Source organism: Odocoileus virginianus, unplaced genomic scaffold (genome assembly GCF_023699985.2).
Source record: "Odocoileus virginianus isolate 20LAN1187 ecotype Illinois unplaced genomic scaffold, Ovbor_1.2 Unplaced_Scaffold_12, whole genome shotgun sequence".
Lineage (NCBI taxonomy): Eukaryota > Metazoa > Chordata > Mammalia > Artiodactyla > Cervidae > Odocoileus > Odocoileus virginianus.
The window spans coordinates 238,738-297,439 of record NW_027224274.1 but is presented as its reverse complement, the minus strand read 5'-3'; the positions used below and the strand labels follow the sequence as shown (position 1 = coordinate 297,439).

Below are 58,702 nucleotides of genomic sequence, written 5' to 3'. Positions count from 1 at the left end.
TACGCATCACAATCCATAGCCCCACTTTCCACCTCTGAGGACACACCCTCTGTACCCATTTATGTGTCCTACTGGTTGGCATCCTGTCAGGACTGTGTTCTAAACAGACACACTGGATCAGCCCACGCATCAGGATCAGAATCGTGTCACATGCCCATTAGACATCGCACCCAAAAGCTGTGCAAATACTGATCCATGGGTCACTTTTTTCCCACTAACAAATTCAGAGAACATCAAAGATCAGTTAGAAAGGACCCTTGCCGCCACTCAGTCCATGGGACCACAAAGACTCAGACATGACTGGGTGACTCAGCACACACACACCGTTCAGTCCAACTCCACATCCCTGTCTCATTTTCTGGACGACCGAGAGGTGACAGGGAGCCCCACTGACCCGAGTGATATAAGGCAGAGCTGGGCTGGCACACAGTTGCTGAGGCCAAGGCCAGAGTTCCTTCAAGTCTTTGTCTTAAGCCATTCAGGGCAGGGAGATAGTAGCTGCTGGCCATGGGAGTTTTCCCTGGAGGCCAGCTAATCTAAACAGTACGTCAAGCATCACATACGGAACCTATTCCATGGGATTTTCCTGTGTGAAGGGGCTTCCCTCCAAAGATGGCAGTAACTACTTCGTGGCAGTGCTTGGCCCACGGCCCTGTTCAGGTCCGGAAGATGAAGGTGCTTCCTAACCAAACAGGTTGTTTTTCTTTTTAATTCTAGAAATGAAACATGTGGTATCTGTTCCTTGCTCCTGTTGTTTACAGTGGTTTCTCTCTTCTTTTAAAATACTAAAGCACCAGTCCATAGGGAGGCCTGTCGTCAGCAACCACCGCCCCAGACCCTCCGCCCAGTGGCCAGCAACAGTCCCTACTAGAATCAGCAGATGGCCCCAGTAGAGGCAAAGCTGTAACCTTGGGTCTGGGGTATTTTGCTCCTGGGCTCTCCTCTGGGGGCCATTTAGGGTAGAACCAATGGCCCCACACAGCCCGCATCAACCACACAGAGGAAGCGCCATCCTCCAGAGTGTCCCGAGGCCTCTAGTACAGTGCATGGCTGGACTCCCAAGGGCACAGGTGGTGAAGAAGAGGAAGTGACCCACATGGTGGCTTTCTGCCCAGCTGAGGTCTCTAGCCCCCTCTACACCCCACGTCCCACAGCGTCTCAGCCACACCTCCATCTGCTTTGTTTTGTGCTCTCAATGCCTCTGGTCCCATCACTGGGATCAAGAAGAAGCCCGCGTGTGGTCTCACACAGACACTGAAGTCACTTACAGACATTGTTTTCAGTGTTTTTTCAGATGACTGCGTATCAGATGTTGCTCCCGGGACCCTGGCACAGATGGTAACGGGCATCCACCCTCATCTCTGCTCTGCGGCCTAAAACATCCCCCTCTTCGATGCTCTGAAGCTGCAGCCTCTGACCTGCAAGAGTTCTGCTGCCTCGGCGGCTCCCAAAGCCAATCCCAGGGACAGTCCGAGCTGTAAGCAAGACCCCAGGCAAAGCCTCCTCCCCAAATAAGTTGATTTTGGCTTCAGCCTCTATGGCTTTGGCCAAGCTGGTTGCGTAACTGTCCAAGGACTCGTGCACATCAGCTTTCACGTGAAGAATGGGGTTCTTGGCAGCTTCTAAGAGAGAAGGCAGAAAAAGGGTTAGTGAGGGGCCAGGACTGATGGCTACCCAGGATTGGCCTGCTGTTGCTTTACTGACCTGGGGAGGGGAGACAAACAGGTGACCAGTGTGGGTTCTGGAGCTTAGAGTCCCTAGGCGACAATTCCCTACTTACTATTTGGGAAATCTGAGAAGTCATTTAATCTAATTTCAGTTTCCTAATCTGTAAAGAGATCATGGCACACCCCTTATGTCATAGGGTTCCTGTGATAATTAAACAGTTCTTCCTAAGGTGCTTTAGCTTCGGTCTGGCTCGTAGGAAAGGCTTGATAAATACTTTCTATTGGGCTTCCTTGATAGCTCAGTTGGTAAAGAATCTACCTGCAATGCAGGAGACCCCAGTTCAATTCCTGGGTCGGGAAGATCTGCTGGAGAAGGGACAGGCTACCCACTCCAATATTCTTGGGCTTCCTTTGTGGCTCAGCTGGTAAAGAATCTGCCTGCAATGCGGGAGACCTGGGTTTGATCCCTGGGTTGGGAAGATCCCCTGGAGAAGGGACAGGCTACCCACTCCAATATTCTTGGGATTCCCTTGTGGCTCAGCTGGTAAAGAATCTGCCTGCAATGCGGGAGACCTGGGTTTGATCCCTGGGTTGGGAAGATCCCCTGGAGAAGGGAAAGGCTACCCACTCCAGTATTCTGGCCTGGGGAATTCCATGGACTGTGTAGTCCATGGGGTCCCAAAGAGTTGGACATGACTGAGTAATTTCATTTAGTTTACATCTGTGAAAGAGTTCTCTGGTCTTTCAGCTCCCTGGAATGTGTAGCAGTTTGGGCTATAAACTTCCACAAACCTGAATGTTGTCTCTGGCCTTTCCACACCCAGAGATTCCTTAGAGCTATGGAGAACCTCAGGATTTAAAGGACATTAAAGGTCAGGTGCCCTTTCCCCAAGGAGTAGGATCCCTGACAACTTAGGTGAACAGGTCAGGGGGGTGGGGGGCCTTCAATTTCACATTCTGATGACTTTTAACCTCACTGCCTATTTTTCTCCTGACATTTTGGAGGGAACAGCTTATTCCCTAATCCTCATGTTGCCTGGAGTAGGCAATTCCCATGCCATGCTCCAAGAAGAGAAGGGAGGAACATGTGATCTCTCCCTGCCCTGCCACTCGCTCCCAGGAGGACTGGTGTGGTCTTGAAAGTGCCTGCCCCTCGCCCTGTCTGCAAAGAAGGGTGCCTTTGATATATGGTCCCCCAACATGGAGGCTAATGGAGCGAGCTTGGCCATATGTGGGCTGGGTGGATTGGGGAAGGCCTCAGTCCATTTTTTTAAAATTTGGGAATGACATATTATAAGGCCCATGAGGCTGCTAATCCAAGCTCTGTTCTTGAATCTACTTTCCCCATAAAACAGATGTTATCTGCCTCCTTGACATCCATGATGAACCCTTCCATTCATCTGAAATTGGGATGGGAAGTGGTAGAAAAGATAGGACGAATTATGAACATAAACTCTGATGTGGCCCATATTTATTTTCACAGTCAGCATTTCTGAAGAAATTATATCAAAGTTCCTGGACCCCTCCCTCACATCTCATTCAGAGGAAAAGAGATTCTTCCATCTGTGGGCAGCCTGGATGGCACTTCTGTCAGCATATCTGGAAGGGAAACTAGACCCCAAATTCCAGAGGCAACTAGAGTGCTGAGGGCTGAATTCAGAACAGGTGGGGCCAAAAACACAGGAGCCGGACTACAGCAGAACTCACTCCTCTCACAGGACCCAAGTGCCCCAGCACCCTCAAGAGGGCAAGACCATCGAGGCGGCAGCTTCCCCTGCCATGAAGCTGGAGCACTTATTGGGCCATTATTGTCACCTTCCACACATGAAAGCTGAGGCTCAGAGAGGCCGAGTTCAGATTCATATCCACACAGCATCCATAAGGAAAGAAACTTCGGAGGGCTCAGAGACTGGTGTAACTAGTCAGGTGACTTCCTGAGGGAGGAGATGGGAGTCAGTGTGTGTGTGCGCGCGCGAGTGTGTGTCTATGTAGCCCACTGCTTGCCCAGTCTTAGACGCTGTTTGCTCTAAGAGTTAGAAGCCTAAGGACTCAAGTGAGAGCGGTCGGGTCTGGAGTGACATGCGGATGGGCAAAGGCGGAACCCCTAGTGTGCTGGGCGTGGGGGCAGGCTCAGCCGAGGAATCTTCCTAAGATCCTTGCACGTCCCCATTTCCCTGAAGCCATCAGTCACAGACACCAAACCTTTGATTTGTTCTACTTCATCTTCAAATGTCACCGAGCTCCTCCTCTTGGGTGGGCACGTGCCATGGGAGGGAGGGTTGTCATCTGACGCGTAGTCTTCAAGCAGCATGACATCTGTTCCTAAAACCAAGGGCAGATTGCGCGCCTCTAACTGGCAATGCCAGATCCTCTCACCTTCTGTCCCACCCTCTCTCAACACCCCTTGCATCCCTCTCCCATTTATTCAAACCCACAACCAGGTGCAACCAACTGCCCTGCAGATTTGTCCAGGACACACGGTGTCTCTCGTCCCATTTCAGGGAGTTTGCAGCCAGCCACTGGGGCTGCTTCTCAGGCACACCCAAAACAGCAATGGTATCCAAGTGGATGGGTTACAGCCAGAACTAACATACTCAGAAGTGCTGAGTCAGCCAGACCTGGACTGGGGAAGGGGAGTCAGACTGAGTGGAGGAGGGAGGCATTATTAAAGGGGCTTTGTGTTCAGAGTGATTTTTCTTACAGTTTGAATTTCTATCCTTCTAGTTAAAATATGCTGTGCTAAATAAACATATAAACGCTGAATGTGTAAAGTTCTTTAGGGATCAAAAAGGGATTGAAAAATATGCCCCTCAAAAATCAGGGGGAAAGGCAGACAGGAAGGAAGTTCTATGAGAGGGAACTGGGTAGACAGGTGGCGAGGGGTGGGGAGGGGAGCAGAGCTTAGCAGAACCCTGACCCCACCCTGGGGCAGATGCTGGGACCAGCCCTCCTCTGTCTCAGTCTCTAGCCTGCAACCCTTCAAAGCCTGGTGCTCAGCAAATTAGGAAGGACGAGCCAGGAGTTCCACGTATGTTCTCCCAGGACAACCTGCACAGATGAGCTCCTCTGGCGGACTTTACAACACGGTGGTTATGTTATACAACTCGGGTTCCCAAGTTGGACAGACCCAGGATCACAAACAGGTTACTCAGTCCTTCGGCATCCTCCAAGGTGTACACAATGGGGATAATTCTGTCCACCTCACGGAATGTCAGAACTGTGAGCTGGGCCGTGTGAAGCTGTGATGCGGTGCCTGGGGCACAGCAGGAGCCGAGTCAGTGGAACCATCCCTCACGAGGACGTGGCTAAGAGCAGGGAGGCTGAAGCTCACACTCCAGTCTGCGTGAGCCCAGAACCCAAGCTCTTTCTTCTGGCTCCAACACGTTCCCTTACTCCTTTTCGCCTGGCCACCTCCTATTCACTCTACAGGTTTTAACATCACTTCCTCAGAGAAACTCTAACGCTCCCATCCCGAAGGGTTCTCTCCCCAACGGGGAGCACGTACAAGCCCGCTCTGTTTCCTCATGGCACTCGGCTTCCTCTCCCACAGTTCTCATCACTGTTAGACCTTTTTAAATAGCAGAACTACTGAGGTATAATTTGCAGCCCACACAATTTGCCTATTTAAAGCCACATGAGGGCCATTCACCAGCACATCTCTAGAACATAGGGCAGTATCTGCTCAAGGCAGGGGCTTGGCAAGTAAATATCTGTTTAGTGAACAAATGCCCCTGCCTCTGGATCCCGACTGGTTGTCTGAGAAGACCTAAGAGGGCCTGAGGAGCAACAACGACTTTCCTGTCCTTCGAGTTACAAGAAGGACTTTGGTCTACAAGGGAGGCTGTGACCAGCTGTTTAACCCTGGGCTGCCTGCGGGGGCGCATTCTCAGGGAATGTTCTGCCTCCAAGGGAGATGCTCCAAGACAGGAGGCCTGGTCTGGGTCCCTGCCCGGGGCCCTTCACCCTAGAATTCTGCAATACAGGCTCAGATGAGGAAACAGATCAAGACAGAGAGGAGTTTCCGAAAGGTTCCCGCTGGCGAGACAGAAGAGCAGGGAGGGAAATATTCACAGCTAGCCTGCTGCAGTGAGGTCCGGGCTGTAGAACCCTGGGTTCACGCCCTGCAGGTGGACAGATGCCACCCTGGGATGCGGTGCGGACACTGCCCATCCCTGCCATGAGCCTCTCACCTGGTGAGGTGCTCCAGCTACATGCTGGTGAGCACAGAAACGGACTGTGATATCACAGAGCCCAGTGCTGAGGGCAAGAGCCCTGGGCTGGCACCATCCCCTGGGCAGCAGCTAAGGGAGGGTCTGGAGGATATTGATGGAGATATGTTTCATCAGAGAGATCAAGTTCCCCATAGGTAGATCTTGGGGCATGTGAAAACGTGATGAGGGAGAGAGGGACAGTCCCCAAGTTCTGGGGCAAATGGGGAGCCTCAAAAGTTTAGAAGACTGAGTAGCTTGTCTGAGATAACACAGCTCTTAAAAAGCCAACTCAAGACTGAAAAGCAGGCAGGCTGATTCTGGAGCCTGCACTGGTCAGTGGTTATTATAATTCACATAACAATTCATGATCATTTGGCATTTTAACTTTGAAGGCTTTCACTTAATTTGAATCTCACAACAACCCTGCATGGCAGAGAGGACAGGAGCTGAGATTCTCGTTATACAGAGGAAGAAACGGGCGCAGAGATGCTGAAAAGCAAAAAGCCATGACTGGGAACCCAGACTCTTGACTCTCACCCCCACACCCTGGGAGACGTTCCTCCCGCCCACATGCTCCTGCCTGGAACTGGGGAAATGCAGCAGGTGGGAGGCTTACCTGAGTCCTGAGAGCAGCTGAAGCCAGTGTCCCCGGTGCTGCTGCTGTTCCCCAGGGGCTGTTCGCCTGCCATGAGGGCCGTGAGGTGTGGGGACAGGCCCAGGTCTGCAAAGCAAGGTCGACACTGACTGCACGATTGTGCCCAGGCCCACTCTCCTGTCCACCCTGCTCTCCCTGCAAAGGGTGCTCCGCATTCACTGAAGACACGAAGGTCTTGGCTGCCTGTCCTCCACTTCACCCCTTGTTCTTATCCCAGGGAGTCTGTGACAGGATTCACTGGGTCCTACCAGAGGGGGAGAGCTCATGACAAATGTCAGACACCAACAAGGCAGGTGGGAGAGAAAACACAGTGAACAGTCCTGGGAGATCTTCCAGTTACCACAGCATGTGGGTGCTCCTTTAACTTCCAAGCCTATCTGAATACCAAAAGGTATTTTTTTAGAAGAGGCTGAAAGCCCCAAGCAAAGAGGATGTTTGTAAGTTGGAAGGTAGGGGGTGGGCAATGAAACTGACCCAAAAAAGAGCAGAGACTGGCAACAGGGGAGGACTGGAAGGAGACTCCCAAAAGCTTAAGAACTGAAGGCGTGGAGTCTCTGGGCAGGTTGGGCTCAGTGGACAGACTCTACAGGAAGCAGTGGGTCCCCTCCATTGCTAGTCCCCGCTCAGGCTCCAGGGACCTGCCCTCCGTGTCGGCAGGAGAGCAGACAGAGTGAACTGGGCAGCTCTGGCCTTGGTGACGCCAGGCACATGGCAACGTGTAAAAACTGAGGGAGCAATGAGAGGCTGCCTGTTAACAGTGGGACCCCGCCCCACTGCTTTACTCAGCCTGGGCAGGGGGCCAGAGGTCTCGTCCCCAGGGAAACCCAGCCCGTCAGAGGGAAAAGCCCCACAGACCCCGAGAGCTGGGCAGCCTGTAAAATGGCCCAGCCCCTCCAGCCTTCAGGCTGCGCGGCCAGGGCTGCCTCATTCACCATGAGGGACAGTGACGATCAGGAGACATGTAAGGAAAAGCACTAGCAGAAATGGGAGAACAAAAGAGGAAGGAATAAAAAAAGGATCTGCAGGACACCATGCAGGGCGCTTAAGAAAACAAAATTCTAATTGGGTGTCCTCAGAAAATTAAGAAAATAACCAATCTATGAACAAAAGAGCTGGAGGCCACAAAGACCACGGAGATAACAGAAAGGCACTCTTAGCAATTAAAAAAACAGCACAAAAAGCAAGACTCCTCCCATCTCCCGAGGAAGACCTACTTGCAGTGAAGGCCCTGCCATGACAGACCACCTGTGTTTGCCCACAGCACGCTTACAGACAGGTGAGGCCTCTGCCTATACTTTCATCGTAATTCCTCAAGGGAAGAAGGCGACAGTACACATGCTCTCCTTCCTCTCTCGGAGCCAAGGAGGAGATGGTGGGGGCATGGCAGCCCATGCAGACAGAGCTGCTCTTTTCATGAAACATGCGGATAACACTTTCGCAAGGAGCTGCCCCCTGGTGTCGGGGGCTGGGCCCAGAGAAGATTCCAAACATGATCACCCACCTGCAGGCTCTTGGCCTCAGAGTATGACTATGTCTCAGCAGGAAGCCGGGCTTGAGGAAGGCGGCCTGTGGGGGAGCGTCCACTGCCCGCTGGAATGGCGGAGGCCACAGTGGGCCTTGGACACATCTCTGAGGCTGTGGTGAAAGCGAAGCAAGCCCTGGTCTCCCCAGTGGGAGGACTCTGCACCAGGCCAGTGCAGCTCAGCTAGGAGATCTGGAAACAGGGCAGCCAAGTGGAGACTCTCTATTCTGTGTTTACCCAGCGTTGATCACTAGAGAATGGGCGCAGCAACCCTGAGTTTCTCCACACGAAGCAACAACGACACCAGACTGGGCTCAGTCCAGCCCTTTAAAACATTTCTTTTAAAGAAAGAAAGAGGCACAAAGTGACAGGCCCAGAGATCAGATCAGAAGCCTGGCGCGGCCGAAAGAGTCACGAGTGTCTTTCAGAGGCTAAAGGAACAGGAGTCCAATTCTGGGGTGAAACTGGCACTTTGAAGTAACCAGAAGACCGCTCGGCAGCACAGGAAAGGAACCTGGAGAAGCAAGTGGGGGAAAATTCAGAGGCCCCAGGCCTCTTACCCTCCAGTGCAAACCTTATGAAGGCCTTGAGGTGGGCCATTTCCTCTAGTAAATGGAAGTCAGTGTCCTTTTCTCCAGAAAATAACTGGGAAGGCTCTATCCCCAGCTTCAGGAGCTTCGAGCATCAGGTGGGAGTGGCATCTGGAGACGCCTCCCTCCATGCCTGGGTGTCGGGCCTGGTGGCAGTGTTGCCAGATGAGCTCCTGGCCCTTTCTCCTGAAATCCTCAGCTTTGCTCCAATCGCCTGCAGCCAACTATCCGCTTTGGATTTGTAGTGTGGCCTTCACTGAAGGACTGATGTTGAAGCTGAAACTCCAATACTTTGGCCACCCTGATGCAAGAACTGACTCATTGGAAAAGACCCTGATGCTGGGAAAGACTGAGGGCAGGAGGAGAAGTGGATGACAGAGGATGAGATGGCTGGATGGCATCACCAACTCAATGGACATGAGTTTGAGTAAACTCTGGGAGTTGATGATGGACAGGGAGGCCTGGCGTGCTGTGTGTGGTCCATGGGATTGTGAAGAGTCGGACATGACTGAGCGACTGGACTGAACTGAACTCCTAAGGCTAAATATTAGCATTTAGTGCACCTTCCAGCCGGAGAAGGTGATGGCACCCCACTCCAGTCCTCTTGCCTGGAAAATCCCATGGATGGAGGAGCCTGGTGGACTGCAGTCCATGTGTCGCAAAGAGTTGGACACGACTGAGCAACTTCACTTTCACTTTTCACTTTCATGCATTGGAGAAGGAAATGGCAACCCACTCCAGTGTTCTTGCCTGGAGAATCCCAGGGACGGGGGAGCCTGGTGGGCTGCTGTCTATGGGGTTTTGCACAGAGTCGGACACGACTGAAGCAACTTAGCAGCAGCAGCAGCAGCACCTTTCAGCACTAGAATCAATGTTCACTCCAGAGCTGACCTACCCACATGAGGTGGCCCTGCCTGGCAACTCTCAGGGAGGCCAGAGATTTCAATTCCTCAGGGAGCGCCATGCTAATCTGCTAATGAGACTTCACAGGCAGAAAGTATCATAGTGGCCTGGTGAGAGCTGGTACCCAGGGAAAACCTAAACTGATGCACTTTTTCAGTTTGGGGTTAATAGGATGAGAAAACCAAAATTCATGGATTATGGGTGAAATCTACATATGAAATCTTAATAAACATGACTGCCTATGTAGAACTCCTGGCATCTCAGGGGCAGTAGGAAACTCCAGGTGTTTGTGGAATGCACTGCACCTGCTCACAAGCACTGTTAGGAAAGTTTATAATTCCACGTACTGAATCCTTTGGTGAGAACTTTCCAGGTGCTCATGCAAATGGAGAGGGACAAAACCGAGAGAGGGCTTCTGAGTCTTTTCTTGCTGGCTTTGGAACGAATCCTATCACCCTTCTTAATGCTGTGCTAACAGGAGAGAGCAAGTTCCTTCTCTGAGTGTAAGAGAGGTAGCCTGAAGCAGGCTGGGGCAGGGAAAGCCCACGGGGGTTTAGGCGTCTGCTGCAGATGCAAGTCATGCCACAGAGAGTGCAGATCAGGGTCTGCTCACAGCCCTGGCTCAGCCAGAGGACAGGGACGCAAGGTGGAGGCCAGGGTTCTCCCTCCGAATCAGAAAGGCCATGGGTTTTCCTGGTATGACCAGAGTAGGGTTCAGGGATGGGATGGGCACTGCATTCTGCTTTCTTTTTAAGACTCTTGCCAATGGTGTTGCCCAGCTCCTAAAGTCAGGACATCTGGGGAAGAGACAGCAGAGATGCCCCCAACTCCGATTCAAGGGAAGGCCAACAATTCAGAGCCCATCATCCCACACACTCTTCAGCCCAACAACAACCCACAAGACTGCTTCTCCCTCAATGAAGAGACTGCTCACTGCCTTGAGCTTGCCAGTGCAACCACAGAAGGTGTTTTCCATCTGTGCTCACAGCCTTACAAGCTCTTCTGGGATAACTCCAAGTGGCTCACACAGAAAATCCTGGCCCCCAAAACAGAAGCTTCCTTTTATTCTATCTACCTTCTCCTCCTCCATTCTCTTTCCTCATTCTTAATATCAAAATGTTTATTATTTTTTTTTTGCCCAGAAGATAATTGATTTTACAAAATCTGAACAAATAATCAGTAAAATAAAACCAAAGCCTGAATGTATTTCTCCTGGCTCACAAGTCACACTTGGTATCATAGTCTTGCCAGTAGCAAGAGGTGGAAGTTCAGGAGTTAAAATTCTCCTATCCGAGAGATTTTTTTTTTCTCCTATAGTCAAAATAAGGAGGGAGGTTAAAAAGGGAGAGCATATATGTATACCTATGGCTCATTCATGTTGAGGTTTGACATAAAACAACCAAAGTCTATAAAGCAATTATCCTTCAATTAAAAAATAAATAATTTTTTAAAAAGTCCCAGAATTCCTTCCTTTCTCAAGAAAAAACACTCCATTAGTCCAGGAGATAAATTAGTGATGTTGGTTTGCTGCCACATGGAACAGATCTCCTATCATCACTACTCCAGAGTACTCATAATTAAGAGTTGTAATTTTCACTCTCTTGGGAGGGGAGGTGGAAAGCCTATTTCCTGGAAATGAAAAATTAACTCAAGCAGTGAGTTGCCCAAAGTCATCTGACAAGAGACTGGAACTGCACTCTGTGGCTCTTTTCATGAATATGATCTGCTAAGTGCCCTCAGAGTCTCCCTTCCAATAGCTCATCCAGGTGACAATCTCCCTCAAACAACAGAGTGGTGACTTTGGAGGCAAGATCCACCAACGCATGCTACAAACCGTGGGTGAAGGTTGAAGGGGAAATAGGATATTTTCATAACCTCAAAGTATCTCCTCTGGTGTACTTATTAATGACAACGCAAAAAGTAGTGAATCTACGGCGGGGAAACCTGCCAGACATCAACCTAACTGTATGGCCTGATAGCATTCCCCCAAATTCCTATACTGAAGCCCTCACTCCCAGTGTGATGGTATTCACAGTGAGTTCTTGGGGAGATAAGTAGGTTTAGAAGAGGCCCTGAGGGTGGGAAGACCAGAGAGCTTGCTCTCTCCTAACCTTCCACCATGGCAGGACACAGCAAGAGGACAGGCAGGAAGAAAGCCCTCCCCAGAACTCAACCAGGCTGCCACTCTAGCTGCAGACTTCCAGCCTACTGAACTGTGGAAAAATGAATGTCTTTGGTTTAAGCCATATTCTACGGTATTTTGTTGTAGCAGCCCAAGCTAAGACATCAACCAAGAGATCAAGAATAAAATTAGCTAGTAATAAGACCTATAGATATCTGTGCCCCTGGAATGCTTACTAGGAAGAGCATATCACCTGCCTAGCATCCTGTCAAAACAGTAACCTTGAGAACACATCAGCTACACAGAGATTGAGGGGCTGTCTACAAAATCCCTGAACAGAACTCTGCAAAAGTGTCAAGTCAGGGAAGACAAAGAAAGAACAAAGACTTGTTAAAGACTGAAGAAGACAAAGGAGATGTTGTGACTGAATACAACATGGGATCCTGAACTAGATCCTGGAACAGAAAAAGGACATCAATAGGAATATAGGTGAAATCTGAGTCAAGTTTGTAGTTGTTAATAGCCATGCACTCATGGTGCTATGGTTAGGCAAGATGTTAGCACTAGGAGAAGCTGAGGGGATGCGAATTCTCTATTGTTTTTCCAACTCTTCACTGAGTCTAAAATTATCTCAAAAGAAAAAGTTTTAAAAATATTTATCCCAACTAGAGTAATTCCTTATCAAAGGGCATGGGATTGTGCCCAGAAACTTAGCTCTGAAATCAATTATCAGATGGAGAGGCAGCTTTAATACATATCAGATAGCGACACTTCAGTGACGGAGTGGAGGCTTGCCCTCAACACATCCTGAATTACCAGGGACGGTACATGGAAACCACTGACCGGGGAGGGAAGGGCTCAAGGAGGAGGATTTCCAGGAGGAGCAGCTGAGGAGGGAAAGAGCACTTTAAAAAGGACTCTGCTTCAAGGAACACTGAAAGGAGGAGGTGGCCCAGTCCAATGCTTAAATCCTTTTTTTCTTCTAGATAGAAATAACTATATTCTACAGACCAGTGGGCCATGGCTGCGGTCACAGAACTCGTGTCCTCTGCCATGCCCAGCTTGGGAAATCTGCTTGGGAATCACTGCGATGCTCCTTCCCCAAAGGAAACCTGTGCTTTAAGCCCCAAGGCTGCCGTCAGTCTAAGATCTCACCCATCAACTTGCCAGAGTGTCCAAGAGGACCACAGACTACACCTGAGAGTGGGCATCCCTTTTCTGACAAGTTTCCAAGTTACCTGTGATCCTATTGGAAATGCTGAAGAGCCTAGACGTCCTCTGCCGCTGTACAAATGGTTCCCGGTAATACCGATCCCCAAAGCACATGCCCAGGAGTTCCTTGCGCACCGTCTTGTTCCAGAGTCCATAGATCAGAGGGTGGCAGATGGCGCTGGTAAAGGACAGCCAAGTGGCCCAGGTCTCCAGGGTTGGGGAGACACAGTTCTTCCCCCAGAGGGCCTCAGAGGTGATGACAACCATGTAGGGGCCCCAGGTGACCATGAAGGCACCAATGACCACCAGGATGCTGATGAGGGCTTTGCACTGGTTGGCCGAATAGACCACGCCCTGAAAGGCGTTCTTCCTGCTGCCCGAGGAGGAGGTGGAGGTGCTGGAGCTCTTCCTCCCGGCCCTCTGTGCGCCCACCTCCACAGCGACCACAGCGCCACAATGCACCTTGCGTGCTTTGACCCTGGCCACTCGGAAGATGAAGCCGTAGCACACCACCATGACCAAGAAGGGGAACAGGGCACACCAGATCTGCCAGAACGCGGTGTAGCCGGGCTCCCGGTGCCACGCGGCCACACACATCCACTTGAACTCGTCAAACTCCACTGATGGCCAGCCAAACAGGGGTGGCAGGCAGCCGATGAGGGAGTGAAGCCAGATGTAGGCAAGCACCATCACAGCCCGGCTGCCTGTGATCTTCATTGGGTACGCCATGGGGTACACGACAGCGTAGTAGCTGGAAAAGGGATGGAGGAAGGTGAGAAGAGGCAAAGTGGAGGAGAAACACACCAGGATGGATGCCCACTGCTTTCCTAGGTAGGGAGTTTGTTGGATTTCCCTCATTCCACTCAGCCACAGGGTGAGTACTTCTAAAAGTAGCACCTTCTCCCAGCCCTCCCTGGACAAGTCACAGACTGGCCACATCACGCAGCCCTGTGGGACTCTCCATCAGAGAATGACTGGCCAGGAAGAACACAGAGCTCGGGCAGCCCTGCTTCCAAGCTGCCGTGCCAGAGTCCACTCATTTTGGGGCTGTGGCTAGTCTTGGAATCATGCATCAAACCAAATCACTTTTGTGTTTCTAACATTAATCCTTTTAGATCAGTTTTCAGAGGGTTCTCAGAAACCAGAATAACTTCTAAGGATGACAGGGTTCATTCACTCAACGAACTGAAGGCCTGCCACATGCCAAGCCTTGGGCTATGCACTGGTGTGTGTGCTCGGCCACCCAGTCGTGTCTAACTCTCTGGGTCCCTGTTGAGCACAGCCTGTCAAGCTCCTCTGTCCACGGGATTCTCCAGGCAAGAATGCTGGAGCGGGCTGCCATTTCCCCTGGCTACACGCTGGAAACACCGGTGAAAAGACGCAGAGGGCGACAGGCACAGAAGCAGAGTAGAGGCTCTGGAGTGCAAAGGGCTCCATTTAATTCTCACAAACGTCTGACGTGGTGGACGGTATCATTATCTTCATCTTACAGATGAGGACCCAAAAGCAGAGAATGGATAGATAATCTGTCCCAGCCAAGGAAGAGGAAGAAACAAGATAAAAATCCAGGCAACCTGACTCTATAGTCCCCAACGCACATGCCAGCAATTTCCTGCAAATCCTCTTGTTCTGGAATCCACAGCCGAGGGGTGGTTGCTAATCCCTTAGCTCTGTAAGGGAGGGAGGCCTAGAGAGTTACTGATTCATACTGATGGGGCCTTGGATCCAGAGTGCAGAATTAGGGCAGACTTCTTGGAGGAGATGGCACATAAACACAGGTCTTAAGAGATCAGAGGTACTGGTCCAGGAGCAAATGAGGCAGAAAGCCAGTCTTGGCAAGGTACGGAGATGCACATGAGCACTGCCTGTCAATGCAAGAGACATAAGAGATGCGAATTTGATCCCTGGGTCAGGAAGATTCCCTGGAGGAGAGAATGACAACCCACTCCAGTAATTTTGCCATGGAGAGAGGAGCCTGGCAGGCCTCAGTCCAGGGGTCACAGAGAGTCAGACATGACTGAGACGACTTAGCAGGCATGCACTGGCTCAACAGGGAGGCTGCTTGTAGCTCAATCAGGCAAGCAAGGAGTGAAGGTGGGGCAGGGAGACAAGGAGCCGGGGCGCTGGGGAGCACTAAGCCTTGCTGGCCAGCTGAGTACTGATGCTTTAACTGGAATGGGTGGGGGTATTAAGACCATGGGGTTGAAAGTAAATCACCACCCTCCAGACATTCTATCCAAAACAAACGCTGTTTAGTGATGGGGCTTCTGCATGAGGGACCGTATGGAGGGGCAGGGGTGACCACACTGATGCCACCTGGTCCAGGCAGGATGACAGGAAATGACCACACATTGACTGTGAAGCCACTTTTCCACCAGGGCCTTCCTGAGTCAGCCCTAAGCGCTAGCAGCTCAGAGACGGCGGCCACAGCCTGAATTGCACCAGCTGCCTGGATAAACTTTCACAGAGGAGCCGCTGCCTCAGTCTACACCTCTGTGTAGACTGTGTGATCAGTGGCAAGACGGGCTGCTGGTCTCAAGCCTCGAGGCTCTGCCAAGGTCTAGCCTGGAAAGAGTGCTTCTGAGTGTGAGGCCTGAGGAGAGGGGACCGTAATTATGGGGTAGATCACACACAGGCTATGGACACTCTGCACACAGGTTATGGTAAAGCAGGTCCTGTCTCACACTGACATCTGGGTTTGCATCTTGCGAAGGCACTGAAGCCACATGAAAGAAGCATGCCTTTGGAACTGAAATTTCCTGGGTTCAGATTTTGATTCTGCAGTCTACTAGCTGTGTGTCCTTGGGGGGTTATCAAACCTCTCAGAGCTTCAGTTCCTTCAGCTGTAAAATGGGAAACACTTAGGATGGGGATCAGGTCTTAACACTAAGAAAGAGAGGTTGTCAGTAATTAGTCTCCAAGGGCGATTGGGAGGTCCTGCTACCCTGTTAAAGTCTTCAAATAAACCGTGGATGCAAGTCTGGTTCAAGGACAGAATATGCCAGAATGGGGGAAAGAGCTGGGTGGGGCCTCTCTTTAAACAGCAATAGGGACAGAGCTGGGTCTTTGTCCACTGAACCTTCCCTCTTCCTTCTTTTTAAAAAGTTAATTAATTAATTATTTGCTGGGTCAGGTCTTAGTTGCAGCACACGGGATCTTCACTGAGCCGTGCGGGATTTTCATTACGGTACACAGATCCTCTAGCTGAGGTAGGTGAGTTCAATAACAATGGCGCAGGAGCCGAGTTGCCTGTGGCACGTGGGCTCTTAGTTCCCTGACCAGGGATCGAACCTGTCTCCTGCATTGCAAGGCAGATTCTTAACCACTGGATCATTAGGGGAGTCCCCCCTTCCTTCTTGAAGATAGAATCTTCATTCTGTTCCTGCAAAACTGCTGTGACCACAGGGGGCCCATGGCTTTTCCGAGCACCAGGGGATGAACCAGGCCGTGCTGGTGGTATCCACCCCCTTGCCAGGTGACCAGCTGAGGCACTGACCTGTGTAACAACATCTGGCAAATGAAATGGGAGGGGAGTTTGCTAGGGTAGGATTGGGGGCACATCCAGGAAGGTTTTCTTCACTTTTAAAAAAGAAACAAAGCAGGGATTTCTACTTTCCTCTGCCCATTTAAAAATCACGCAGGCCCTCTGACCTCAGACAATACCTCAGGGACAATACCTGGGTGTGGGAGGCCAGGCCTGAGGAATGTGAGCTGTCTCAGGCTCCTTGGACGAACCCTGTTCAACCAGTCATAAAAATCATTACAATTAAAAGACAGTCCTCTGACACATTATCCTTCTGGCTATTCTCAACACCAGTTAGGATTATTATTCAATGGTCAAATTTCTTTGTATCACTGGTTATCTAGAGTTTGGAGCATGAGCAATTCCACTGGGATGTAACAGTGATTCTCCCAGCTGAATCCCAGAGGCCCATCAGGGCGCCCAGGCAGGGGGTTGGTGCTGGTTCCTGAGAGCTGAGTCTCCTGGAATCAGAAGAGCCCCTGAAAGGCCAGCGTGCTGCCTGTATATACCCACACCCTCCAGCGGTTGCTTTGGTTTTAAGGTTCTGGGGGCAAAATTTATATACATTGAAACGCACAAATCTACTACACCTTCATCAAGATATAAACATGCCAACATCTGCCCACAAACACACAAAAAATGGGTTTCATTGCTTTGAAACTTCATTTTTTAAACTTAAGCTTCACTTAGGCCTAGTTTGCAAGCTCAAAAGAAAATACAGAACAAAGGCAACTCCTTATGCCCTGCAGGTTAATACAGGCCAAAATGGAGGGTTTCTTCCTTTGTTTCTCATACTTTTAACTGTCTTCTGAAATGCTCTATCTTTTCTCCAACAACTCATCTTTAGACAGGAGCCCAAGCATCACTCTTGGTCCCAAAAGAGGCTTTCATGATGTCACGTGTAACTCAAAAGTTGTAATGGCCATAGGGGCTCCAATGCTTAGCTCTCTTGCAATGAGACCAATCACTTAGAAAACAATCCCTGTTTTTATAAGATGGCTTCACTAAAAACACAAGCAAAGTCTAAGCCAACTACAGCTACCTTGGAATGAACATGTTATGTTATGTTGAAAAATCTCCTGACAGCACTATAAGTAACCATCCCACAATGCTAGTTCCTTTCTTTTAAAATACTATTTTAGAGCTGAAGTTTCATTCACTCCAGTCCAGAATGAAAACATAAATATCCTAACAGGACCTTAAACCCTGACAACTTCAAGGCTAAGTCAGAGGCGACCACATCGGACTTATTCACAGGGAACATCCTCCCAGCTCAAACGATGCTGCCCACCCGGATCTGCACCCACATTGCAGGTTTAGGACACTGACATCTCAATGGTGAATTTCACTCCAGCCAACTATTCTTTTACGCTCTACCTTTGCTCTCTCATCATGGGGCTACAAGATGGACTTTCTGGCTCATCTGCTGACCAGGCTCATGGATTTCTTTGGGTCCAGCTCATAAGGTCCTTAGCTGGGGACACAAGTCAACGTCTGGAGACGATGGGGCCTGTCACAGTCAGGAGGTGCTACTGGTATTTAGCGAGCAGAGGCCAGGGGTTCCCCTCAACACCCAGAGCAGCGTGTCACAACAGAGAACTATCTGGCGCAACATGTCAGTAGTGCCGAGACTGACAACCCCTGAGCTAAATACACTGGGTGGAAGAGATGATCAACAATTGACTTTGCATACTGTACTAAAGGATAAAAGCCCAACCTTTGGCACCTTGGAATTGGACGAGTTACTTAATAGCCATGAGGACTTGGGCCAGTTTGCAAAACTGCACTTTGCTCATCTGCAAACGGAGTCTGATACAGTTGCTGTGAGGATTCGCTGGGATAAATGTTAACAGCAGGGTGTAGTGCCTGGCTTGCAACTAACAAGACTTCAGTTGAGATCATGCTCCCTCCCCTTGTTTTCTTTGACTTTCTTAAGTTGTCCCCATCTCTTTCTTCTACCCCAAGCTCTCTCTTACCCCGCTCTCCTCACTTCTCTTTTCCTACCACCTCCTCTTGCCAGTCTCCCTCTCTCTCTCACTCCCTGCCTCCTCCACCTCTTTCTTCCTCTTTTTCTCACTGTTTTCTTCCTCTCTCACCCTACTCCCCCCACACACACACTGTCACATACACAAGAGCCGCATCATTAAGTTTCCTACATAAAAGGCAAATATGCAACCTCCAAAACTACTAACATCCAGGGGTGTTAGAAGGGGTATTTGAAATCCTGATCAGATGGTAATCATTTATAATGAAGAGATCAATTAGCCAGTCCGGTCAATTTGTACTTTCAGCCACACAAGTGACCAATAATAAAAAATAAATTGCACCTGCCAAGAAAATATTTGAAGACATCAAAATTCATAGCACTATATATAAGCATATTATAGTCAAAGATCTGGGCAAAGCACTGTGCTGGCCAAATCCATCTTGCTGTGCCTGCAGAAGGAAATGAACGGTTTTCCAAAGACAACCAGGCCTTGGGGACACGTTGTCATAGCAAGGCAGAAGTCCTTTCTTAATCCATAGTTCTGTCCCTAAGTGACAGGGGGGCCAGGCTGCAGGGTCCGGGATGCCGGGATTAAAGCTCCAGTGGGGTGACTGTGATGCCAATTTGTCCGTACACGTCACTTCTGCCACTGCAGCCTTTTCCTCTGATCTCCGGCTATGTAACACGGACCACGCCTTTTCACCATGTTCCGCCTTGCTCCTTGCTGTGTTCTCACAGTATGTTAAACACACTGGCATTATATACACGTCACACGGTCCTGAAATTACCTGGCCACGTGTCTCTCCCCCTGCACTGTGAAATCCTCCATGTGCTTCTTCAGCTGCATATTCCCAGCACCAACAACTGTGTCAGGCATACATTAGGTACTCAATAGGTTTTTTATCAAATGAATAAGTGGAGGCTTTTATGCAGGAAACCTAATGATGCAGCTCCTGTGTATGTGGGCGGGGGGTAGGGTGGGAGGAAAAAAAGACAAGAGTTTGAGAAAAAGTGGAAGGGGCCCTTGCAATACGACTCACTGTTAGAACTTAGCTCAAATGCCACCTTTTCCCCACTCATGGGCTCCAGAACCTACCATCAGATTCAGCGGCGGGATGTGATCTAAGTTTCCTGACCAGGGGTTGAATCCAAGCCCCCGGCATGGGGAGGGCAGAGTCTTAGCCACTGGACTAAGAGTCCTCAGGCCACAACTGAAGAGTTCATGTGCCATGACGAAAGATTTTGAAAGCAGCAAATAACACCCAACACAGCCAAATAAATAAATATTTTTAAAACTCAGTGGCAGCGGGCGCTGTGACAGCACTTATTTCTGCTCTGCGGTCACATCAGCACCTGTGGATCAGCCTCTGCCACAAAACCGGGAACTCCTGGTTGGCACAGTCTGCATCCTAGTCATGCTGTATCCCGCCATCTGGAGATGTAGTACAGACCCTTTTACAACATAGATGCCAGCAAATATTCCCAGCACCAAAGACTAAAGCATTGAAAGAGGCAAATTCTCTCTCGTTTGATGCATCTGGATGACATGATTTGAGAATCTGTCATGCTTGCTGGTGAAAAAACCTCTCACTCTTAGCTTATCTAGGTCTCAGATCCAAGTAAGCAGCTTACAGCCTTCAAGAGCTGCCACTATTTACTGAACATCTATGTACAGAGAGCTCTGTGAGAGGCACTTAAAAGTAATTCCCCCACTTTTCTCTTGAGCTGTTGGCCCCCACTCCACCTTCCACAGGACCCAGGACCCAGAAAGGGATATTCCAAAAGTAATGATTAAAAAAAATAAAATAAAATCAAACAATAGTGAGATCCCATTCCATCCCACTGCCAACAAAATTTCACTTATGTTTGTAATGCTTATCATCAGTCTTGATTAGGACGCTGACAAGTGGCTACTGGAGTGAACATCTGTACAGCCTTCTGAAGGGGAGCCTGCCTTTCACACACCAAGAATCTTGAAAGTGTGTTTACTTTGAAAACCCAATTTCACAAACATATGTCTTCTTCAAAAGTGCTATTATACAAAATAGTAAGCTAACAGGGAACTGTAAAAATACACTATAATCCATCCAGAAGATGGAATACCATGTAACCACTAAAGACATGTTCTCAAAGGCCATTTGCACACGGGAAAAATGCTCACAATCACATGTTAAGTGAAAAAACATGTCACAAAACCACAGTGCCTTGAGCCTATTTTTGTATAGCACACAGCCAAAAATCCCTGGAGGCAAATACGCTAAAATGTAAACAGTGATTGATTGCTTCTTATTAGTAGGATTACAGATATGTCTATGTCTACGGATATGTCTTGTTGCTATTCAGTCGCTCAGTCGTGTCTGACTCTTTGCAACCCCATGAACTACAGCACGCCAGGCTTCCCTGTCCTTCACTATCTCCTGGAGTCTGCTCAAACTCATGTCCATTGAATCAGTGATGCCATCCAACCATCTCATCCTCTGTTGTCCCCTTCTCCTCCTGCCTTCAATCTTTCTGAGCATCAGGGTCTTTTCCAAAGAGGCAGCTCTTCCAATGAGGCATCAGGTGGCCAAAGTTTTGGAGTTTCAGCTTCAGCATCAGTCCTTCCAATGAACACCCAGGACTGATTTCTTTAGGATGGACTCGTTGGATCTCCTTGCAGTCCAAGGGACTCTCAAGAGTCTTCTCCAACACCACAGTTCAAAAGCATCAATTCTTCAGCACTCAGCTTTTATTCCACTCTCACATCCATACATGACTACTAGAAAAACCATAGCTTTGACTATACAGACCTTTGTCAGCAAAGTGATGTCTCTGTTTTTTAATATGCTGTCTAGGTTTGTCATAGCTTTTCTTTCAAGGAGCAAGCATCTTTTAATTTCATGCCTGCAGTCACCATCCACAGTGATTTTGGAGTCCAAGAAAATAAAGCCTGTCACTGTTTCGACTTTTTACCCATCTATTTTCCATGAAGTGATGGTCCCATGAAGGGACCAGATGCCATGACCTTAGTTTTCTGAATGTTGAGCTTTAAGCCAGCTTCTTCACTCTCCTCTTTCACTTTCATCAAGAGGCTCTTTAGTTCTTCTTCACTTTCTGCCATAAGGGTGGTGTCATCTGCATATCTGAGGTTATTGATATTTCTCCCAGCAGTCTTGATTCCAGCTCAAGCTTCATCCAGCCCAGGATTTCGCATGATGTACTCTGCATAAAAGTTAAATAAGCAGAGTGCAATATACAGCCTTGACGTACTCCTTTTCCAGTTTTGAACCAGTCCATCATTCCATGTCCAGTTCTAACTGTTGCTTCCTGACCTACATACAGGTTTCTCAGGAGGCAGGTAAGGTGGTCTGGTATTCCCATCTCTTTAAGAATTTTCCTCAGTTTGTTGTGATCCACACAGTCAAAGGCTTTAGCATAGTCAATGAAACAGAAGTAGATGTTTTTCTGGAATTCTCTTGCTTTTTTTATGATCCAACAGATGTTGGTAATTTGATCTCTGGTTCCTCTCCCTTTTCTAAATCCAGCTTGTACATATGGAAACTCTCAGTTCACATACTAGCTAGCATGTGAAATGAGTACAATTGTGTGGCAGTTTGAACATTCTTTGGTATTGCCCTTCTTTGGGATTGTAATGAAAACTGACCTTTCCCAGTCCTATGGCCACTGCTGAATTTTCCAAATTTGCTGGCATATTGAGTGCAGCACTTTAACAGCATCACTTTTGTTTTGAAATAAGTCAGCAGGAATTCTCACCTCCACTAGCTTTGTTTTTAATGCTTCCTAAGGCTCTCTTGACTTCACACTCAGGGATGTCTGGTTCCAGGAAAGTGATTACACCATTGTGGTTATCTAGGTCATTAAGACTTTTTTTGTATAGTTCTTCTATGTATCTCTGCCACCTCTTCTTAATATCTTCTGCTTCTGTTAGGTCTATACTGTTTCTGTCCTTTATTGTGCCCATCTTTGCATGAAATGTTCTCTTGTTATCTCTAATTTTCTTGAAGAGATCTCTAGTCTTTCTTATTCTATTGTTTTCCTCTACTTTTTTTGCATTGTTCACTTACGAAGGCTTTCTTCTCTCTCCTTGCTGTTCTTTGGAACTCTGCATAGAATGTATACATGTCTTATTTTACTCTTTATATTTTCAGTATTATTTTTATTGTTGGTGGGGAAAGAACATACTTGGAGAAGTCACCTGATGGCTTTCTTCATTCTAACCCTCCAGTTAGACAGACCCAGCAGGAGTCTGGCCTTGGGCCTAGTGGAGGGCTGCACCTTGGGTGGACCATCCAGCAACCACTCACTGGCTCAAAACCTGCTGATTCTAAGGGAGCCAGGGGACCCGTGTCACCCAGTGGTGACAGCCCTGGTGAGCACCCTCTGTGTTTCCCCTGACTCCACTGCTAGCTCCCTCCCCAGTTCCGTAAATCATACAGAATCTGAATCTCCCCTCTTTGTTTCTGTGCAGTTGAACCCTTGCCTGGGATGAAGGAAGTGACCGCTGGCAAAATCCTAAGAGAGAAGGTGACTCTAGGGATTGGAAACTTGGTGTCAAACCCTGTAGAATGTGCACAACTAAATCTGACAGCCCGACTCACTATCTGCAAGAATCTTCTAGGTAGAGCTGAGGGCTGTTTCTTGCTTTTAGAGCCACCCATCCCACAAGAAGGGAAAGCTCAGATTTTGTAAGGCACACACGGTCTCTCCCAGGTAGCACTATCTTTATGCCCTCAGTTGTCTCCCCTCCCCTGCTCTCATTTCCATCTGGGACAGGCCCCTGCCCTGTAGAGGATGGAGAATATTTCCTCTTAGGCTGCCCTGGTGCAGCTCTGGCCCAACCTGAGCAAAAGAGAGCAGGCAGCACTCTGGGGAAGAACTGGATTTGGCGCCCTCTTTGCCAACTCACCTGTCTCAGTTTCCATCTCCCATCTATCACCTGAAAAGCAGAGGCTTCTAGAACTTTTTTTAAGTATTGGAACTTTTTAAAAAAAATAAAACTATATGCAAGCTAGATCAGATAAAATCAGAGGTGCTCTGGTTGAGGGGATGGAAGAAGAGGAAAACCTCTGCTTTCTCACCCTCTCCAGCACTGCCCCTGGCATCCTCCAGAGGAACGGAGGCAGCTGGGAAGGCATGCTCTCTCAGGATGCCCCTTGGCCCATCCTCCTAAGTCCTTCCGTTCTCCGTGAGGCAAGCTTACCGGTCGACAGCGATGATCCCAAGGGTGAGCATGCTGGCTGAGCTGATGAGCAGGTACAGGAGCGCTGAGAAGTTGCACCAGACCACTCCGAAGATCCATTCCCTCCGGATGGAGCTGGTCGCCACGAAAGGCAGCACCAGGACAGACAGCAGGAAGTTGGACAGGGTCAGGCTGAAGACGAACCTGTTGCTGAGCGTAAGCAGGTAGGGCTTCCTGTACAAGGTGATCACGATGAGCAGGTTGCCCAGGCAGACAAAAACGGCGATGACGACGATGGCGATGAGCTCTGTGACGCCGCCGCCGCCCTGGTCCCCGGCCGCCTCGGTGAGGTTCCTCGCCTCCTTCCTGTGGCCGAGGGAGGAGTTGAGGCTCATGGTCAGTGCACCTCAGCACGGGGTGGGCCGAGCATGCTGGACGGCTGCAAAGACAAGCCCCGGGGACAGAAGAGCGGTCATCAAACCACAGCACGTGCACTCGACAGAAGGGCAGCCACGGCCCCCAGGGTCCCAGTCAGCTGTCCTCACGCAAGCTCTACGGAGGCGGCCGGTGTTCCACAATCAACTCTCCATGTGACTCACTGTATCCCCCTGAACAATGCACTCCCCCAGTCTAAAACCTCCTGTCCACTCTCCCCAGGGCCAGTGGTTAAAAACCTGTAGTGTGCTTAAGAATCTCCTGCAGTACCAGCTCAAAGAGCTGATTCTTGGGCTCCACCCCTCGAGATTCTAGTCCCAGAGAACAGGGGTACAGCCTAGGCGTCTGCATTTCAGACAAGCACGGGACAGGTGATTCTGATCCAGTCCACATACAGTCCACATAGTTTATGTGGACTGTTGCTTCTGGACCCCTGCGATGCAGTGCGGACCCTGAACCAGCAGCATCAGCACCAACTGGGGCTTATTAGAGATGCAGAATCTTGGGTCCACCTCTGAATTACCGAATCAGAGCCTGTGTGTTAACCCCACTCCTGGTTTGATTCTTGGGCCCATTAAAGTTGGACGATAAGATTGCCATAGGGATCAGTCTGTGATCTCCAAGCACGGTTTTAACAAGTACAATTCATACCAAGACATTGCTGCTGTTATCAGCCATGGGGATGAAGGGCAAGGAGCCAACACTAAAGATACATGAATAAGAGGATAAGAGTTTGAGGTCTTTGCTCACAAATACCCTTTTTGGGGCAGTCCCTGCTCTCAGGATGCTGGCTCAGGTTCTCAGCAAAAACTCAAAGTTGACATATTTTAACATCAAATCCTACAGACAAATGTTTCTCCAAAATTTTCATCTACTTTAACTAGCCAAAAAAATCCCACAGATCATTTTCCCCACCTGCTTTTATTCCTGACAAAGAGAAGACACCAGAGGGAAGGAAAGATTGCTTTCCACGAGCCAGGCAGCAAGAACCCTGGTGCCTAGACTGTCTACACAGCAGCAGCCCATGGTCTCTGCTTGACCAGAACCCTCTGTCCAGACACCTTTGGCCATAAGGAGCTGGTAGGTAAGGAAGGCAGCCCTTCCCCTTCCCAGCAGCCCTGACGGTCAGTTTAGAAAGTCTCCCTTTACAGCAAGCCTCATTCATAGGTCACAACCACAGATCCTGCCAGCTTGAACAGCATCAAGCAATTCTCACCCCACCTACCCTTGACAGCCTTCAAACACCTCACAAATGACTTGCTTTCTTTGCTCCAGATTAAATCTCCCAGGTTCCTGATGTGACTTCTGGACTCTTTACTAACTCAGACTTCCTCAGTTGCTCACCAATTTCAATGACCCTATTGATCTGTGGTCCTCTGAATTGAACATACCATTCTAGATATCTGGTAAGTGGTGAGTATAAAGGGAAAATTTTCTCCATCATCAGGACAATCTTCTACTATTGTTCATTCTAAGATTGCATTTTCTTTTAGCAACTGTTATTACCCTGTTGGACTTATACAAATGTGTGGTCAGTTAAAACCCAAGGTTTGTTTATACACATATGAGTTGATGTAAAGGCAAGTGATGTAAAGGACACCTGCTTATGGAATTCGTGTTTTTAAGCCTAAGTACAAAACATCATTTTATGCATTTTGGTTCATATTTCCAGGCTGCTAAAATATTCTAAATTTTGATTCAGCTATGCAGTATGTTAGGTACCCCAGTTTTGTGTGATAAATATACTTTATAATTACACCTTCTGTTTCTTTGTTAGCTTATTCTTGGATTTTATTCCTTGAGTTCTAAATTTTGTTCATTCTTATAAGTGAATTATTAACTGGTTCAATCCCTGGGTTGAGAAGATCCCCTGGAGAAGGAAATGCAACCCATTCCAGTATTCTCACCTGGAAAATTCCATGGACAGAGGAGCCTGGGTGGGCTGTAGTCCATGGGGTCGCAAAGAGTCAGACACGACTGAGCAACTAAGCACATCTCAAATAAAGGGCACATCTCAAATAAAGGTCCTATAAGCATGTTACTGGAGAAGGAAATGGCAACCCACTCCAGTATTCTTGCCTGGGAAATCCCATGGACCGAGGAGCCTAGTGGCCTACAGTCCACGGGGTTGCAAAGAGTCGGACACGACTGAGTGATTTCACTTCACTTCACTTCACTTCACTTCACACATAATTCAAATCATCATGTACCTCTGAAATTTATACAGTATTATATGTCAATTATATCTCAATAAAACTTGAAAAAAAACATACACAGAGAGTTCACAGGAAAAGATACACTAATTGTACTTAAATGTATGAAAAGATGTTCCGTTTCATTCAAAATAACAGGAATGGACATTAAAATTACACTGAAGTACTATTTCTTTCCTTTCAGGCCAGTAAAAATTCAAAAGTTTAGCAACACTCTCTGCTGGGGAGGCTGTGGGGAAGCAGGCATTCTCCTAGCCTTCACATGGGAATGCGAAGTATAAGAACTGAAGGGAGGAGGATCTGGCAATACCTAACAAAGCTACAAAGGCACCTAACCTTTGATCTAGCAATTCCAGTTCTAGATATTTACTCTGAAGATATAAGCTCATAATATAAAATAATAGATGCACAGGGTTATTTTATTCATTAAGGCAGTTATTAAAAAAAGAAAATGTTTGAGAAAAGGGGAGAAATAACAGATTTGCACATTAAATATACATAAATATACGTGACTCCAACAGTAAAGAACCTGCCTGCAATGCAGGAGACCTGGGTTCGATCCCTGGGTCAGGAAGATCCCTGGAGAAGGAAATGGCAACCCACTCCAGTATTCTCGCCTGGAGAATCCCATGGACAGAGGGGCCGTGGGGCCGCAAAGAGTCGGACACGACTGAGCAACTTAACACATTCTCACTCTTCACATTTAATTATGCAAAAAGAAAAGTAGGAAAGATAACCAGAAACTAAGATACAGATGGAAGTAGACTTCTCGAAGTATGTTTTTACAGTTTTTATTTTTTTCTTGAAAGGTAGATGATGTAAAAAATTTTTTTAATTTTATTCACTTATTGTTGGCTCTGCTGGGTCTTTGTTGCTGTGTGGGTCTTCCTCGAGTTGCAGAAAGCAGGGGCTGCTTTTCGTTGCAGTGTGTGAGCTGCTCATTAGGCGGCTTCCTTGATGCAGAGCACAGACTCGAGGGTGCTCGGACTTCAGCAGTCGGGTTACGTGGGCTCAACAGTTGTGGCTCCTGGGCTCTAGGGCACAGGCTCAAACTGTGTGCAACATGTGGGATCTTTCCCTATCAGGGACTGAACTAGTGTCTCCTGCATTCTTTACCACTGAGCCACCAGTGAAGTCCCACAGTTCTGGCTTTTGAACCATGTAAATATTTTACATACTAAGTTAAATAAAAATGTATATAAAAAGTAAATGTATAACTGATTGCAAACAGAAAAAAATAAGCCAAACTATGTGTTAGATTGCTAATAATCAAACAAAGAAAAGAATTCAGTCAAGTAGCTTTTAAATGCAGTGTTTTGACTATAAACTCTTAATGGTATACATTGTATAGACAAGAGAACCACTAAGTTTACACAGCAGGTGAGACGTTGTTAATGGTGTTTTAAGTTTACAATTCTTTCTGAGTGTAGAGCAACTGAATATACACGCTTACTTTGGGAAACACATTTCTAACTATGGGAGAAAGAAGAAACAAATCACAGAATAGAGACAGGTGAAGAAGAACCCTGTGGTGTTAGCTTGCTTACTGCAGGTATCTGTATGAACTCACTATTCAAATATAAATATAAAACAGGTTCAAGGAAATTTCCCAGAACGCAGTTAGAAGATTAAGATTAAGAAATTTAAAACATAAAAGGCAAATGAGAGGATGAACAGGAAGTACTTCATGAGGTATAATTACTTTAGCCAAGCAAAGCAGTGCCCCCGTAATATGTCTTATAATTACCAGCATGCTCCTCTTTACTCCCACTAAACTGTTCGCTCCCTGGGAGTGAGGATGAACCTCACCTTTCATAAAAACACAGTAATTTTTTTCATTGGCAACAGCATGAATGTGACATGGAGAGTATTATGCTACGTGAAATAAATCAGACAAAGACAATTACTGTGTGTTATCACTTATATGTGCAATCTAAAATATGGAACTAATTTCTTTCATCAGTGTTTTATAGTTTTCTATGTATAGGTCTTTTGTTTCTTTAGGTAGATATACTCCTAAGTATTTTTTTTTTGTTGTTGCAATGGTGAATGGTATTGTTTCCTTAATTTCTCTTTCTGTTTTCTCATTGTTAGTGTATAGAAATGCAAGGGATTTCTGTGTGTTAATGAATATAATAAAAAAGAAGCTGACAGATAATAGAGAACAAACTAGTAGCTACCGAAGGTATATGGGAGGGAATTAATTAAGAGGTACAAACTATTAGGTATACAATAAGCTACAATGAGGGGTACAAATACAAGCAATGCCTGTGTTTATCGCCTGGTCGTACAGAACGGGGTGATCAGAGTGGAGATTGCTCAGGTCACAGCACAAGTGCCCTGTTTCCAGGTATGTTCCGCTCTTGTCTTTCCACCATCATAGGTTCACCCACCTGGATTCCATCACTATTTTTAAAGCTCTTCAATAAAGTGTAAATTGTGGCTCAAATGGTAAAGAATCTACCTGCAATGTGGGAGACCCAGGTTTGATCCCTAGGCCGATAAGATTCCCTGAAGGAGGGCATGGCAGCCCATTCCGGTATTCTTGCCTGGAAAATTCCAGGACAGGGGAGCCTGGTGGGCTACAGTCCATGGGATCACAAAGGGCCAGACAAAACTGAGAGATTAATACACACAATGAGGGGAGGGGTACAAAAGGGTAGGTAATTAAGAGGTACAAACTATTTGGTATAAAACAAGCTACAGGATATACTGTACAATATGGGGAATATAGCCAACATTTTAAAATACCCATGAATGGGCTATAACCTTTAAAAATCACGATTCACTACTTTGCACACTTATAACACATAATACTGTACAGCAATTATACTTCAGTAAAATAGAACAAACATGAATAAAACACAAATGCTTTAAATAAAAAAAGGCAAATGAGGGAATGAACAGGAAGTACTTTATAAGTATAATTACTTTACTTGAGCAAAGCATAGTGTTTTTCATTCATTATGGAAATAATTTCTGGAAATGTGATGAACTCAGCTGATATGAACATCTTTCCTGCTCCAAATTCATGGAAATGTTGGGTTAAATATGATCCAAAAGTTTTTTAAAAGCCAAATTTGAAAAAAGAAATGGAAATCCATAGGTAACAGAAAACAGAAAACGCAATGCCAGTGTTGAAATCTGACAACTGTGGCCAAAAGCCTATTAGACCTAGTTCAAACCCCTAGGGCTGAGGTTTTTATGTGAGAGGATGACTGTGGGTCACAAGGCAGAGAACTGGGACCAGCACCCTGCATAAAGAGTGGGTTCTAGAAGGGCTGCCTCCTCCATGAGAAAGGGATTAGAAAATATCCTCTTATTAGCAAAGGGAAGTGGAAAAATAGTCATTTATCTGAAGCTCTGGGTGGAGACTAAAGCCTTTCCATGAGAAATCAAACATTGACTCACGTGCCATGCTGATGAGGGTAACAAATTTATAAATTATGTACTATGCAAGCTAATAAATTCATATAAAAGCTAATGCTAGCAGAATTAGACACAAAATGGCTCTGCACTGAATTTCCACATTCACAAAATAAACATTTAATGAAAGTGAATGCATAGCATTTACCTTCAAGAAGAATCTACAAAACAAAAACCAGGGGAACTGATATTCCAAGAACTTGAATTAATAGAAAACTATAAAAGAGACCATAAAATAAACACAATTAAAATCTTTAAAAGAAAAAGAGGTAGAAACCATAGTGAAAAAATACGACATCATGAAAAACTATTAACAATTGTGAAAAAGAACCAAATAGAAATTCTAGAAATCAGAATTTTAACTAACAAAATTAAATACTCAGAGTATGCTGAACAACAGATTCAGCTACAGAGAAAGATGGTGAACTAGAAGACAGCTCTGAGGGAAATACCCAGAATGCAACAAAAAAAGCTTAAAAAAACAAAAATATCCAACAGAAGTCAACGCACACGAAGAACAGGATAAGCAGATTCAACATATGTTCAAAACAAGCAGGATCAGGAGAGATTAGAGTAAAAGAGAGCAGATACTCTCGGGTGTCTACCCAGAAACCAGCTTCAGTTGTTGGTTTTTTTTCCTTACTAGCAGACCTCTGACTGTTTCAGTGTCCAATCCTCCTCCCTGTGACTCGGAGAAGGTTGATCGCATCTCTGGTTCTGAAAGTTAGATCTTGAGTGGTCTAAACTAATCATTGTTCTCCCTTTCTTCTTGAAAGTCAGTGGATATCTGGGAAAGTTGCTTTGATCTCACAAAGAGCCTAGAAGAGAAGTCTTTTCTTAATGGCCAAGAGAGCAGAGCTGTGACAGCCACCTTGGGATTATTTTAGGTGCTGGGCCAACATGTTGAACATGGCAAATAAGAAAGGCTTGATCTGGAATTGTTTAATCAACAAATCCTGAAGTCAACTTCACCTTGGTTTCTAATTATGCAAAGTAATACAATTGTAAAATTATTTTTAAAGCTATTTTCAGTTAGGTTTCTGTTAGTTGATTCAAAAGCATCCAACTTACATTAGGGTAGACAGACACTGCCTACCTTAAGGTTGATGGATTATTTAGGGGTTTAACTGAACATTTTCCAGAACTGAAGAAACACATGAGTGCTTATAACAAAAGAGCATATCGAGTTCTCAGGATAAATGAGAAAAAGTTTACATCAAGGAACATCACAGTGAAAAATGACACCCAGATACAGAGAAAGTGGTAAAAGCAAATTTCCCTATAAAGAAGTAATAATCAGATAAACAGCAGACTCTTCTTTTGAAGAAAACAGAAAATAGAGGCCAGAAAACAGCGGAATAATCACAGAAGTGCTAAGAACTCTTGCCTTATGGTTCTATAATACCACTCAAGAGGGGACACAACATTCTTCTGAGGCAAACAGAGACTGAATGTTTACTGATCATTCCTTATTTGAATGATCCCTTTAAAAATACATTTCATGAAGGAAACTGAATCCATAAATAAGGGGTAAGGTATAACAATCAACTGTTAGAACAGAAAATGGTAAATACATGGATGAAACTAAAATAAGAACAGCAAAAAAATGAAATCTAAATTTTAAAAGTTAAACATCGACACCAAGTTTTACAAAAATAGCTAACTTGGGAGTTTTAAAACCAAGATGAAATTAAAACTCTAAGCAAAATGGAAGCTCTTAAAGGTATGATTGGACTAAAAATACTCCTAACAAGTTAGTTTATACTCAGGCCAGAGACTTGGTTATGGCTGTTTCCCAACACCTGGACAAGTATCTGGCACATAGTAGGTACATCAGTAATTATTTGTTGATAAATGACCAGCCTTCAAAAGTTTGTCATTGTCAAGTCAAATATGAGTGTTAGCATAATAAATGTAGCCACTAAAAAAAAAAAATAGGATGTTAAAGCTTCCAATCCAAAAGATAGGCTGAAAAAAGGAGAAAGTACTGTTTGACATAGTTCCTCTCCAGTGGTTCTATTAGCAGGGACACTAGTGAACTCAGAATCAGAGAACCCAGGGTTGGCTGCTGTCCTTGAGATCATCTGGTCCAGTCCTCCCCAGAAAGCAGAAGGGGAATGTGGTCAAAGAGCTGCCCACCCAGGATCCAAAATCCTAGCCTCTGTCACAAGCCCCAACAAATCCCCCAGGGGGGTACTTTAACAAGACAGAGGATTGGGAACATCCCAGCCAGGGAAGGCTTCCTGGCAGACGACCAGCCTACTCAGGGCTCAACAAGCCAGGGCATATTGAATGGAAGCAACTTCAAGGGTGACTCACATCACCACTCTCCTGGTCAGTGATGCTGCCAGACACAAAGGTGTTTCAGACTCCCACTCTCCCTACGTCCTGCCCTGAGCAAATAAATCACCGTGGGCTGCAACTCCAGGAAACAATATGACTAGAACACAACTGAGGTTTGAATAAACATATCGGAAATTATTCCTGGGAAAGAGAGCTAGCCCACTCAGGCACGTCACCAAGGCTGGATGTACCCTTGTCTTTACTGTCATGGCTCCAAGCATCACGGTCAGTCCTCTTTGGGGACTGCCTTTGGTTTTCTTGAATATTCCCAGAGACAATGGCTTGTCTGCTGGGTTAGATTACCTACAGCAACCTCAAATCATTCAAAGCCAAATCTTGTCACTCAAGGGAAGAGATCAATAACCTTTTGGGCTAATAAACAAGGCAACACTGTAGGATATTGAGACAGGTATCTATTGTGTTTTATAAACCAGCCTGCATGCTAATTCCCAAGAAATAATTCTAGAAATGTCTTGCATTGCAAAAACAGAATTACTACATAAAGGTGGATTCTCTCACTTTCCCTTATTTAGTTGGATAAATTCAGATAAGTTCTGGTTCCATCTCATATTTTTACCTTAGAATTCTGATTTCCATCAACCTACAATGGACTTTTTTCCTGCTGTTTCCCTGTACTTGTTAGAGGTTGTGTGGCATGGTGGTTAAATGTACAGACTCTAAGGACTACCTAGGTTTGAAGCCCAGCTCCTGTAAGAAAGAATATTATCTTTCTGAGGGGCTTAAGAATCCATCTTCCAATGCAGGGGATGTGGGTTCCCATGGGAACTAAGAACCCATATGCTGCAGGACAATTAAGCCCATGTGCTACAACTAGAGAAGCCTGAGAGGTCTGCAGCCTGTGCTCCACAACACAAGAGCCCACACGCCGCAACTAGGGAAGACTGTGCACAGCAATGAAGAGCCCACGTGCCACAGTGAAGACTGGGTACAGCCAAAATAAAAGAAAAAAATTAAACATAAAGAAAGTTTTACCATTGAGGGTAATGCTTGCTGTGGGTTGCAGGATATAAAGTTAACACACAGAAATCTCTTGCATTCCTATACACTAACAATGAAAAACAGAAAGAGAAATTAAGGAAACAACACCATTCACCATTGCAACAAAAAGAATAAAACACTTAGGAGTACATCTACCTAAAGAAACAAAAGACCTATACACAGAAAACTATAAAACACTGATGAAAGAAATCAAAGAGGACACAAACAGATGGAGAAATATATCGTGTTCATGGATTGGAAGAATCATATTGTCAAAATGGCTATACTACCCAAAGCAATCTATAGATTCAATGCAATCCCTATCAAGCTACCAATGGTATTTTTCACAGAACTAGAACAAATAATTTCACAATTTGTATGGAAATACAAAAAACCTCGAATAGCCAAAGCAATCTTGAGAAAGAAGAATGGAACTGGAGGAATCAACCTGCCTGACTTCAGACTCTACTACAAAGCCACAGTCATCAAGACAGTATGGTACTGGCACAAAGACAGAAATATAGATCAATGGAACAGAATAGAAAGCCCAGAGATAAATCCATGAACCTATGGACACCTTATCTTCGACAAAGGAGGCAAGAATATACAATGGAAAAAAGACAACCTCTTTAACAAGTGGTGCTGGGAAAACTGGTCAACCACTTGCAAAAGAATGAAACTAGAACACTTTCTAACACCATACACAAAAATAAACTCAAAATGGATTAAAGATCTAAATGTAAGACCAGAAACTATAAGACTCTTAGAGGAGAACATAGGCAAAATACTCTCCGACATAAATCACAGCAGGATCCTCTATGACCCACCTCCCAGAATATTGGAAATAAAAGCAAAAATAAACAAATGGGACCTAACTAAACTTAAAAGCTTTTGCACAACAAAGGAAACTATAAGCAAGGTGAAAAGACAGCCCTCAGATTGGGAGAAAATAATAGCAAACAAAGCAACAGACAAAGGATTAATCTCAAAAATATACAAGCAACTCCTGCAGCTCAACTCCAGAAAAATAAATGACTCAATCAAAAAATGGGCCAAAGAACTAAACAGACATTTCTCCAAAGAAGACATACAGATGGCTAACAAACACATGAAAAGATGTTCAACATCACTCATTATCAGAGAAATGCAAATCAAAATCACAATGAGGTACCATTACACACCAGTCGGCATGGCTGCTGTCCAAAAGTCTACAAGCAATAAATGCTGGAGAGGGTGTGGAGAAAAGGGAACCCCCTTACACTGTTGGTGGGAATGCAAACTGGTACAGCCACTATGGAGAACAGTGTGGAGATTTCTTAAAAAACTGGAACTAGAACTGCCATATGACCCAGCAATCCCACTTCTGGGCATACACACCGAGGAAACCAGATCTGAAAGAGACACGTGCACCCCAATGTTCATCGCAGCACTGTTTATCATAGCCAGGACATGGAAGCAACCTAGATGCCCATCAGCAGACGAATGGATAAGGAAGCTGTGGTACATATACACCATGGAACATTACTCAGCCATTAAAAATAATTCATTTGAATCATTTCTAATGAGATGGATGAAACTAGAGCCCATTATACAGAGTGAAGTAAGCCAGAAAGATAAAGACCAATACAGTATACTAACACATATATATGGAATTTAGAAAGATGGTAACGATAACCCTATACGCAAAACAGAAAAAGAGACACAGATGTACAGAACAGACTTTTGGACTCTGTGGGAGAAGGTGAGGGTGGGATGTTTCAAGAGAACAGCATCGAAACATGTATATTATCTAGGGCAAAACAGATCATCAGCCCAGGTTGGATGCATGAGACAAGTGCTCGGGCCGGGTGCACTGGGAAGACCCAGAGGGATCCGGTGGAGAGGGAGGTGGGAGAGGGTATCGGGATGGGGAACACATGTAAATCCATGGCTCATTCATGTCAATGTATGACAAAAACCACTACAATATTGTAAAGTAATTAGCCTCCAACTAATAAAAATAAATGGGAAAAAAAAAGAAAATTTTAAAAGAACATTATCTTCCTCACCAAATAATTATGAGGACCAAGTGAGTTTATTTGTATCAAGCACCTAGGACAGGATCTGGCGCACAGTAAGCCTTCACTTCATATTATAGTTTCTATTTGAAGAGTTCACCCTGATTTTACTTTGGGAAAGCACCTTCCCATATTTTGAGGCCATGGTCACAGGACCTAGGACACTGGCTGGAACGGCTGGAGGACGGACTAGCCTGCCACTGGGGGCCTAGCATTGCAGCAGCTGACCATCTTGGACACTACAAGGAAAGAACTCACAGACAAAGGACGGTAAGAGAGTGAGAATGGAAGGGAGAGAGAAAGAGGTAGGTGGGGAGAACACTGGATGAGCCCATTCCCAAATGCTGATGAAATAACATGTGACTCTGAATCTTCTTGTTCTTCTCGGTTACAGGACCCAGTGATTTTCTCCTTCACTTATGCCAACTTGACTAGGCTTCTGTCACTTGCAACTTGAAGAATCCTGACATGATCTGATACAGCACATTAAGACTCCACCTCTCTGGACACTGATACCAGGAATGCTCCCTTTCTCAAGGTTAGGCCAACTCCTCAGGCACAGCTCTGCCTACCTCAGTCTCCTTCTTGAGAACTTTTCTTCTTGTCACAGACCATGCCACAGACCCATGGACCCTAGTATCATGGAGTTTCTTCATATGGAAGCATAAGTAAGTTTTTCACTTCCCAGGAGATCCATGATCCAGTCCACAAACCACCAGAAGGAAAAGAAGGCCTTGTTCACCCCTAAAATACCCATTACAAACAGGGCCGTCAAAGGGACAGCCTGAGATTCCACAGGCCACAGGCCAAGGCTCAGGTGAGTCTTGTGAGATCATGCTAGTCAGTAGGAGGCAGACTCTCGGCGCCTCTCTAACACGGGTAATGGACATGACAAGATATACCTGACCTCTTCCAAAGTCTTCTCCAGAGAAAACAGTTTCTTTTAGGACATCTCTTCTGATATTCTTAAACAAACACAAGTGGGGCAGAGGCTCATTCTGTGGCCTCCCATTTTTATGAAGAGCTGAGCAGCCTAAAAGCTGGGACTGCCAGATGCCCTCATCTAAAGAAATCAAATGCCAATAGGTAGGTGTGCAATAGGTTCAAATAAAAAACCCTCCAGGTGAGGAAATGTTTCCAAACACCACTTCAGACAAACTCAAGTGAAATCACTGTGATGTTATTTTGGCCACATTTTCAGGGGGTCTTCAACTCAGCACCTCAAAGCATTTTACACATCAATCACCAACTGGAGCAGCTGAGGGGGTGGAGCTGTGGAAAATATTCAAATTAACAACCTTGTCTTCCACTAAGGTAAGTGAGCTAGACAGTGAACCCCCACCCCCACCCCACCCACAAACCAGACCACACAACTCGTTGATAGCCAGGAAGAGATCCCAGGATCCCTGGGTCTCCTTCCCTGCATCCCTCTGTCCTTCCCGGGCACACCCATGAAAATTGTTCCCAAGACGGTGGGTTGCTGACTTGATCTCTGCCGCCCCAGGGGGATGTGTCCACCCAGTCAGCCCAGGGTCTGTTACAGTGCACAGTGCTTTGTTCTTGTCCCCACAAGGGCACCATAAACCTAGTAATTTCCTCATCCAAAACATCCCACTTCACCTGTAAAGCAGGTCTGAACCCTGGGCTGTTTGGGAGCATGCACCATAGGATAGAGAAGAAGCTAGAGTCAGAACCCCAGTGACCCTGTGGTCCTTATCTGAATTCTTGGTTTGCCAGTGGGAAAGACCTGGCTTTGGTCCCCTCTGTATATACGTCAAACAACGTCACCAACCTCAACAATTTTCTTTGCCAAGGATTGAAAGTCTGGAGTCTAGGGCTTTTCACTGACCATGACCCTCTCCCCAAAGGTGTCAGCCATAACTGTCAGATCTTTCCAAAATTAAGCTCTTGCTTCTCAGCAAAAACATTTCCCAAGACTCAGTACTTGATCCATTCCTTTCTCTCTATGCCCTTGAGAATCTTACCCATTTCCAAAGTGTTCTTTAGTTATTATTAACTAATAATAATCAGTATTGGCAAAACAATGTGCAACAGACAATGTATTTTACATACATCATTTAATCTCTGGAATAACTTTTAGAGGTACGAATTATTCTTCTCCCTGTTTCAGAGAAGCAGCACAACATATGGTTAAGAGCACGAGCTGAAATAGAGAGCCTGGGTTCAAATCCCAGCTCCACTACTTACTGGTTCTCCCAGCTCCACTACTTACTGGTTCTATGATCTTGACATGTTATCTAACCTCCCTGGGCATCAGTTCCCCACTCTGTCAAATGGAGATAATACTCCTTTCTCAGGAATAAGTATCTCATATGGTTAATGGACAAAAATCAATGAGTTAATATTTATAGAGTGCTTAAAATAGAATTTGGCACCACATAAGTGTTTGTTAAATGGATAAAGTGGGGAAATTGAGGCTCAGAAAGGTTAAGTGCCCAGTTCAAGAGAATACTTGATAGCAGTTCTCCAACTTGGTCCTATGGCTATGAGACTACTTTCAATTTATCTGCTCACCACAGCAGGTAAGATTCAACATGGTGTGGCCTCGTCTAAATTCCAGTCTTTTCACCCACCAACCCCTTTATGTATGTTCTGCTCCAACCAGCTATGCTTACATGCTGCCATTTCCGATTTGTTCTGGCTTCTGCCTCTAGTTGGAATGCTCTCCCTGCTTGCAGAATGAATTAATAGAGATTTATAATTCTAAAATGTGTTACTGATCTATTGGTCTAATAACTTGATTGAAAGAGAGAAAGAAAGAAATAAATATGGGGGGGTGAGGCTTTAAAGAGATACAAAAATATTCCAATTCACAACCTTGAATTTGGCAATGATTTGGATATGATGTCAAAGGTATAAGCACAAAAGAAAAAATTGACAAAGTGAACTTTATGAAAATTTAAAAAATTTGTATATCAAAAGATACCAGGGACAGAGCAACACACAGATTGAGAGAAAATATTTGCAAATCAAACATGTGACTATAAATTAATATTCAGCATGTATTAAGAACTCCTGAAATTCAACAACAAAAAATTCCATATCCAAAAAAGATACATGACTAGCCAATAAGCACATGAAAAGATGCTCAGCATCACTGATCCTTAGGAAAAGCAAAGCAGAACTATGCGGTGTCACCTCACACTCATTAGAATGGCTACTGTCCAAAACAAAACCCAGAAAGTGATAAGTGCTGGTGAGGATGTGGACAATCTGGAACCCTTGTAGACTGTTGATGGGAATGTAAAATGGTACAGCTATTGTGGAAAACAGTACAGCAATTTCTCAAAAAACTAAACATAGAATTACCATATGATCCAGCAATTCTGCTTCTGGATATACACCTCAAACACCTCAAAGCAAGATCTCAAAGAGAGGGACTCCCCTGGTAGTCCAGTAGTTAAGGATCTGCCTGCCAATGCAGGGGACATGGGTTTGACCCCTGGTCTGGGAAGATCCCACATGCCACGGGGCAACTAAGCCCACAAGCCCTAACCCGTGCTCTGTGACCGAGAAGCCACCACCAGGAGAGCACAGACCACAACTAGAGAAAGATTGCACAGGGCATGCACTGCAGCCCAAATAAATACACAAACAGAGAGAAAAAGCAGCTGACTGTAAGACAGATCTCAAAGAGATATCTGTACACCATGGTTCCTAGCAGCATTATTCAAGGCAGCTAAAATGTGAAAGAAATCCAAGTGTCCACTGACTGTGAAATGATAAGCATAATATGGTATATCCACATAAAAGATTATTCAGCCTTAAAGAGGAAAGAAACTTTGACGTATGCTACGACATGGATGAACTTTGAGGACATTATGCTAAGTGAAATAAACCAGTCACAAAAAGACAAATATTGTATGATTCTACTTGTATGAGGTACTTAAGAGTAGTCAAAATCGTAGAGACGGAAAATAGAAATGGTGGTTGCCAGGGGCTGGTAAGAGGGAGACAAGAGAGTTGCTTCATAGGTTTAGTTTTGCAAGGTGAAAAGAGTTCTGGAGATGGATGGTGATAATGGCTGTACCATATAAATGTACTAAATACTACTGAAAGAATGTGAAAAGGTAAGTCATGTCCAACTCTTTGCAACTCCGTGGACTGTAGCCTACCAGGCTCTTCCATCTTTGGGATTCTCCAGGCAAGAATACTGGAGTGGGTAGCCATTTCCTTCTCCAGGGGACCTTCCTGACCCAGGGATCGAACCCCAGTCTCCTGCATTGTAGGCAGATGCTCTACCCTCTAAGCCAAATACCACTGAAGGGAAGCCCCAAATACCACTGAACTGTACACTTAAAAATGGCTCAGATGATAAATTTTACATTAGGTATATTTATTTTACAGCAATAAAAAAGTTGGAGAAAATATACCAGGGTATCTTCTTTTTAACTTCTCTCCCCTGGGATTTAGAGAGTCATGAAATGAAGGAAGTCAGCTATCTTCACGGTGTCTCAACCACTGATGAAGAAGAAAAGGACTTCAGACGTACATAGAGTAAACGCCTCCTGCAGTAGAGAAGGAAACACAAGCTATGTCTGCACCAGATTATTCCTCACTAGGGACTAGTCCAGCAGTGACTTCCAAGGTAAAAATCGCTGCGTAAATCAATTCATCATGTTGCACTGTCCCCAGATCACACGGTAAAGCAAAACTCACTTTTTGTTCACCAAGTTCCTCTGGTGCAGTTTTTGTTATGCATGTTAGAGAATGTGAGGAACACTCAGTACTAAGCCAAGCTGGACTCTGAGCCATGGACTGTCAAATTTTTTCAAAGGGCCACTGGCCTGACTCCCAAGCCTCCCCCAGCAACGCTGAAAGCAGCCATCATCGTCTTTGTGTTTTCTGGCCAACACAGATGGGGAGGGTTCACTTCAGCCTCCCAGAAAATCTACAAACAACCAGCTGAAATCATGATGAAGACAACAGAAAAGTGCTTTAGGAAAAGGGAGAGAAAGCAGTGGCAGGCTGACCACAGCTCTCTGGGAAGGCCTTAGCAACCTGAAGGTCAAGCAAGACCTCACTACAGAAACAGCTTTCCGAGCTGGACACTCAGCCTGGACCACACTACTTCCCCAGGTGGAAGAAGAGCAGAAATGCCCGTTTTCCCAGGGCAGGCTCAGGAAAGCCTCCACAGACGCTGGCCAAAGGCCAGCCTGCCGGGAGCTGGGACCTCAGCAAACCCCAAAGGCAAAGCTGGGTCAGATTAGGTCAGGCCTGCTCAAGCTTGGTCCACGTCGACCTGATGCTGCTGCCAGATGTGCCCGTGGTGATGCCCAGAGCAAATGGACCAAGGGTCTGGTCAGGAGCTGGTGCTCAGGTGGAGAGAAGCCAATGCCACTCCCCGGAGTTCCGGACTGGTTACTCAATCTCTCTACTTGAATGGCACAGGTACCACAAGCCCAACATGTCCAAAATCAGACTTCAAATCTTTTGCCTCTCAAATCTGCTCTTTCCATGTCTCTTCAACTCATGTTGTGGTATCCTCATCCTTCCAGTTGCTCAGACCCTAAACTCTGAAGTCACTCCTGACTCCTCACTTTCTCTCACATCTCCGCCTGATCCATTAGCAAATCTACAGGCTAATGGATCTACTTTTGAAATGTATCTAGTACTCAACCATGTCTTTCTATCTCTACTACTGTCACTCTGGTCCAGGTTATGTCTTCTCTGCAATTATTAAAATCGCTTTCTCACTAAAGAGAAAGCATCTGCATCCGCCATTGTCCCCATCCTCAACACAGAAACCAGAGTGAGCCTGTGAAAACAGAAGTCAAAATACATGAACAAGTCACTGCTTATTCAAAACCCAAAAGTATTCCCCTATCACTTAGAATAGGCCCTGCATGATCCGGCTCTCCACTACTGGTCCAATTTCATAATAAAAATTACTTTTTAACTGCCAATACTATTTATCAAACATATCAAGCATGTGTCCACCTCAGGGCCTTTGCACTTGCTGCTTCCTATGTCTGGAATGCCTTTATCCAAGGCATCTTTGTAGGTCGCTCTCTCACTTCCTTTCAGTCTTCAAGTCACCTTTTCAGCAAAACCTTCCCAATCCGCACAACCTAAAGTTTCATACCCCTCTAACATTTCACGGCCCCATTCCCTTTCTTCACTTTTCCTCCTTACTGCACGTGTATATACTTATTTACTTATCTTGTTAATGTCTCTCTCTCACACCAGACTGTATGCTCCAAGACAGTAAGAAATCTTGGGTCTGTACATTTTGGGGTCAGCACCTAGAACAGCACCTGGCAAATGATAGGTGCCCGATATATGTGATAAATGAAAATGTGAATTAACAATGGAACACTGGACATCTTTGCACACAAGGTGTTATCTTGCCTTTAGAGAATTATTTTTGCAGATGTAGCAAACACTATTCATTATCCAGTCAATAACCATCCTCCCCTTTTTCCTGTCAACAGATCCCTGACTTGATGTGGTGTACTATTAGTTTGATGCAAAAGTAACTGTGGTTTTTGCATTGTTAAAACGTATCTTTTAAATACATTCTAAATAATAGTCATGTTATACGTCATTTTAATGTGCATTTATCTCTTTTTTTTTTTTTTTGCTAATGACTTATCAGTGGCTGATGATTTTATCTTTATTTTAGACTACAGAACTGATGCTAGACAAAGAGCAAATTTGAAGGATTTTCTTATTTGAGTTCAAAATGGGTCATAAAGCAGCAGAGACAACTCACAACATCAACAACACATTTGGCCCAGGAACTGCTAATGAATGTACAGTGCAGTGGTGGTTCAAGAAGTTTTGCAAAGGAGACAAGAGCCTTGAAGATGAGAAGCATAGTGGCCAGCCATCAGAAGTTGACAACAACCAACTGAGAGGATCATCAAAGCTGATCCTCTTACAACTACACAAGAAGTTGCCGAAGAACTCAGTGTCAACCATTTTACAGTCACTGAGCATTTGAAGCAAACTGGAAAGGTGAAGGAGCTCAACAAGTGGGTGTCCCATGAGCTGTGCATGCAAAAGCTCAGTCGCTTCAACCATGTCCAACTCTGGGTGACCCTGTGGACTTTAGCCTGCCAGGCTCCTCTGTCCATGGGGCTCTCCAGGGCAAGAATGCTGGAGTGGATTGCCATGCCCTCCTCAAATGAGGAGGGGAATGGACCTCAAATCAAAAAGAAACGCTGTTTTTGAAGGGTTGTCTTCTCTTATTCTACACAACAATGAACCATTTCTCAACTGGATTGTGATGTGCGATGAAAAGTGGATTGTACATAACGACCAGCTCAGTGGTTGGACTGAGAAGAAGCTCCAAAGCACTTCCCAAAGCCAAACTTGCACCAGAAAAAGGTCATGGTCACTGTTTGGTGGTCTGCTGCCCATCTGATCCACTACAGCTTTCTGAATCCCAGAGAAACCATTACATCTGTTTGGCAAATTGATGAGATGCACCGAAAACCGCAACGCCTGCAGCCGGCACTGGTCAACAGGAAGGGCCCAGTCCTTCTCCACAACAACACCTGACTGCAGGTCTCACAACCAACGCTTCAAAAGCTGAATGAACTGGGCCAGGAACTTTTGCCTCATTCACCATATTCACCTGACCTCTCAGCAACCGACTACCACTTCACTGAGCATCTCGACTTTTTGCAGGGAAGACACAAAACATGTCTGTATCACTGAACCACTTTGCTATATGCCTGAAACTAACACAGTACTGTAAATCAATTTTACTTCAATTTTTTAAAAAACACACATACGCACACACAAAAAGAGAGAGAGAGACAGGGCCTCCAGTAACAATTCCCCTTCAAAAACGCACCAAAACCCAAGCTGATCCTTGGAAATGCCTCATTCTAGAAACAGAATTTTATGAGTTGGTGGGGTTTTATCACTTTAAAATGTCAAAACTCTGTTTCAAATCTTTAGGCAAAATTCATGAAAATCTATCACACATTTTCCTATATTTTAAAATAAGCTATGCAGATCATAATGATTTTCATGACGACTCAAGGTCATTAAATGCCAATATAAATGGAATTCTGACCTCAGATTTCAGTGCTAATGGAATGCTCTCTTTAGAAATTTTAGAGAAGACTGCTCAGCTTCCCAGTTACTCAACTAGGGGGTTATCCCTGTGAGTCTTTACTACATGGCTGAAAACACAGTGATTCCCTCAAGCCGAGTAAGGGCAATGTGATTTCCTTTTATATTGGGTTGGACAAAAAGTCTGTTCAGGTCTTTTCAAAACATCTTACAGAAAAACCTGAACTTAAAAAAAACAAAAAAAAACAAAAAAAAACCTCTTTCTTTTAATCAATTTATTTATTTGGCTTAAAGAGATGGGAATACCAGACTACCTTATCTGCATCCTAAGAAATCTGTATGTAGGTCAAGAAGTAACAATCACAACAGGACGTGGAACAACGAACTGGTTCAAAATTGGGAAAGGAGTACATCAAGGCTGTACGTGAACCGTGAACTTCCAGATGTTCAAGCTAGATTTAGAAAAGGCAGAGGAACCAGAGATCAAATTGCCAACATCCTTTGGATCATCAAAAAAGCAAGAGAGTTCCAGAAAAACATCTATTTCTACTTTATTGACTATGCCAAAGCCTTTGACTGTGTGGATCACAATAAAAAACTGTGGAAAATTCTTCAAGAGATGGGAATACCAGATCACCTGACCTGCCTCCTGAGAAATCTGTATGCAGGTCAAGAAGCAACAGTTAGAACTGGACATGGAACAACAGACTAGTTCCAAATCGGGAAAGGAGTACATCAAGGCTGTATATTGTCACCCTGCTTTTTTTTTTTTTTTCCATTTACTTTTATTAGTTGGAGGCTAATTACTTTACATCATTGCAGTGGTTTTTGTCATACATTGAAATGAATTAGCCATGGATTTACATGTATTCCCCATCCCGGTCCCCCCTCCCACCTCCCTCTCCACCCGATCCCTCTGGGTCTTCCCAGTGCACCAGGCCCGAGCACTTGTCTCATGCACCCAACCTGGGCTGGTGATCTGTTTCACCCTAGATAATATACATGTTTTGATGCTGTTCTCTTGAAACATCCCACCGTCGCCTTCTCCCTGCTTATTTAACTTATATGCAGAGTACATCATGAGAAATGCTGGGCTGGGAAGAAGCACAAGCTAGAATCAAGATTGCTGGGAGAAATATCAATAATCTCAGATATGCAGATGACACCACCCTAATGGCAGAAAGTGAAGAAGAACTAAAAGGCCTCTTGATGAAAGTGAAAGAGGAGAGTGAAAAAGTTGGCTTAAAACTCAACATTCAGAAAACTAAGATCATGGCATCCAGTCTCATCACTTCATGGCAAATAGATGGGGAAACAATGGAAACAGTGACAGACTTTATTTTGGGGGGCTCCAAAATCACTGCAGATGGTGACTACAGCCATGAAATTAAAAGCTGCTTGTTCCTTGGAAGAAAAGCTATGATAATCCTATACAGTGTATTAAAAGCAGAGATATCACTCTGCCGACAAAGATCCATATAGCCAAAGCTACAGTTTCTCCATTAGTCGTGTCTGGATGTGAGAGGTGGACGATAAAGCTGAGCACCAAAGAACTGATGCTTTCGAACTGTGGTGTTGGAGAAGACTCTTGAGAGTCCCTTGGACTTCAAGGAAATCAAACCAGTCCATCCTAAAGGAAATCAGTCCTGAATATTCATTGGAAGGACTGGTGCTGAAGCTGAAGCTCCAATCTTTTGGCCACCTGATGCGAAGAGCCACCTCTTTGAAAAAGACCCTGATGCTGTGAAAGAATGAGGGCAGCAGAAGAGGGCAATGGAGGAGATGGTTGGATGGCATTGTCAATTCAATGGACATGAGTTTGAGCAAACTTTGCGAGATGGTAAAGGACAAGGAAGCCTGGTGAGCTGCCGTCCATGGGGTCACAGAAAGTCACAAGACTGAACAACTAAACAGCAACAAACTTACTTGGCTGAGTCGGGTCTTAGTTTTGGCACATGGGATCTTCACTGTGACACAAAGATTCTCTAGTAGTGGCACGAGGGCTTAGCTGCTCCATGGCATGTGGGTTCTTAGTTCCCTGACCATGGTTCCAGTTTGTGACCCCTTCATTGCAAGATGGATTCTTAATGACTGGACCACCAGGGAAGTCCCCTAGAATGAACTTTTTGGTCAACTCAGTACCAAGTGTGCCTTGCATATTCTGATTCCTTTTGAAACTTTCTCTGTAATTTATTCAAACATTGGCTGCCCCTTTCCCTATACGGAGGATATTTACCTGCAGCTTTCCTTGTCAAGCTTAGGAAAGGTCTATGTAAAGTAGAAGCCGATATACTGAGGAAGGGCTTCAGTGCAAAGTTCTCCAGGTATGGCTTCTGTCAGACAGATGCCATTCCCTTCTGCACCTTTGGGGAAGGTCGATTTTCTACTTCTCAGCACTTTGCAAGATATGCTAACTGTATCTATATGGCCCAAATGAGTAAGAAAAACAAAGGCCCTTGAAACAGTTCAGAGCTCTCCATTCAACTTTAATATTTTCTTAAATGATAAAAGGGAAACTGCTGAATTTAAAAAAAAGATTGTCAAGTCCTATTGGATTTTATGCCACCAGAAAGACAAATAGATAAGTGCAGATAATGTTAGTTATATACCAAATGACTTACATTAGAATTTTCCAAAAGGCTAAATCTCAAAAACATGAATTTCCTGAAGAGACTATAGTTATATTTGCAGGCATTATTTGCACAGATCTGCATAGCAAGGTAGAGATTATTTCTTGGTTACCTTGCTTCCCTCTTATTTTTATTTCCTCTATAAACCATCCTATCACACATTATCTAAGTCATGCATTCCCAAACTCTGGGTGGCCATTACTGTCTATAGACCAAATAAATGATGTTGCACACATGTGAATTATTATTCTTCAATAATAAATTCTTCACAATAAATATGATATTGTGGTCAATAAAATTTGAATTCATCTTTTACACTATTATTAATTCACATGAGCTCTCTGTAATTACGCATTTTTTTTTCCAACTGAAGTGATACCAAAAGCACAGGTGAATCCACTCAGTCTGGCAGAGCTTGGTGATCACTATCATAAGCTCTTACTGACATTTATACGAATAACATCTGAAGCTGCTTACATCTACCTTAGCAGCAAAAGTCTCAAGAAGTCTTTCTGGAACATCCCATCCTCACAATGACCCTGATCACCCTTTACATCGAGTTCTTTAACATTACCTTTTCAGACATGCGTGTCTTAGCAAAAATTTTTATTTTAGGTGAGTATGCTTTCCCTTGCAGATGGATTATAAATTCTTCCTCAGTTTCCCTTTTGAATATGCAACAGTACTTTGAATGTGGGATTTTATATCCCCCCTACTCATAGTAATATCCATTTTGATTTGATATTCAATAGAAAGAACATGTTTTTCAGAACCTTAACTAAACCTTGGTTTGAATTGCATGTGATTACATGCTATCTTCTAACTCTCTGAGCCTCAATTTCTCCAAAAAGGTCAAAACAGTGGAATTAACCAACTTCATATGATTACCAAGGAGAATATATGAAGTAACATGTGTGAAAGCAGCTAGTAGAGTGACTGTCAGGAGATAAACTTAAAAAATGTTCAAGAAAACTACTTAAAACATGAAAAGAAAATTCTCCTTTTCCCTTTCAAATTTTAATTAAAACCAAAGAGGTTTCATTTGACCACTAAGTGAATAAAAGAGAGGAGAGAAAGGCTGTTGAGAAAGACTGAAGAAGGGAAACACGTCTGACCCTACTGGGGGCTCAGGGCTGACAGCTCAGTCAGCAGGAGAGCACTCAGCCAAGAACTCAGCTGCTCGGTAACCACTGAAGCAGAGGCTCTAGCTGAGTCAGGCTCTCAGGCACCCAGGTGACCAGTTGACTGAAAAACATGCAGTTCTGATTTACCTACATCTGTGCTGAGGGGGACTGATATTCCAGGCCACAACCCCTTCCCTGAAAGAGCAAATCTCATCTTTTGAAGCTAAAGATAGAAGCAGGATGGCTGGGAGGGTCTGAAAATGTCTAATTGGAAGACTCTAGATAATAATCAAACTCAGTTACTACCCCAATATTTTACAAGAGTGGTTCTCAAGGAGGGGTGATTTTGCCTCCACTTCCACTTCAAGAGATATCTGGCAATTTCTGGAGACATCTTTGGTTGTCACATCTCAGGGGATGCTACTGTCATCTAAGGCCAAGGATGCTGCTAAACATCCCATAATGCACTGGGAAGCCTCCTGCTCACCCCCAACAAAGAATTATCCAGACCAATGTGTCAGTGGTGTTGAGGTTAAGAAAGCCTGTTCTATAGGAGTAATTGGTTTCATTCTACTTGTTCCTATGTACACTAAACGAACAGATCAAGAAAAATAAAATGATTCCCTCCATAAACAAATTTACATACATGCTCCAAGAAGACAAGAGACAGAAGCTATGCTGAGAATAAGGCTGACTTGATTACTTCTGTCACAAGATAACTAATGATTACTAAGCTAATTGGTTTTACCCTTTATTATTTCTTTTACCCATTATCTTCATTCCAGTTCAGTTCAGTCGCTCAGTTGTGTCCGACTCTTTGCGACCCCATGAACCACAGCAGGCCAGGCCTCCCTGTCCATCACCAACTCCCAGAGTTCACCCAAACCCATGTCCATTGAGTTGGTGATGCCATCCAACCATCTCATCCTCTGTCATCCCCTTCTCTTGCCCTCAATCCTTCCCAGCATCAGGGTCTTTTCCAATGAGTCAGCTCTTCCCATCAGGTGGCCAAAGTATTGGAGTTTCAGTTTCAGCATCAGTCCTACCAATGAACACCCAGGACTGATCTCCTTCAGGATGGACTGGCTGGATCTCCTTGCACTCCAAGGGACTCTCAAGAGTCTTCTCCAACACCACAGTTCAAAGCATCAATTCTTCGGTGCTCAGCTTTCTTTACAGTCCAACTCTCACATCCATACATGACCACAAGGAAAAACCACAGCACTGACTACTTTGTTGACAAAGTGATGTCTCTGCTTTTTAATATGCTATCTAGGTTGGTCATAACTTTCCTTCCAAGGAGTAAGCGTCTTTTAATTTCATGGCTGCAATCACCATCTGCAGTGATTCTGGAGCCCAGAAAAATAAAGTCAGCCACTGTTTCCACTGTTTCCCCACCTATTTGCCATGAAGTGATGGGACTGGATGCCATGATCTTAGTTTTCTGAATGTTGAGCTTTAAACCAACTTTTTCACTCTCCTCTTTCACTTTCATCAAGGGGCTCTTTAGTTCCTCTTTGCTTTCTGCCATAAAGGTGGTGTCATCTGCATATCTGAGGTTATTGATATTTCTCCCAGCATCCTTGATTCCAGCCTGTCTTCCTCCAGCCCAGAGTTTCTCATGATGTACTCTGCATATAAGTTAAATAAGCAGGGTGACAATATACAGCCTTGACATACTCCTTTTCCTATTTGGAACCAGTCTGTTGTTCCATGTCCAGTTCTAACTCTTGCTTCCTGACCTGCATACAGGTTTCTCAAGAGGCAGGTCAGGTGGTCTGGTATTCCCATCTCTTTCAGAATTTTCTACAGTTTATTGTGACCCACACAGTCAAAGGGCTTTGGCATAGTCAATAAAGTAGAAATAGATGTTTTTCTGGAACTCTGTTGCTTTTTCAATGATCCATCAGATGTTGGCAATTTGGTCTCTGGTTCCTCTGCCTTTTCTAAATCTAGCTCGAACATCTGGAAGTTCACGGTGTACGTATTGCTGAAGCCTGGCTTGGAGAATTTTGAGCATTACTTTACTAGTGTGTGAGATGAGTGCAACTGTGCAGTAGTTTGAACATTCTTTGTCACTGCCTTTCTTTGGGACTGGAATGAAAACTGACCTTTTCCAGTCCTGTGGTCACTGCTGAGTTTTCCAAATTTGCTGGCATGTTGAGTGCAGCACCTTCACAGCATCAACTTTTAGGATTTGAAATAGCTCAACTGGAATTCCATTACCTTCACTAGCTTTGTTCATAGTGATGCTTCCTAAGGCCCACTTGACTTCCCATTCCAGGATGTCTGGCTCTAGGTGAGTGATCATACCATCGTGATTATCCAGGTCATGAAGATCTTAGAGCCCAGCAAACTAAACTCATAATGCTAAAACTGAGATTTCAGCTTAAAATGGTATTCCTCTGAATATACTTTTCTGATGACCATATCTGAGACAGATGCCAGAATATAAAGCCCTGAGGAGCAGGGGAGGCCCCTTCCCTTACCACACTGCTACTTGTTCTGAGACACTTCTAACTTCCCCCTTCTCATTCCTCCCTCAGCTACCTCAAAAAAATATTTACTGCATACCTAAAGAGCTAAGCTCTACTTTGCAGCCGGACATAGCACCAAGCAACATGCCAAAACCTCTCCTCTCCTGGAGCTTACATTAAGGGAACAGGGGACTCAGACAGCAAACAAATACATAATCAATAGTAGAAATTCCCAGTTATAATGTTAATAAATACTAATGATGTAACGCCCAACATAATAAGTATAATTAACATGGCCATATGTTATATATGAAAATTGTCAAGAGTAAATTCTGAGTTCTCAGCACAAGGAAAAAAACTGTTCTATTTCTGAATCTGTATGAATCTATTTAGATTCATTCAAATCTATTTTGAATCTGTATGAGATGGCAGACATTCACTAAACTTATTGTGATAATCATTTCATGATTCAAATCAAATCATTATGCTGTACACCTTAAACTCGTACTGTGCTGTATGTCAATTGTATCTCAGTCAACCTGGAAAAATATGAAAAGAAAAAAAATAACTTGATAAAAAACAAAAATATAAAAAAATACACAAAATAATTCCTAAGAGTGGTGGGTGCTATAAGGATAAGTAAAATGGAGTAACGGTGGGTGAGCTGGGAGTGAGGAGTCAGCAAAGACTCTCCAAAGAGCTAAGGATTTGAGCAGAGACCAAAAAATGATACAAGGGAATTTCTGGCCACGGGAAGAGCCCTTGCAAAGGCCCTGAGCTAGAATGAGCTTGGGATGCCTGAGGAATAGCAAGGAAGCTGGAGAGGAGTGAGGAAAGAGGCAGACTGTAGAAACAGCAAAGGGCCAGATTACACAGGGCACCGTGGGTCGTGGTAAGGAGTGTGGATGAGATTCCATGTGGGAACAGAGGCCCCTGGAATGATGCACCTGACTCATGTTTTAGAAGGGTTATTCTGCTGCTAGGTGAAGAATGGACTGTAGGGCCCATGCATGGAGGCAGAGACACCAGTTTGAGGCTGCTGCTATATCCCTAGAAAGAGATAAAGGCTTGGGCCAAGGTTGTGGTAACAGGTGTCAAGAAGGGATCAGGTTCACCATCTCCAACACTTGAGAGCCGAAAGAAGCTTTGGAAGTAACTCATTCTAACGTGTTATTTTATAGATGATGGACTGGAGGGCCCAAAGAGGTGAAGTGAGTTTTTCATAGTCATATACCTAATCGTTGACAAACCCAAGTTTCCTGACTACATCTCTGCCCTTACCTGGCCATCCCAGAATACATGTAGGAATAGGAACCTCTAGAATGCAATCCCAAGTCTAAAATAAAAGACTATCTTTGCTGAGGGCAAATATATGAATCAAAATTGAATCCAATGGGCCCTTCCTTGTAGTCTCTCCATCATCTGACACCTTTGACAATTTTCATTTTTCTCCTGAGACTTTTCCTTCGTCTCCCTTGTTCCAGCTCCCTTCTGCCTCTCCCCACTCAGTTTCCTACCAGTTTTACATCTACCTGGAATCATTCTGCACTCTAAGTGTTACAGTTTCCCAAGATTTTGTCTGGGAGGCACTACTTCCTTCCTCATCTACAAAGGAAATTAACTCTTTACTTCCCTTTAATCTCTTCCACTTGCTCTGCGGTTGCCCCTGAGTTCCTTGTGAAGAGTCATCCTTTTCCTCCTCTGAGTTCATGTGACTTCATGGATGTGACACCACTGAAGCCTTACCAAGAGCATCTTCCAACTCCCTCTGACCCAATCAGATTCTGAGACATAAAGGGATTGTTGCTGGGAGAAACCCAACTTCCCCCTGTACTGGATTTGAATCTGCAACTTCCCCTAGCCACCATGAGGGGAGAGCATGAGTCAGGGAAGTTAAGAAAAAAAGTCCTGATGAATCATTTGAACTCTGATCCATGCATAAAGCCAAATACACGCTACAGATTTTTAGTGACATGAGCCAGTAACTTTCTTTTCTGCTTTTGCCAATTTGAACTGGATTTTCTACCACTTTCAAAAGGAAGATTCCTGTTTGATAGCTCATCTCTCCTTCTCCCTCTCTCTTTGTGTATGTTCCCTCTCTTTACTCACCAAAACAAGGTTGACTCCAAAATCTCCATCTATAGCTTAGACAACACTTGGGGGCTCCAGATTTATTTCTACCCAGAAGATGTTCTCTCCCACATGTCACACCCAGGTACCTCAGAATTCATCAACTCTGCTTCTATCATCTCAATATGCAGTACTTCATGTTTTTCTCTACTCTAGAAAAATACATCACCACCCACCAGAATCACTCAGGACAGAAATCTAGGACATCCTAGATCACTCTTGTCAGATAATCCCGATGGCCAGGACTGACACTTTCTATGTGACCTTGGGCAGATTAATGGATATATCTGGGCTTTGGATATCCATACTGAATGGCTAGGATTCAATGAGAGAATGTAAGTAAAGCAATTAACGCTGGTGGGTTCCATTCCTTATAGACATTTAGTGTACCACTGACTCCTAACTCAAAACTTCATCTGCACTGCTGTTACCACAGATCAGAGCCTCATCATCTTTTCCCTCAATGACAACCAGATGTTTCCATCTCACCTTCCTGTCTTTAACCTCACCCCTACTCCAATGTGTCCTCCCACTGCTGCAAGGCTGAACACTGCTACGCAAACCTGGTCATGACATACCAGCCTCTGGTATCTGCAGAATGTTTTCACTTACAGGAGCCAACACTTCAGCCATACTGAACAAATCACGGTTCTCAAAGCATGCACTGCTCTCTCCAATGCCACGACTTTGCACATGACAATGGCCCCCTTGTCTAGAATGCCCTTTCTCTCTCCCACCTGGAGGAGAGCTCATCCTTAAGATTTGCTTAAAAAAAAAAAAAAGTTACAATAAAAGTGAAAGGAAATAGACAGGCTACATTAGCTAGAGGCTCACCAGCAAACCTGGACCTTCAACCTTGATCTCAAATTCAAACTTTGACCTCCCTGGTGTCAGAAAGGAAAGACACTGAAAAAGAGTAAAAGATACAATAATTTTCAATAATTTAGATGAAAAATGCAAAGAAAAATGGAGAGGAAAGAGCGAATTTAAGAAAAAACTAATTTTCAGATAGGAGAAGGCTTCCTAAATGACAGAAAACTTGAAGCCATAGAGAAAAGTCTTATAGACTTAACCACATAAAACTGGAGAAGGAAATGACAACCCACTCCAGTATTCTTGCCTGAAAAATCCCATGGACAGAGGAGCCTGGTGGGCTACAGCCCATGGGGTCACAAAGAGTCGGACACGACTGAGCAACCAACATTAACTCATGCTGCTGCTGCTGCTGCTGAGTCACTTCAGTTGTGTCCGACTCTGTGCGACCCCATGGACTGCAGCCCACCAGGCTCCCCCGTCCCTGGGATTCTCCAGGCAAGAACACTGGAGTGGGTTGCCATTTCCTTCTCCAATGCATGAAAATGAAAAGTGAAAGTGAAGTCGCTCAGTCGTGTCTGACTCTTAGCGACCCCATGGACTGCAGCCTACCAGGCTCCTCCGTCCATGGGATTGTCCAGGCAAGAGTACTGGAGTGGGGTGCCACTGCCTTCTCCGAACACTAACTCATAAACATCAAACAACCAAAGGTACAATAAGCAAATCTGGGAAGACAAAAAAGGCAAGATACGTAATTTATTAACAAGAAAAGAATTAGCTTTTAAAAAGACCCTCACAAATTGACGAGATCACCAACAATTCAGTGGAAAAACTGTTAAGGAATGTGAAGAAGTATAAATCCATTAGTGCACTTTTTAACAGCAGAGTTAGAAGAACCTGTCAGCGTTTAAAACCAACACAACTTCAATACGGGACGGTCTCCACGGTATATGCTAAATTCTTCACATTCTATAAGCAGAATGGGGTATTTAGATACTACTATGACAATTTTTTTAGAGGAAGAAAATTGAAAATAAAATTGAATATTTTATTTACCTATAAATGCATAAAAAGTGGCAAAATTAGTTGTGCCAAAAAAGGAAAATAGAGGGCTACGTAGAAGGGAGGTATTTCCATTTACAGCCTTTGAATACTACCTACGCCGTATGCACACATCTGTCTCCAAACAAGTGAACCTAAGTAATTAAATACACTCAATCTCTTTTTCTGAATCATCCCCAGATCCCAATAAACAAAAGGAATTCTGCTTAAATAAATGTTTAAAACATACATTTCCTTTGACCCACCAACTTCACTCCTAAGAACAACTTTTATCCAGAAATACTCTACAAACACAGAGACTTAGGTATAAGCATGTTCACTACCAGTTCAGTCACTCAGTCGTGTCCGATTCTTTGTGACCCCATGGACTGCAGCACGCCAGGCTTCCCTGTCCATCACCAACTCTCGGAGTTTGCTCAAACTCATGTCCATCGAGAGTCAGTGATGCCATCCAACCACCTCATCCTCTGTCACCCTCTTCTCCTCCTGCCTTCAATCTTTCCCAGCATCAGGACTTTTCAAATGAGTCAGCTCTTCGCATCAGGTGGCCAAAGTATTAGAGTTTCAGCTTCAACATCAGTCCTTCCAATGAATATTCAGGACTGATCTCCTTTAGGATGGACTGGTTGGATCTCCTTGCAGTCCAAAGGACTCTCAAGAGTCTTCTAGAGCACCAGAGTTCAAAAGCATCAATTCTTCAGCACTCAGCTTTATTTATAGTCCAACTCTCACATCCATACATGACTACTTGAAAAACTATAGCTTTGACTAGACAGACCTTTGTTGGCAAAGTAATGTCTCTGCATTTTAATATACTGTCTAGGTTGGTTACAGCTTTTCTTCCAAGTAGTGAGAGTCTTTTAATTTCACGGCTACAGTCACCATCTGCAGTGATTTTGGAGCCCCCCAAAATAAAGTCTCTCACTGTTTCCATTGTTTTCCCATCTATTTGCCATGAAGTGATGGGACCAGATGTCATGATCTTAGTTTTCTGAATGCTGAGTTTTAAGCCAACTTTTTCACTCTCCTCTTTCACTTTCATCAAGAGGTTCTTTAGTTCTTCTTCACCTTCTGCCATAAGGGTGGTGTCATCTGCATATCTGAGGTTATTGATATTTCTCCCGGCAGTCTTGATTCCAGCCTATGCTTCCTCCAGCCCAGCGTTTCTCAAGATGTACTCTCTATATAAGTTAAATAAGCAGGGTGACAATATACAGCCTTGATGCACTCCTTTCCTGATTTGGAACCAGTCTGTTGTTTCATGTCCAATTCTAACTGTTGCTTCTTGACCTATATACAGATTTCTCAGGAGGCAGGTCAGGTGGTCTGGTATTCCATCTCTTTGAAGAATTTTCCAAAAATAAAAATAAAATTAAGCTAAAAAAAAAAAAGAATTTTCCACAGTTTGTCATGACCCACAGTCAAAGGCTTTTGCATAGTCAATAAAACAAAAGTAGATGCTTTTCTGGAATTCTCTTGCTTTTTCTATGATCCAAAGGATGTTGGCAATTTGATCTCTGGTTCCTCTGCCTTTTCTAAATCCAGCTTGAACATCTGGAAGTTCACAGTTCACATACTGTTGAAGTCTGGTTTGGAGAATTTTGAGCATTACTTTGCTAGCGTGTGAGATGAGTGCAATTGTGCTATAGTTTGAACATTCTTTGGCATTGCCTTTCTTTGGGATTGGAATGAAAACTGACCTTTTCCAGTCCTGTGGCCATCACTGAGTTTTCCAATTTTGCTGGCATATTGAGTACAGCACTTTCATACCATCACGTTTTAGGATTTGAAATAGCTTGACTGAAATTCATCACCTCTACTAGCTTTGTTCCGAGTGATGCTTCCTTAGGCCCACTTGACTTCACATTCCAGGATGTCTGGCGCTAGGTGAGTGATCATACCATTGTCGTTATCTGGGTCCTGAAGATCTTTTTGTGATGCGAAGATCTGGGCCATGAAGACCAAAATGTGGTCCACTGGAGAAGGGACTGAAATGGCAAACCAGTTCGGTATTCTTGCCTTGAGAACCCCATGAACAGTATGAAAAGGCAAAAAGATAGGACACTGAAAGATGAACTCCCCAGGTCAGTAGGTGTCCAACATGCTACTGGAGTTGAGTGGAGAAATAACTCCAGAAAGAATAAAGAGACAGAGCCAAAGCAAAAAAAAACGCCCAGTTGAGGATGTGACTGGTGATGGAAGTAAAGTCCGATGCTGTAAAGAACAATATTGCATAGGACAGAATGATCTCTGTTCATTTCCAAGGAAAACCATTCAATATGTTCACTATAGCATTGATAATAGATGAAGCTGGGAAAAAATCTCAAAGCCCCTCAATAGGAAAATGTTTAAATGAATTCTGGTGAAACTATACTATAAAATACTATGTAGCCATTAAAAAGAATGAAGTATATCTATGTTATTGACATTAGAAGACATCCAAGTCTGATTATTAAGTCAAAAAATTAAGTCATGGAGCATATAATTATATATGATCCTCATTTATGTAGTTTTAAAAGCATATCCAATATACTCAGGTGGGTCCTAAAGTTGGAAATGCAAACAGTACTTTATCATATTTTATAATATAATATCAATAAATTATATATTATGCATTCATATTACCTCTGTTTCTAGATTTGTTAAACTGGCTAACAAAAACTACTTGGAAGTATTCTCTTGGTGCAGGACTAAAATCACAGAGGAGATCAGTACTAATACTGGCTGAATGAACGAAGTATTGAGTCATAAAGTCAATCCTTACTCCAAACTCCAGGTAGCACTACCTCCAACTTTGTTGATGTTTGTTGCTCTCAAAGAAAACAGCAAGAAAACATCACTTCTGCCCTCCAGTTATGCTTTATTGCATCTCAGAATGAGAGCAAGTACTTCCTAAGGTTGCAAGCTGGCAGTCTGCAGACTACAATGAGCCTACACACATGATTTGATTGCCCAGCATACTTTGAAAACTGTTTTGAATTAGTTGCCAATTTTAAAAACACAGAGCTTTCTTCCTTAAAAATTTGCAACTTTCCACTGCTCCCCCCTCCCCAATTCAGATTCACACCTGCTTCTATCTCTTTACAGAAGGTATGTTCTACACACAGTCCCCACATAGCCATTCTACACTCAGGCTTCCTGACTGGTCCCAGCAGAGTTTACATCACAGAACTGTACCTCCTTTGGGTGGCATTTAGATCAGTTCCAATTCACCCCATTCTGTCTTTCACAGAACCCAAGCGACGAACTCAACTCTCTGATCACATGGCCAGGCCTCATTTCTGACTCCCCCTGCACAGGGCTGCAACACAAAGAAGATGATTTGACTACTTTAGGCTTGGACTTAGTCTCTAAATGCCAAGCAGGCCTCCTTGTGAAAAGTTCCTATTCTTCCCAGCAAGGTGGCGGAGTTGCAGGGCAAGGAAAATCCTGAGATCAAGGACCCACATGTGATGCAGCCCGTGTGAAAAGTACTGGCAAGTCAAAAGATCTGAATATATCTTGGCTCCTTACTTGCTGAGCAGAGTACTTTTCTCGACTCTCAGTTCCTCACCTGTAAAAGCTGCTAATAACACTCAGAGGGCTGTTACATGAATGAAATTTAAAAGTGTGTATTAAAGTGCTTGAAAGCATCTTAGAAGCTAAAATGAGTGTAGACTAAGGCAGGAAGAGAGGCACTGGGACTGAAATGGGTGGTAGAATCCCAGTTAAAGAAAGCTGGATGAAGAGCTCCTGTCTGTGCAATCTGAGGTGCTTCCAAACAACCTCTCTGCTGGGGGCCTGGGAAATACGTTTCCTCACCTACCTCAGTGGCCACGAGGGATTATGAGGGAAAGCCATCAATATTTTTCGATGCGGTAGCTCCAAAGCTCTTTTCTGGGTCCAGGTCACAGGTGGAAAAGAGGCTGGGCTGGGTCTGTTGGCTGGATGGGGAGGGGGCACAGTGACGCTCACCCCACCACCACCATGTCGAGCCTCCCCCTCAAACACTGAACTGGATACATCAAGGAACCAAAGTCCTTTCCCTCCAAAACCACACCACGTTCACAGGGAGGAGGTGGTTTCAGGGCTCTTGAAAGTACAGACACAACGGATGAAAGGTATAGTAAAAAAACAAAACCAGCCTCAAAGATGTGAGATAAACTGATAACGCACCGCTGGGTGGTTACGAGAGCACAACCCAGAACCCCACCGTTATTCAGAAGACATTCTTATCCCACACGCCTTTGTCAAAAGGTTTGGACCGGGGCTAAGCTCTGGCCCAGAAGGCGGGCCAAGTACCCCCAAACTAACCGAATGTCCGCTGGCAGACCTGAGGAGCAGAAACGCCGAGCCGGCGCCCAGGTGGGCCGGGCGCCTTCTGGGCGCACCTTCCGCCCAGCTCAGGAGACAGCGCCCTAAGCCCCGACTGAGGATGTAGCGCACCTGGTCCTCCCAGATTTCGGCTAAGGCTCCAGGCCGCTTTGCCCCGCACACCTGTCCCGGAGGGGACCAGGGGGCACGGGGACGCACCGCGGTCCTCGCTTTCCGGGGGTCTGAGAAAGGGGCTTCCGGCAGCGCGGGCGAAGCCAGGCGGGCTGGTGGGATGGGCCTCTCAGAAGCCCCCGGCCGCAGGAGAGGGGCGCGCCCTCAAATCTTACCACAAAGAGCCCCGGGTCCCCGAAGCAAAGCGGAGTGCGCGGGGAAATAACTGCCTACCTCCAAGCGGCGCGGAGAAAAAAGCGCCGTGGGGGCGGGGAGGCGTGGGGGAAGGGGGCGCAGAGACCCCGCCTGGCTGCACCCCCGCGCCCTCCCGCACGGCACAAAGAACTCGGCGCCGCTCCATGCCTGCCAGCGCCCCACTTCCCGCCCGCGCCCCGGCGTGTACTCACCCAGAGGCCGCCGCCGCGGCAGCTCAGGGCCGGGTCGGCCCGAGCCGCCTCCCCGCCTCCGTCGCCGCCGCGGCAGCAGCTTCCTTCCTCCCCGCCGCGCTCGGGGACCGGAGGTTTCGGGTTTCAGCCCGCGGAGCCCCGCTTCGCTCCTCCCGCCGCCCCGCCGCCAGCACGCGTACCCGGCCAGGGCACAGCCCGAGTAACTTCGCGGCGCTCGCGCCTCCCGCCCCTTCTCCGCCGTCCCCAGCCCCTCCGCCCGCGGGCCCCCCGAACCCCCCGCGCCCCGCACGGCCCCGCCCGGGCTCCGCGCGCCGCCGCCCCTCCCCACCCCGGCGCCGCCGCTCCCCATCCCTCACACCCCTTCTTTTCGCGCCCGCCCTCCTTCCCGGCCACTTTTCCATTTCTTCCCACGGTCGGCCTCAGCTGCTGCTCTTTGTCTCGCCCCCACCCCCTCGGCCCGTAAACCTTTGTGGTCCCTTCTCGGGCCTTCCCCGAATCCCGT

General features: G+C 45.3%; 1 protein-coding gene across 6 annotated transcripts; it reads right to left on the bottom strand.

The window, feature by feature from the left end:
- Positions 1-1,273: 1,273 nt before the first annotated feature.
- Positions 1,274-58,430, bottom strand: GPR161 (G protein-coupled receptor 161). 6 transcript variants are annotated; one of them, XM_070462728.1, is made up of 7 exons: positions 58,201-58,426; positions 57,135-57,252; positions 23,593-24,010; positions 12,909-13,633; positions 6,495-6,599; positions 3,870-3,989; positions 1,274-1,622 (listed from the first exon to the last, which is right to left on the bottom strand). In XM_070462728.1, exons 3-7 carry the CDS (start codon positions 23,964-23,966, stop codon positions 1,306-1,308), a joined length of 1,641 nt encoding a protein of 546 aa, XP_070318829.1. In that variant the 5' UTR covers positions 23,967-24,010; positions 57,135-57,252; positions 58,201-58,426; the 3' UTR covers positions 1,274-1,305. The 6 variants fall into 6 exon arrangements, with proteins under 6 accessions (XP_070318829.1, XP_070318828.1, XP_070318830.1 ...); XM_070462727.1 differs by lacking the exon at positions 57,135-57,252; XM_070462729.1 differs by lacking the exons at positions 57,135-57,252; positions 58,201-58,426 and adding an exon at positions 39,439-39,570.
- Positions 58,431-58,702: the final 272 nt, after the last annotated feature.

Coding starts and splice junctions, on each gene's coding strand:
- GPR161 (XM_070462728.1), bottom strand. CDS start 23,966: ATGAGCCTCAACTCCTCCCTCGGCCACAGGAAGGAGGCGAGGAACCTC. Junction 3,990..6,494: donor CAGCTGCTCTCAGGACTCAG/GTAAGCCTCCCA, acceptor CCTTGGTTTTAG/GAACAGATGTCATGCTGCTT. Junction 1,623..3,869: donor TGAAGTAGAACAAATCAAAG/GTTTGGTGTCTG, acceptor CTTCTCTCTTAG/AAGCTGCCAAGAACCCCATT.